At 32.6% G+C, this 72089-nt stretch overlaps 1 protein-coding gene and 1 long non-coding RNA gene across 4 annotated transcripts; both read right to left on the bottom strand.

The window, feature by feature from the left end:
* Nucleotides 1–24015: 24015 nt before the first annotated feature.
* Nucleotides 24016–71078, bottom strand: Grip84 (Gamma-tubulin ring protein 84). 3 transcript variants are annotated; one of them, XM_075299435.1, is made up of 12 exons: nt 70923–71078; nt 70599–70751; nt 70390–70531; nt 69776–70309; nt 45408–45536; nt 45087–45340; nt 44538–45028; nt 38643–38814; nt 38398–38572; nt 32028–32174; nt 31688–31792; nt 24016–24365 (listed from the first exon to the last, which is right to left on the bottom strand). In XM_075299435.1, the coding sequence occupies exons 1-12, from the start codon at nt 70988–70990 to the stop codon at nt 24135–24137; spliced, it is 2601 nt and encodes an 866-aa protein (XP_075155550.1). In that variant the 5' UTR covers nt 70991–71078; the 3' UTR covers nt 24016–24134. The 3 variants fall into 3 exon arrangements, with proteins under 3 accessions (XP_075155550.1, XP_075155552.1, XP_075155551.1); XM_075299437.1 differs by lacking the exon at nt 70923–71078 and adding an exon at nt 70851–70916; XM_075299436.1 differs by lacking the exon at nt 31688–31792 and having other exon boundaries at nt 70923–71077.
* Nucleotides 58384–59174, bottom strand: LOC142228907 (uncharacterized). Its single transcript, XR_012720281.1, has 2 exons — nt 58935–59174; nt 58384–58862 (listed from the first exon to the last, which is right to left on the bottom strand). It is a non-coding gene; the product is annotated as an uncharacterized LOC142228907 (long non-coding RNA).
* Nucleotides 71079–72089: the final 1011 nt, after the last annotated feature.

Genomic DNA, 72089 nt, shown 5'->3' with positions numbered 1-72089 from the left:
CCTATATAAATAAAATAACCTGTATCTAAAAACCTAAGTAAGCAGTTCTAAGTTTGAAGTAAAGGGTATATACACTGAAAAAAAAGTATGCCCGGTTCCAAAGATTTTGTCTTTATACCATTTTGGTATTGATTCCGAGCCAAAGAAGCGGAGAACTGAAGTAAGCATACTTTTAAGACAGAATTGTCTTTTAAATTTAAGTTTTGCGTACTTGATTCTAGATGTTTTTTCTGTTTCTTTGTTCATGTGCAGTTGAAGTCCTTTAAAAACTTGATAACGACATTTTAAATTCGGAATCGACGTGAAGTAGAAATTATAACGCTTTTTTGTTTGTTGTCAAGATGCAAAAAGACAAAAAATGTAAAGACAATTTCATTAATTTTAAAGAATTTTTCAAAATTATTAAAGACAACATGACCTTAGTCAAACAAAATGTTCTTTCATTTAATTCGAATCACTTAATTATAATGAACAAGTAAGGAAAGTCTAAAGTCGGGCGGGGCCGACTACATTATACCCTGCACCACTTTGTATATCTCAATTTTCGATACCATATCACATCCGTCAAATGTGTTGTGGGCTATATAAAGGGTTATCCCAAATACTTACATTTAAATATCACTCGATCTGTACAGAATTTGATAGACTTCTACATAATCTATATAAAATTTAAGTCGGCTAATGCACTAGGGTGGAACACAATGTTATTAAAAAAAAAAAGGGAAACATTTAAATCTGAAGCAATTTTAATGACACTTCGCAAAAGTTTATTTATGATTTATCGCTCTATATATATGTATTAGAAAGTTAGGAAAATTAGAGTCATTTTTACAACTTTTCGACTAAGCAGTGGCGATTTTACAAGGAAAATGTTGGTATTTTGACCATTTTTGATGAAATCAAAAAACATATATATGGGAGCTATATCTAAATCTGAACCGACTTCAACCAAATTTGGCACACATAGCTACAATGCTAATTCTACTCCTTGTGCAAAATTTCAACTAAATCGGAGCAAAAAATTGGCCTCTGTGGTCTTATGAGTGTAAATCGGGCGAAAGCTATATATGGGAGCTATATCTAAATCTGAACCGATTTCAACCAAACTTGGCACGCCCAGCCACAATACTAATTCTACTCCCTGTGCAAATTTTCAACTAAATCGGAGTTAAAAATTGGCCTCTGTGGTAATATGAGTGTAAATCGGGCGAACGATATATATGGGAGCTATATCTAAATCTGAACCGATTTCAATAAAATTTGGCACACTAGGCTATAGTACTAATTGATCTTCTTGTGCAAAATTTCAACCAAATTGGGGTAAAACTCTGGCTTCTGGGGCCATATAAGTCCATATCGGGCGAAATATATATATGGGAGCTATATCTAAATCTATTCTGAGCCAAAACACATACTTGTGCCAAATTTGAAGTCGATTGGACTAAAACTGCGACCTTGACTTTGATTACAAAAATGTGCACCGAAAAAAAAGCATACTCGGTTCCAAAGATTTTGTCTTTACTTTAAAAAATTTGGTATTGATTCCGAGCCAAAGAAGCGGAGAATACGAGTAAGGATATTTTTAAGACACAATTCTCTTTTAAATTTAGGTTTTGTGTACTTGCTTCTAGGAAGCAAATTTTAATTTTTCGCTTTCTCAGCATTTTTTCTTCATATGCTATCAAAGTCCTTTAAAAACGAGTTAACGGCAACTTTATTTTGCAAATTAGGACTCGACTTCCAGTAGAAATCATGCTATGTTTGAAGTAAAAAACTTCTTTAAAATAAAGTTCTGAAAAACATGTCCTATATTTGAACGAGTTTTTGCTTTGTAGTGAAGATGCAAAAAGACAACAAATTTAAAGACAATTTCATTAAATTTAAAGAATTTTTCTGAATTATTAAAGTCAAGTTGACCTTAGCCTATAAATTTTTTCTTTCATGTTAAGATACCCATTTTTAAGTCAAATCACTTAATTATAAGGACAATACGACTTCATTGAAAAGTTTATCAACTTTTGGACAAGGAAAATAACTTTATTTTAGAGAAATGCGTCTTCTATGCTAAGCAAAATTTGTATTCGTATTTTAAAGACATGAAATCTTTGACCTCACGACAATATTTTTTTCAGTGTGTTCACGGACAGACGGACATGGCTATATCGACTCAGGAGCCCACCCTGAGCATTTTTGCCAAAGACACCATGTGTCTATCTCGTTTCCTTCTGGGTGTTGCAAACATATGCACTAAATTATAATACCCTGTTCCACAGTGTGACGCAGGGTATAAAAATTGACTTTATAAAAAAGTTTATCGACTTTTGGACAAGGAAAAAAACTTTATATCAGAGAAATGCGCCTTCTATGCTAAGCAAAAAGTGCATTCGTATTTTAAGGACATGAAATCTTTGACCTCACGACAATATTTTTTCAGTGTAAGTCCACATGAATGAAAAAGTTAAATAAAATCATGTCATATACATATGTATACAATTCAGTTCATTTTTTTATTCTGCAGTATAATGGTACATAATTATATATAGAATGCATTCTTCCTAATTTCTACGAAAATCATACACTCAAAAAAAGGTGAACTCTCTATTTCAATAAAGCCAATTTAACTTTATTTTAGTTCACGGAATTATTATGTTTAGAAAAAGTTTTCTTCACTCTAATAATTTTTTGTGTACGTTAGTTAAATTAACTAAACCCGAGGAAAAAAATATACTCCAATGAAGCATAAAGATTAACTATATTCGTGTCTTCCACAAAATAGTTCAGAATTTCTTTAAATTTGTAAATTTTACCAAAAATGCGTCCATCATGAACTTCGTATGTCACTAAAGACATTCTTGCAATTTTGAACTCCAAGTTTTTCCTTCTAACTACAAAATTTTCTTCAACAAGTGAAAAAACTTAGTTATGTCTAATAAATTTTCTTGAATTTGTCGAAAAATATGTACTTATTTTTATGACATCGGCGTGATGCCAACTTTTGTAATACTGTTTAGTTAAAATTTTCTACAAATATTCAAAATTTTCTAAAATTAAACGAAAGTTTTCTTCCTGGTGGGTTCACTGTTTTTTCAGTGCATGGTTCAAACAAATTAAAATATCTTTGGCGTTATCCGAAGTTCAACTATCTTCAATATTAGTTCATTTTAATTCAAAAATGACAAAGTTATAAGCAATTGAGTGAATAAAAATGCATTTTGGTCGAGTAGTATTTTTGTGTGGCTGAGTGGCTCATATTTATACGATTTGACATCGCATTTATGGTATTCACTCAATTGCTTATAACTTTGTCAGTTTTCGGTGTTTTTTCTTCTAATTGTTTTTATTTCTTACGTTAAAGAATCAATCAATATATCATCATGAAGAAAACCTAGCGTTTTTTCAATGGTTTATACTTTTCCGACGTCACACGATTTTTTTGAAAATTCGCCCTATTTTCATCGATATACTCGTATTTTGAACCACTTAATTTATCACAGATCCAATTGTACAAATTTGTTCGTCATCTCAAAACCTTGCATTGAAATACAAACAATGATATATTCGGACATTTATAGCTCGACATATGATTTGTCTAGTGAAAAAAGGAAGAAAAACTAAAAGTAATGGGATATCTCAAAAAATTTGCAATACAAAAATTTTAACCTTCATTTTCGAATTCAGCAGATGGAGGTGACACTTTGAGTCAAAACTTTTGACTCAAAAGCAAATGGCAGCAATGTTAAATGATGCACAACAAATAATTTCTGACCGTTTAAAAGCTATGGGAAAAATCCAAAAGTGTGGAAAATGGGTGCCACATTAAAATACGCCCATTTCATACCGGTATACCTGGTATGCATATTTATGCATTATTTCTTTACATTAAAAATGTTTTTCTTTACTTTACAGAAAATATGCCTTAATTCAAAGACTTTAAAAAGAAAATTCCGAAATTTGTGTCTTAAATTTAAAGAAAAAAAATTTGAAGCATTGATTATAAACCTTCTTTTAATTAAGATATTATTATTTTAAAGGAATTTGCCTTTGATATTTTGTAACTTACGCGAACTAAAATTGCATATATATAGGTAATAGGTTATCTAATCTTCCATATTAGGTCAATATTTTTTCAGTGTACTAATTTCGCAGAATCGGATTAAGTTATGTCTCCGAATTCTATAAATATCGCCAAATATTGTCAAAAATCTTGGAAATGGGCCAGATATCGATCTGGCCCATTTCCCTATAAAATTTCCACTACTAAGCCGAAAAAAATGTGACAATGCCTCAAATTTACCTATACCTCTAATTCATATATATCTCCCGATTAATCAAAAATGCGCTTTTGCAAAATTTCATAAAAACACTTTATACTGAAAAAAATATTGTCATGAGGTCAAAGAATTCATGTCTTTAAAATACGAATGCAAATTTTGCTTAGCATACACGCTCACAAAAAATCGCTTCTGTAACATATACTCCCAAACATATTTTGCTTCAAGCATATACATTTTTGGATATTGCCCAAACATTTATATGTTTGATCTCGTCCAATATATAATATGTTTGAAAGCATATTGGTCTAAACAATATATGTTTGGGTAGTCTAAGTTCCAAACATTTTGTATTTTTGCATCCAAATTCAATAATGTTGTCTTCCAAAAAACAATATGTTATTATGTGACCATATAATATGTTTGGAAGCATTTTGCACCCAAAAATATTATATGCTTAAAAAAAATTCTCCAAAACAATATTGTGCTCAAAATTTTATTTATTTATTTATATATTTACAATCATAATGAATTATGAAAATAAACAGGTAATATAGGTGCTAACAACATAGGTTTTCGACCTGAATGCTCAAAATTTTGTTTCTGCCCAATTGTATATTCCCCGACATCTTTCTCACTTCCACGAGATTTTTTAGTTCTTAGCACCTTTTTCTGTAATACAAACATTGTAGAAGAAATTATTCAATTTTATGATTTTTTTTATTTTAATTTTACCTTTTGCCGGACGGGGACTCGAACAGCGGACCACACAGTTTGTAAGGATCAAAGAAGTAGCTGATCAATTGCCCAAGGAAAAATAAAATGTTAATTTTGTAATAACAAGCAACAACCACCAACTTAATTCAATATCGCTCCCTGTTAAATAGCGCTCCAAGCTACTAAACACATATATGTTAATAGGCTATTTCTAAATTAATATATGTTTGCATTCAAGCATATTATATTTACAAACATTTTATGTCCCAAACATAATATGTTCTAACATATTAACATATATGTCCCAAACATGTTATGCTAGTTTATGAACATTATATGCTTGCACTCAAAAATATTGTGTTTAAAAATTTGTGTTCCAAACATATAATGTTTATAGCCAAACATATGAAAAACAGTCTTTTTCAACCGTGTAGAAGACGCATTTCTCTAATATAAAGTTTTTTTCCTTGTCCAAAAGTCGATAAACTTTTCAATGAAGTCGTATTATCTTTATATTTAAGCGATTTCACTTAAAAATGGGTATCATAACATGAAAGAGAAAATGCTTGGGCTAAGGTCAACTTGACTTTAATAATTCAGAAAAATTCTTTAAATTTAATGAAATTGTCTTAAAATTTGCTGTCTTTTTGCATTTTGGCTAAAAAGCAAAAAATCGTTCAAATATAGGACATGTTTTTCAACACTTTATTTTAAAGACGTTTTTTACTTTTTACATAATTTCTACTGGAAGTCGAGTCTTAATTTGCTTTTTTTTTCAGTGTAGATTTAAATATTTCGGTATTCTCGGTATATTAGCCGGTTTAAATTTTAAACCTAGAGATTTTATAGAAGTTTTAAATATATGTAATTGGAATATTCACCCAGAAAAAAGTGCCTTCGAAACTAAAAGGAAATTTTTTCATCAATTTAGTTTAGCCATTTTATTTCCATTAAGATAAGTTTTTGTGTGAAATAATAAAATTTACTTGTTATAATAATAAGCCTTGTTATTGCAGCCTAACTATTTTGTCCTCTTTTTACAATTTCAATACAAATACAAAATCATACAAAAAATACACAAAAGATTAGCGTCACTGAATGTTACCTGATAATTGAAGATTCCAAAATGAAGACGAATGAAAGGGTTGTTATTCTGCTGGTGTTTTTTTATACACCATTACGCACATTGATAGACTTATTGTTTGTTACTAGAATTTATGTTCAATAATTTTCAAAAAAAAAAATACTCACTAATTTAAAACAACAAATATTTTATAAATTTTATTTGTTATTTATTACATTATTTTTTAACAATCTCTCCGTATATCATAACAACACGATTCTAACTGCAAAAAACAAACCATGCGTAAACATATAGATTACATCGATTACAGATAAAAGAAATATAAATATAAATTTCCTATATTCTAACAAGTGTGTTTTCTTAAATTTTGAAAGGATTGAATATTTCTTATTACGAGTGAACTAAAATTTTTTTCTATGCTAAGTCTTATTCGTATGTATGATAAGCTTTCTATAATAAATGAAGTCAGATTTATCATTTTATAAGAAATTTTACTAAATTTGAGGAAACTCGGGTTTAGTTCGGGGTTTGTTTATTTTTACGAATGCTTTGTTATCAGTGAATAAAATTTTCTTGTTCAGTAGTAAATTCCTATACCCCGCGAAAAAATCAGTATTAGTAAAATTCCATGTTTTATTACAGTTAATGAACTATTCCCAACTGCTTTCATTTTAGGATTTTTTTTACTGAAACAAGTAAATTTTATTATTTCACACAAAGTGTAGGTCCACAAAGTGGTGCAGGGTATAATATAATCGGCCCACCCACTTTATACTTTCCTTACGGGGTTTCTTGTGTAATCGGTCTGTAGTAGTGTTTTTTTGTTGAATTCGCAATATAAAGCAATGTGTGTTATAGGTGTGCACATGTGTAATATTTTACTCATGCTCACGCCGAGTACCGTAGTACCCCCGCGAATGATTTAGTACTTTTTGTGTAGACATTTTTGAGCCGATATCAAATGTATGGTACAATGGTTTTGACATAATATTTTAATATTTTGAGACAGTCTTTAACAAACTTATTTTCTAATAGTCTTTTTCAAATTTGTCAAAGCAGACAAGTTCTTGATGGAAGAAAATCTCGATTTTTATAAAAGCCATTACAGTCACGGTCGAAACTTGAGAGAAATCTACCAACATTTGAAGAAAATCTTACCAAAAACTATCAAAAAAATATTATTTTGCAAAAATTAATTTCTTCAGAAAGTTTTGTCAAAGTTTTATTTCTACAGAAAACATTGTCAAAATGTGCTCTTTTGGAAAATTTTGTCAAAAATTTATTTTTTATTTTTTGTCAACATTTTATTTCTATAGAAAATTTTGCCAAAACTTTATCTCTATAGAAAATTTGAAAAAAAATTGTCAAAATTTTATTTTCATAGAAAATGTTGTCAAAATTTTATTTCTATAGACAATTTTGTCAAAATTTTATTTCTGTAGAAAATTTTGTAAAAAAAATTATTTCTATAGAAAATTTTGTCAAAGTTTTATTTCTAAAGGAGCCCTTGACAATAATTTTCCAATAGAATTTTATTTGAAATTTAGCGAAAAGTACCTTTTCGCTCAAAAAAATACCTTTTTATACTTTCTTAAAAATTGTATTTTCCATCCCTGGGACTCACGCACACTCACGCACGAAAATGTTGTGACTCACGAAAACTACCGTGACTCACGAATAATTTAATAAGTTATTTTTCTTAGGGACGTGTCTGAAAACATGAGCATGAATAAAATCGAGAGCGTTATTAAACTCGATAAAATTGTAAATGAATTCAACTCATAAGAGTTTTATGTTCGTGTGCGGGAAGTTCAACTTTCTTCACAATGAGTTCATTTTAACTTAAAGAAATGGTCACTTTTTTCTGGGCGCACGCACACTCATAAGCGGGAGCGGAGCGTGCATTTTTTTTTTGTGCACGACATAATAAATAGAAATAAACAAGGAATTAGTCCGGAGCGATCCCTGTTTTTGCCGGAGCGGAGCGCAATGGGGGCGGTATTTAAAAAAAAAGTAAAAGAAAAGAAAAAATGTAACGGATTCTCTGATTCTCCTTGTTTTCTTTCCTAACTACACACAAAAAATTATGACCAACATTTTGTCAATTAAACACTTAATTGAATTTGGAAACGGATTCAATTAATATGTTAATTGATTCAATTAATTATTTAATCAAATCCGAATAAAAACCAATTAAAAAAATAATTGATATTTGTTACGTTTCCAATTAAAATATTAATTGATTCAATCAATTTGTTAATCAATTCGGAAATAATTTTCAATTACAAACGTGATTGACATTTTTTCCGTTTCCAATTACACATGTGATTGATCCAATCACCTTTGTGATTGAAATTGAATAATTTTGAGCAATGGAAAGAGCGAAAAGAGAACAAGAGAATGGGTATTTATTCAACAAGGTATGACGGAGAGATCAGTCTGTTGAAGTAACTCATAACGAACGGTTGGGTTTTTGTTGTTCGCGTAAATTGAAAAACATGATTGGCGACATTCTGTCTGCTGCATTCAAAATGTGTGCATAAATATTTTGAACGCAACAACAAATCATAGCAAAAGGGTTGAAATAAATAAAGTGTGCAACAACAAATGGCCACGTGGTAAAGGTTTGAAAAAAACATATGAGAGAACGCATTTGAAATTACCTGTGTTTGTGTTTTGTGGTATTGTAAAAATGGAAAACAATCTACGTTTATTGAAGGTAAGAAATTATGAAATGTGAATACCGTTTTCCATTGAAGCCTGTTTACATTAAACGGCTTCAATGGAATATATATTTTTTTTTCATTTCTTTTAGTGACCAATTTTATTTCGTGAAATTGACCAATCAATCCCATCAACTCCACCATTTTATCAAATATATAAGAATATGTTTGCAATAAAAAAAGTGGGTACCGTATTGATCTTTTAAAATTATAAATTTTTTTCACTCCTAGTTTTCTTAAAACCAAGAGCGGTATGGGTTTGTTGGAAGATTCACCTTGAAGTTGCGAAGTGGCGTTGGCATTAAATTGCATTTTTGTTTTACCTGCCTTTTTCAGTTTGAACCCAAGTAGAGAGCAGTATATCTGATATATAAACTAATGAGCTGAATTATGTAATGGTAAAAAAGTTCTTTCTTTTGGATTTAAAAATATGAAAAATATCCGAAAATAATAAAAATATGTATTTTCCATTTATATTTTTAACTATTTCCAGAATTTGCAAAGTATCGTCAATATAATACCAAATAGTACATTGCTTTCCCATTATTTTTTGACTTTGATTGGTTCAAATTTTAATAGACGATTTCAATGTGCGGAAATTTTGGAAAGGAATTGTTACTAAAATTAAATTACCGAGCTCCTTAATACACCTTTTTATGCTAAAAGACTACAACTGCAAAAGAAGATTATAAATCTGCAACCTGGAACTAAGAATTGAACTTGATATTCTATGCAGGTAATATTTAACAAAATTACCTTTTAATTGAACAAAATTAAATTCGAATTATTCTGTTTACTTTCAGAAAAACTAATTTAGCTTACAGTCTGCTGATTTATTGGAAATCTAGGCGCATCTACATATTAGAAGGAACATGCTAACATGGTTATTAGCTAATGATTTATATAATTTATTTTTTCACCCTATAGTTGTTATTGATAGTAATTGTATTTGTAAGTTATATTAGAACAAAACACAAATGAAAAGAACCAAATTTATTTGTCTTTTGCATAATTAAAAAAATAATAAAATATTAAATATTATAAGAAACACATATTTTCTTTTATTTCAAATAAAACTAAATACGGTTTTGGGGTCGCAATATATAAATTTTTTGATCGAAATTTAGAACCAATTTCAATTAATTATTTAATTGAATGAATCAAATAGTTGATTGATTTTTGTCGCGAAATTAATTAAAATTTTAATTGATTCAATTAAAACTGTGATTGAATTTTATGTTAAAAATCAATCACGTTTTTAATTGATTCAATTACACAATTAATTGATTCCGTGACAAAAGTCAATTAAATTTTTAATTGAAAATCGTGTTGGTTTTCAATCAAAATGGGTGATTGATACTATCATTTTCGTGATTGAAGACATTTCAATTAAAAAAATGATTGAATCCGCGATTTTCGTGATTGAAATCAAAAAATTTTTTTTTGTGTGTACATTTCCTACAAAATTCTACGCAGTTCAAATAGTATATAATTTCTTCTCCTCTCAAAACTTCTCATTTGGCAAAGCATCGGTTGCTAAGCCGATCTCTTTTCCAAACAGCCCCATGTGTCCATTAAATAAATAACAATTAATAGAAGAGCATGTTGAAAAATAAATCTTCACCTTTTTAAATGCTGCACACAGAAAAAAGTTCCTTCGGAACTAAAGGAAAAAACGTTCATCAATTTAGTTTAGCCAATTTATTTCCATTAAGTTAAATTTTTGTGTGAAATAATAAAATTTTTTCAGTAAAAAAATCCTAAACTGAAAGCAGTTAGGAATAGTTCATGAACTAGAATAAGGCATGGAATTTTACTAATACTGATTTTTTCGCTGGGTATAAGAATTTACTACTGAACAAGAAAATGTTATTCACTGATAACAAAGCATTCGTAAAAATAAACAAAATATGAACTAAAACCAAGTTTCCTCAAATTTAGTAAAATTTCTTATAAAATGATAATTCTGACTACCTTTATTATAGAAAGCTTATCATACATATAAAAAACACTTGGCATAGAAAAATATTTTTGTTCATTCGTACTAAGAAGTATTCAATCCTTTTTAAACTTAAGGAGACACACTTGTTAAAATATAGGAAATTTTCTTATATTTCTTTTATCTACCTGTCATCGATGTAATCGATATGTTTGCGCGTGGGTTGTTTTTTAGTTGGAATTGCGTTGTTATGGTATACGGAGGGATTGTTAAAAAAAATTATATAGTAAAATAATATAATAAATAACAAATAAAATATATAAAATATTTGTTATTTTAAATTAGTGAGAACAATTTTTCGTTTTTGAAAATTATTAAACATAAATAACAAACAATAAATCTATCAATGTTCGTGATGGTGTACAAAGAAAGAAAACACCAACAGAATAACAACACCTTCATTCATCAGGTAACATTCATTCGTTAAAAAAATTGGTTTATAATTTTTTATATTTGTAGGCATTGAAATTGTCAAATGGGGACAAAATCGTTAAGTAGCAACTTATTAAAAGTGAAAGGCACAAGAAGAAGAAAAAAATTACGTTTTACAGTTAATAATATTACATGAAAATTGGAAATAGTGGAATAATAAACTAATATTTCGATGCTGTTGATTCTTAATAAATATATTTAATATATTAGTAAAACATGTCTTTTATTGAAGAAAAAATTGTTTATATAAATAAATAAAATTGTATTTAAAAACGAAGATCAGCTGTTCTAATTTTGAAGTAAAAGGTTTACAACAAATATGTACACACAAAAAAATAACTGCAAATAAATATTAACAACTTTATTTGTATGTAAAATCTGCTGATGCTCAACAAATTTGTCTATTGAATATGAGGCATTTGTTGTTGAAATGTGTTTGTAGATGCTTGACAGAGGAAATAATAGAAATATTCAGAATTTTCAACAAATTGTTTTGTTATGAAAATAGTTGACTGCTATCGGTATGAAAACAAAAACAAAAATACAAGACTGGTTACGCGCACATCGCTGAGAAATTGTACGAAAGCTAAATGAAGTATGCGAAGAATACCGTTAGAACAAAATGAGTATGAGCACATACACGTGTATGATAGCAAGCAAAGAGCTCATTAATCAGAGAATACAGAAAAACATTTATAAATGTCTGTGAAAAATTTATATTTTTCAATTTGGTAGTTTCTTAAATGTGTTTGTTGTATGAGATAATTAATAAAACCATATTAATATCGGGATTAGAGTTATTACAATTCTAATTAACTAGAATATATATCACTGGGCAAAAAGTTGTCAAAATGCTTGCTAGACCCTGGACTACTCAAATTTAAAATCGTCATACATTTACAAAACTGAGTATAGGATTTTCGACACAAAAATGTTACATGTTCCCCGTCCAAAAATAGCATTTTGGTCATATTCCTTCTCTGTATGTACTTAACAAAATGTCTCCAAAATTGTTCCAGCAATTTTGCAATTTTGGTGCAATAATTCTGTCAATTTCAATTTAATTTTTGTCAATACACCAATAAATTTGTTACAGGTCATTGATAGACTCCAACAAACCACATACAAATTTTTTTCGTTCAAATTCAAAAATATTAGTTGAGGATTAAACGTAACGTTCAACAACAAATATTTTGTACTGTTGGAAGCTCAACAAATTACTTACAAATTATGTTATTGAGAACACAAATTATTTGTTGCCTCCTGATGGTAACGATTGCTAACAACTTTTTTGTAATAATGGTTATTAAAAATACAAATTAGTTTGTTGCAGGAAAATTAACAAATTTTGTTATTGGTTTTCCAACAAAAGTTATTGGTTCTAAAACTTATTTTTATCTGTGTAAGATTTGTCCAAATTAATGAAAAAAGTTCAATAAAATTAATCCATAAATGAATTCAATTCAGTTAAATTTGTTCATTCTGTAGTATAGTGGTACATAAATATAGGAAAATGTTAACTAATATATGGAATGCATTCCACCTAATTTTTATGAAAATCACATCGTTCAAACAAATAAAAATGTCTTTGGCGCTATACGAAATTCAACTTTCTTCACAATGAGATCATTTTAACTTAAAGAAGTGGTCACTTTTTTCTGGGTTAGAGGCAATAGCTTCAGAAAGGTCACTTCTGATCACTTAACGAAAGCGTTGCTTTTGTAGTTGAGGGAAGAAGTTGAGACTTAGCAAATCTTCAGATATCTTACCGCAAGTCAATTCACGCATTTCTCTTAGCATTGCGGATTTCTTATTTTCCATAAGTTTTCGTAAACGCTTCTCCTAAGATTCCAGTAACTCATTCAATACACGCAGAGGAAACATGATTTTCACAATCATATTCGAATAGCAAAATAATATGGTAGGAGCTATTTTTGCGGCGACCATGTAATATTTTCACCTGTAACCATGTTTGCTCAGCGAACATGGTGCTAAGACAAATAAAATTGTAACTATGGTATTCGTCAAAAATGTTTTTCTTCCAGTTAAAAGAACATGGTCACAACCTAAAATGGTTTGCTCTTTATGAAAAAACTGCAAATAAAAATAAATTATACCATATAGCAAAATACAGAACAAAAGACAGATAAATTTTTTCAATTACACTTTCCTTTTTGTGTTCACATAAAACCACGTGCCACTTCGGAATAAATAAATTAACACAAAACAGTGTAATTCTGTATTCTCCGTCCATTCCAATCCGTCCATAACAATCAACACACGACTGACACGCAAAATGAAAATCGTATGTACCTGCTCAATGTTTTTAAAAAATTCTTTTCGCTGCAAAAAAGTTAAAAATTCAATGGTCACGAAAAAAATTTACATGGTCTTTATGGCCATGTAATGGTTCTAGACATGTCTGTACGAAACCTTTAAAAATACTTTTTTCCCTGCAAAAAAAGTAAAAAAATGAATGGTCTCAATTTCTATCATTTATGTTAAATAATAGAACATGTTTGCGGCATTTGAGGACCATTCAAATGCTTACTGCCAGCATACATTTTTCTCTGCTCGAAAATTATTTTTACAAAGACAAAATACATAGTTTTCGTGACAATTACATGCTCTAGATAAGCATTAAATGGATGCGGCAACCATGTCCAAACAAGTTTTTTCTGTGCGTCTAATAGTTTTTTTTTTTTTAGTACTGTATAACCGTACTGTATGCCGTCTGGGACTAAACAATTGTAGCCATATACCAATAGAGATATGGACGTCTGCACACCGTAAATGTCACTTTTTCTTCTACAATTGAGCGATTTTTATTTTTCCTTCAATTTGTTTTCTTTCCTCTATTCTTAATACACCAAATTTTGTAAAAGAATATAATATCGTGTATACCTACGCCTTGGCTTTTTGAAAATTGATTGGTACAATTCTCGTTCTCCAAAATGAAATTGAGTCACTTGACTGCGCAATTGAGTGCGATGGCTGCACACTGCAAACAAACAAAATCATTTTGAATTGACTTGAAACGTCTATCCCCCATGTTCCGAAATTCGGAATCGCAAAATTTTCGTTTGGCCATAATTTCTTAACCCTGAAACTTGTAAATTTAATTCTTGGTAATATAGTTCTCTTTAATGAGAAGTATCTCCATTTTTTTGTGACAATAAAAATAAACTCTTGCGATTTCGAATTTATGTATTTATTGTTTTTGGAACGCCAGTACAAAAAGATTTTTTATCTTATAATTTACAGTACTAGCTTAATTTTGATAAATCAATTCAATATGAATATCAGAAAGTAATATTTTAATATTTAAAAATGTTGGATAATTAATGGGAATCCATCTAATAAAAAAATTAATTAATTTAAGGATAAATATCAAAACATTCACCCTTATTCCTGAAGTCGCCGTCGCTTTTCGTCAGTCGCCACTAATTGGTATTCCGTTCGTCGATATATTCTGCTATCGAAGAAAATCGGTATTCCTGGTGTCGCTTTTTGTCGCCAACATCGTCGCTTTTTGTCGCCTTTAAATTTACCAGCGACGAGTTTAGTGTTTAATTTCTGAAGAAGTTTTTTAGACTTTATTAATCGAACAATTGAAAAATAAATGTAAAAAATGGAAATTGGTAAGAGGTAAGAGGTGAAGTGACTAATCTTCAACAATTACAAAAAAATGGGAAAAATCAGTATATATAGCAGTTATGGTCGTCACATTTAAATCATTGAAAATAACACTGTACAATTAAAGTAAACGTGTTGATTTTCAATTCCATTTATTTTTAATAGAAATCCTTCAAGGCCAATGTATTTTATTTAGCACCAAACTTAGGTAACAATTGTGTCGAACTTTGAATGATCCTTGGACACATAATGTCAACGTCGTTCCAATTGTATAGGCCGCACGGATGAAAAAGGCTGTTTTTCATATGTTTGGCTATAAACATTATATGTTTGGAACACAAATTTTTAAACACAATATTTTTGAGTGCAAGCATATAATGTTCATAAACTAGCATAACATGTTTGGGACATATATGTTAATATGTTAGAACATATTATGTTTGGGACATAAAATGTTTGTAAATATAATATGCTTGGATGCAAACATATATTAATTTAGAAATAGCCTATAAACATATATGTGTTTAGTAGCTTGGAGCGCTATTTAACAGGGAGCGATATTGAATTAAGTTGGTGGTTGTTGCTTGTTATTACAAAATTAACATTTTATTTTTCCTTGGGCAATTGATCAGCTACTTCTTTGATCCTTACAAACTGTGTGGTCCGCTGTTCGAATCCCCGTCCGGCAAAACGTAAAATTAAAATAAAAAAAATCATACAATTGAATAATTTCTTCTACAATGTTTGTATTACAGAAAAAGGTGCTAAGAACTAAAAAATCTCGTGGAAGTGAGAAAGATGTGGGGGAATATACAATTGGGCAGAAACAAAATTTTGAGCATTCAGGTCGAAAACCTATGTTGTTAGCACCTATATTACCTGTTTTTTTCATAATTCGTTATGATTGTAAATATATAAATAAATAAAATTTTGAGCACAATATTGTTTGGGAGAATTTTTTTAAGCATATAATATTTTTGGGTGCAAAATGCTTCCAAACATATTATATGTTCACATAATAACATATTGTTTTTTGGAAGACAACATTATTGAATTTGGATGCAAAAATACAAAATGTTTGGAACTTAGACTACCCAAACATATATTGTTTAGACTAATATGCTTTCAAACATATTATATATTGGAAGAGATCAAACATATAAATGTTTGGGCAATACCCAAAAATGTATATGCTTGAAGCAAAATATGTTTGGGAGTATATGTTACAGAAGCGATTTTTTATGAGCGTGCGGATGTTGTTATTCTCCTAATGTAGATATCTATATCATTTCCCGAGTCAAATTTATCATTTATTATGATTTTCCAAGTCAACATTGGATTACAAACAAACAGCATTTTAAACACAAATAATTAAAATTCAGTTTTTCACATCAGCTGATTGTTTTCTTTCACGATGATCCTAGTGCCATTGATCTCAGCGTCGTCGCCATCTTTGTAGTTTTGGAAGCTTTAACTGTCCTCGAATATATATCCACATTTTTTCCACGTCAAATTAAATATTTTTTCTTGATTTTCCGACTTAGAATTGCGTCAGAAATAAAAATATTTTAAACCGAAAAAATTAAAATTCATTTTTTGCGAATCAGCTGATTGTTTTCTAGTGATATCGGCCTTTTATTACCGAGTATTGTAATTGGCACAAAAAGTAATCGTCGTCGCCGTTGCCACTTCGCAGGAATACCAAATGAATGACGAGACGACTTAAAAGCGACAGACGACAAAAAGCGACGACGAGAGCGAGGGCGACTTCAGGAATAAGGGTGATTATTAAGAGAGACCATTTCGTTTTTTAATATTTTAACATTGCTAATATTTTGTATCCGAGATGGCAATGAGTTCCAAATGCGATAACCGTGTACGAGAAATTGTCTTTCTTGGTCTATGCCTTAACCGTTTATTCAGATCCTGTAAAAGATTGCGCAACACTGACATCAGCCGTTTACACTGAACAAACAGTGAACCCACCAGGAAGAAAAATGTTGGTTAACTTTAAAAAAATTAAATTAGTTTAAGCAAATTTTAACTAAACAGTATTACAAACGTCACGCCGATATCACAAAAATAAGTAAATATTTTTCGACAAATTCAAGAAAATTTATTAGACATAATTATTTTTTTTTTTTTTACTTGCTAAAGAAATTTTGTAGTTTGAGGGAAAAAAATGGAGTTCAAAATTGCAAGAATGTCTTTAGTGCCATACGTAGTTCAAGATGGGAGTCTTTGTAGTAAAATTTACAAATTTAAAGAAACAATGAACTATTTTGTGAGAAATACGAATTTTGTAAATCTTTATGCTTGATTTGTGTATAATTTTTTCCCGTCTTTAGTTCATTTAACTAACGTACGCAAAATATTATTAGAGTAAAGGAAACTTTTTCCAAACATAATAATACCATGAACTAAAATAAAGTTAAGTTGGCTTTAGTGAAATAGAGGGTTTTTTTTTGAGTGTAACCCTTTCACTACCGATGTCCCCTTAGGAGGACATTCGAAAACAACACCAAACTCTATTTCCCCACTTAGTTTCGATTTATTTCTCGATGTTATTTTAAAGTAGAGGTTTTAATCTAAAAAATCTATAACTATTTTTCATATTGGTGAGCACTAAAATTCATTTTTTAACAATAAACGAAAAATACGAAATTTTGAGACCAATTTTCTACTGATGTTTCTAGTAAATGGATATTCACACAAAAACTATAGCTGATATTTGCTGTATTTTTTCTCTTACTTCGCTTATTTTCGTAAAGTCGTTTGGCCACAATTCAAGAAGCAAGTTTTCAGAACAAACTCATGTAGCTCTAAAAGTAATTGAGGTAGGTCCTTAAAATTGCAATTTTTGTTCAACAAGTAAAAACAGAAGAAAAATTTATTAAGTTTACTTCCGTAGTGAAATGGTTAAAAACGAAGACAGAAAAAGCGAAATTCTCCATTCATTTCCACAAAATCATCATTTTACGAAAATACAACCTGACAATACTGGATACATTTGCACCAATGTTCTGGAAAGCTCATATGAATGTTGCATCCAGGGGGCTAATCACAGCATTCGATATCGAGAACTTTTGATCGAAATCAAAAGTTTTGGGATCACGGGAGTCGATATCGAGTTTTTTTGATCGACAATTTTTTCGATTGGTAAATTGCAATCGTAAAACATTTTTCAATTCTTTTTTACATTGTTTTTGCCATATGGGAATAGTAAATATATTAGTTTTAGTTCGAATTGTTGCTAATTTGTAGTAAATTTATATAATATTTTGAATATTTAGGACTAATACAACTCCAATAAAAGTTAAACAAAAATTGGTCATAGTCGAGTTCGGGAGCGAGCATCCAAGCTTAGCACAGAACCATATATAAAGTGCACATGCTAGATCGATATCCAAGAGATTGTGATCAACCAATTACCGTACCATTCCAGGACAACATAACGCTTCTGAACCACCTTGTAAGAATAGTGAATGGTGAAGGCTTCGACTGGCAAAACGTTTTAAGACGGCAGACAATTGTGAAGCGATATAATTGACGTTGACATGCCAAGAAAAATTATTTTCAATTTGAACGCCTCCTTCGTCAGCCGAAATCGTCCATTGAGCCTGCAAAAGGTGACTTTCTAACAGAGCACACCATTTCAAACCCTTGTACTTACACCAATAACAATGTGCACTTTTATTCCTTATTTGTCACCGAATTATTTTATATTCATCTCATCCTCCAATTAGGAAGGAATTCGGAGGAATGTAAAAAGGGGTCCATAAAATATAATGCAATACAATTTACTTTTTTTTTTACTTTGAAATCTTCAAAAACATGTGTTCATTATATTTTGTGCCGCTAACTTAATTTTGTCATTTCATTTAGTTCTGCTTCGTTTTTTGCTGTCGCAATGCTAGAGAAATTTCATCAAATTTCGATCGAATGCAGTGATCCAAACTTTTAAGCGTATCGACAATTTTTTCAGAATCACAATGTCAACCTTTGTAAATATTATTTTAAACTCTTTTTATCATTGAGTGCTGACCGTTTCTTTGTTTAGATCAATGACAGGGATCCATCGCGGCACAATTACCATTACCATGCCTAACCATGCAAAGCGTACATGCTCCTGGAGACACATCACATTCCCATTGAGGTCAGGCTTCACTCTACGGAAATAAAATTGTCGAAGAAAAACAAAGTCATCAATGTACCAGTAGACTAGTCGATTATAGCCAATATCAGAAGTAAGTTCAATGAAAATTACAAATTCGATTATTTTCGACAAATTCGACTGATTTTTTCGTTAAAAGTCGATTTTTCGTTGTCATGGTATAATTGTCAATTGTGTCCAATATAAAAAGTACATTCAAAAAAGTGAACCCTATATACTATTAAAGCCAATTTAATTCTATTTTATTTATTTCATGGAATTTTTATGTTTTGAGAAAGTTTTCTTGACTTAAAAAATTGTTTGTACATTAGTTAAATGGACTGAAAAAGGGGAAAGTTCCCCCATTATGAATTTAAATTTTCTAATATTATCCAAAATTTTCTTTTATGGTGGGTTCACTGTTTTTTTTTTTTTTTGAGTGTTTAATGAAGATTGCACACACAAAAATTTTCGCCAAAATTTTTTCAATTAAACATTTAACTGAATTTGGAAACGGATTCAATTAATATGTTAATTGATTCAATTAATTATTTAATCAAATCCGAATAAAAACCAATTAAAAAAATGATTGATATTTGTTACGTTTCCAATTAAAATATTAATTGATTCAATCAATTTGTTAATCAATTCGGAAATAATTTTCAATTACAAACGTGATTGAAAATTTTTCCGTTTCCAATTACACATGTGATTGATCCAATCACCTTTGTGATTGAAATTGAATTATTTTGAGCAATGGAAAGAGCGAAAAGAGAACAAGAGAATGGGTATTTATAAAAAAATGTATGATGGAGAGATCACTCTGTGGAAGTAACTCGTAACGAACGGTTGGGTTTTTGTTTTTCGCGTAAATTGAAAAACATGATTGGCGACATTCTGTCTGCTGCATTAAAAATGTGTGCATAAATATTTTGAACGCAACAACAAATCATAGCAAAGGGTTGAAATAAATAAAGTGTGCAAATGGCCACGTGGTAAACGTTTGAACAAATATATGACAGAACGCATTAAGGAGCTCGGTAATTTAATTTTAGTACAATTCCTTTCAAAAATTTCCACACATTGAAATCGTCTATTAAAACTTGAACCAAAGACAAAAATAATGGCAAAACAATGAAATATTTGGTATTATGTTTATGATACTTTGCAAATTCTGGAAATAGAAAAAAATGTAAATGGAAAATACATATTTTTATTATTTTCGGATATTTTTCATATTTTTAAATTCAAAAGAAAGAACCTTTTTTACCATTACATAATTCAGCTCATTAGTTTATATATCAAAAATACTGCTCTCTACTTGGGTTCAAACTGAAAAAGGCAGGTAAAACAAAAATCCAATCTAATGCCAGCGCTACTTCGCAACTTCAAGACCCATACCAACAAACCCATACGTACCTCTCTTTGTTTTAAGAAAACTAGGAGTGAAAAAAAATATAATTTTAAAAGATCAATACGGTACCCACTTTTTTATTGCAAACATATTCTTATATATTTGATAAAATGATGGAATGATAGGATTGATTGGTCAATTTCACGAAATAAAATTGGTCACTAAAAGAACTGAATAAAAAATATATTATTTTAGTCCGTTTAATGTAAGCAGGCTTCAATGGAAAACGGTATTCACATTTCACAATTTCTTACCTTCAATAAATTGTTTTCCATTTTTACAATACCATAAAACACAAACATAGGTAATTTCTAATGCGTTCTGTCATATATTTGTTCAAACGTTTACCACGTGGCCATTTGCACACTTTATTTATTTCAACCCTTTGCTATGATTTGTTGTTGCGTTCAAAATATTTATGCACACATTTTGAATGCAGCAGACAGAATGTCGCCAATCATGTTTTTCAATTTACGCGAAAAACAAAAACCCAACCGTTCGTTACGAGTGACTTCCACAGAGTGATCTCTCCATCATACATTTTTTTATAAATACCCATTCTCTTGTTCTCTTTTCGCTCTTTCCATTGCTCAAAATTATTCAATTTCAATCACAAAGGTGATTGGATCAATCACATGTGTAATTGGAAACGGAAAAATTTTCAATCACGTTTGTAATTGAAAATTATTTCCGAATTGATTAACAAATTGATTGAATCAATTAATATTTTAATTGGAAACGTAACAAATATCAATCATTTTTTAATTGGTTTTTATTCGGATTTGATTAAATAATTAATTGAATCAATTAACATATTAATTGAATCCGTTTCCAAATTCAGTTAAATGTTTAATTGAAAAAATTTTGGCGAAAATTTTTTGTGTGAAACTAATGAGCTGAATTATGTAATGGTAAAAAAGTTCTTTCTTTTGAATTTAAAAATATGAAAAATATCCGAAAATAATAAAAATATGTATTTTCCATTTATATTTTTTTCTATTTCCAGAATTTGCAAAGTATCATAAACATAATACCAAATATTTCATTGTTTTGCCATTATTTTTGTCTTTGATTGGTTCAAGTTTTAATAGACGATTTCAATGTGTGGAAATTTTTGAAATGAATTGTACTAAAATTAAATTACCGAGCTCCTTAATACACCTTTTTATGCTAAAAGACTACAACTGCAAAAGAAGATTACAAATCTGCAACCTTGAACTAAGAATTGAACTTGATATTCTATGCAGGTAAGTTTTAGCAAAATTAACTTTTAATTGAACAAAATTAAATTCGAATTATTCTGTTTACTTTCAGAAAAACTAATTTAGCTTACAGGCTGCTGATTTATTGGAAATCTAGGCGCATTTACATATTAGAAGGAACATGCTGGCATGGTTATTATGATAAGGAAGATAATGATTTATATAGTCTATTTTTTTTTTCACCCTATAGTTGTTATTGATAGTAATTGTAAAGGGTGATTCTTTTGAGGTTAGGATTTTCATGCATTAGTATTTGACAGATCACGTGGGATTTCAGACATGGTGTCAAAGAGAAAGATGCTCAGTATGCTTTGACATTTCATCATGAATAGACTTACTAACGAGCAACGCTTGCAAATCATTGAATTTTATTACCAAAATCAGTGTTCGGTTCGAAATGTGTTTCGCGCTTTACGTCCGATTTATGGTCTACATAATCGACCAAGTGAGCAAACAATTAATGCGATTGTGACCAAGTTTCGCACTCAGTTTACTTTATTGGACATTAAACCAACCACACGAATGCGTACAGTTCGTACAGAAGAGAATATTGCGTCTGTTTCTGAGAGTGTTGCTGATTGGGTTTGTGTTATTCGACCACATGGAAGATTTTACGCAAAGATCTTGGTGTAAAACCGTATAAAATACAGCTCGTGCAAGAACTGAAGCCGAACGATCTGCCACAACGTCGAATTTTCAGTGAATGGGCCCTAGAAAAGTTGGCAGAAAATCCGCTTTTTTATCGACAAATTTTGTTCAGCAATGAGGCTCATTTCTGGTTGAATGGCTACGTAAATAAGCAAAATTGCCGCATTTGGAGTGAAGAGCAACCAGAAGCCGTTCAAGAACTGCCCATGCATCCCGAAAAATGCACTGTTTGGTGTGGTTTGTACGCTGGTGGAATCATTGGACCGTATTTTTTCAAAGATGCTGTTGGACGCAACGTTACGGTGAATGGCGATCGCTATCGTTCGATGCTAACAAACTTTTTGTTGCCAAAAATGGAAGAACTGAACTTGGTTGACATGTGGTTTCAACAAGATGGCGCTACATGCCACACAGCTCGCGATTCTATGGCCATTTTGAGGGAAAACTTCGGAGAACAATTCATCTCAAGAAATGGACCGGTAAGTTGGCCACCAAGATCATGCGATTTGACGCCTTTAGACTATTTTTTGTGGGGCTACGTCAAGTCTAAAGTCTACAGAAATAAGCCAGCAACTATTCCAGCTTTGGAAGACAACATTTCCGAAGAAATTCGGGCTATTCCGGCCGAAATGCTCGAAAAAGTTGCCCAAAATTGGACTTTCCGAATGGACCACCTAAGACGCAGCCGCGGTCAACATTTAAATGAAATTATCTTCAAAAAGTAAATGTCATGGACCAATCTAACGTTTCAAATAAAGAACCGATGAGATTTTGCAAATTTTATGCGTTTTTTTTTTTTTAAAAAGTTATCAAGCTCTTAACAAATCACCCTTTATGTGTAAGTTATGTTAGAACAAAACACAAATTACAAAAACCAAATTTATTTGTCTATTGCATAATTCAAAAAATAATAAAATATTAAATATGTTTTATAAGAAACACATATTTTCTTTTATTTCAAATAAAACTAAATACGATTTTGGGGGAGCAATATATAAATTTTTTGATTGAAATTTATAGCCAATTTCAATTAATTATTTAATTGAATGAATCAAATAGTTGATTGATTTTTGTCGCGAAATTAATAAAAATTTTAATTGATTCAATTAAAACTGTGATTGAATTTTATGTTAAAAATCAATCACGTTTTTATTTGATTCAATCACATAATTAATTGAATCCGTTACAAAAGTCAATTAAATTTTTAATTGAAAATCGTGTTGGTATTCAATCAAAATGGGTGATTGATACTATCATTTTCGTGATTGAAGACATTTCAATTAAAAAAATGATTGAATCCGCGATTTTCGTGATTGAAATCAAAAAAATTTTTTTTGTGTGCAGCTTCGGTTTTTTTCGCCAAGCCGGTGATTTTTAATATTTGATTCCACAGAGCCATAGGCCTGACCTAACTAACAGAGTTTAGTGCGGCTTGTGTTCTCTAATGAAATATTTAGCAATGTACTATTCATTATACATTCCTTTGAGTGTTAACAAATTTTTATTTAATTTTTGCGCGAAAAAAAACATATAAATAGTACATGGCTACACATAGATTGCAAACAGATACAAGTGACTTTATATATGAGCATATTAAGATATCCTTATGTTTTTGTTAAAAGGTATTTTCACACAATCAAAGAATAAATACCCGAGGAGGAAGGAGACAAGGCAAGTATTGAGTATAACATTATCATTTGTATTAGATATTATTAATGACAATTCATCATTATTATCTGTATGTGTTATTGTTGTTGCTTTTGTGCATTATAAAGTAATTTATTTATTGATTACTTTATGGATGGTGTGCCAGCATCGAATCCTTGGCACACAATTTATCCATTTGTTCGTTATAGAAGGAATTGAAATTAATACGATGTACCAAATTGATGAAGCGATCCGATGGATTGTCTGATGCTACGTCGTTAATTTGCTTCAGCAGGCCTATAAGAAGACCGGTAAACTCCAAATCAAAACGTTTAACACGTTCGGAGAATGTATCCGTCGGAGCCATTGAAGATTCGGACTGTGAATGGTAAGAAACAAGAATGTATACATTAGAATATAAAAAAAAACATAACACATTTTTTAATTTAAACCGCATAATGCAGTCCACTATATATAAATTTTAATAAAACAAACTATATGTATATATTAGCTATTTATATATGATGAATTATTTAATTACTTTTCATTTTACTGTTGTCAAATATAAATTATCAGTTCGATGGTATGAATTCTCCGCTTCTTTAACTCGGAATCAATACCAAAATCATTAGTGTAAAGACAAATTATTTGGAACCGTGCATGCTTTTTTCAGTGTACATACACACACCGTTTTGACAACGCTGTGTGTGGTTTACAGCCAGATTCGTCCAAAAATTTTAACAAGATGAATTTAATTCAGTTTCATCGCCAAATAGTGATGAATTTAATTCACTTTTTGACGATGAAACTCCGTCAGTGTTTATAGATGGTATTTCGTCGAAATTCTCCAAAATCACTTGTTCCGGAAACTATCGTCATGTGACCTATCCTGATATTGAGACAACCTTAGGCATTCATTTACCATTGTATGAACATTAGACCGTCAAAAAATGTGTTCGTTTTGGATCCCACACCATTTGTCAATCGCTCAAACAAAGCTCGTGTCGATTAATCGAAAGAAATGCTCCAAATATACGATCGCGGTACTTCGCCTACGTCAGTCGACTGTATGGGTGTTTCAAGAGGAGCCAAATCCAAAAAAGTGCTCATGCACGAATTGCTTCCAAGAAAATGATCACCTGGTTTCTTGGAAAAACTGAACATGTCGCAATCGTACCACTAGAATAACATTGAACAGTCAATTCTAAGTAGTACACAACAATTTGTTTGCCAGTCTTCTTCAAAAAAAAAATCAAGAAAACAAATCGTCGAAGACGGATCACTCTTCACCACGACAATGCCAGCTCTCACACATCAGCTAAAACAAATGCATTTTTGAGCACTAAAAACATCGATTTGACAGTCAACATTTTTCAATACCTGAAGAAGCGGTTGAAGCATGTGGCAAAAATAGAGTGGCAAAATTGTTTCGACAATTGGTTCAAACACATGCAAAAAAGTATAGATCTTAAAGGGGAACATTTTGAAAGACAATAAAGCGATTTTCGATGATTAATATTTGATTTTCCATTACGACAATCCCAAGCGAAAAAAATAGTACCCCCGGTTATGCCTCAACATCGGCGGCAAAGCATGCTGTGTATTTATTGGAACAAGCTAGGTGTGGTGTACTATGAGCTGATAAAACCGAGTTTTGTATCGCTCTCAATAGAACCGTACATTTGCGTGATAAACGGACACAATATTTGGAAAACCACGATAATACGACAAATATGAAAAATTCTTCCTTCTTCTGATGAATACTTGTTCCGACCGATGAAGCAAGAGAAGCCAAACATTGTCGTTTTTTCGTAAAGTTGTGGCTAGCGATGGACAATAATTCAATTAATTACTCTTTTACATTTTTTCGGAATAAATTCTAAAACATTTGAAAAAATCCGGTATTTTTAATTTGCGCTCCCAGTATGTACATTTAAATCATCGCCAAAATCAAATAACTTACAATAAATTAATTATCACAAATGCCAACACGCATTACCGATAATCTAATTGATTTCTTCGTGGAAGAATTTGATACCGTCTTAATGACGAAAAAGTAAATCAACAGCTAGTATTGATGGAATTAGATATGAAATGACTATCAGTCTCAATCTATTGGCTAAAGAAAAATGATTACTTGCTTTAAATAAAAAATGGATAAGTTGCATATTGAATGATGAGTGGCGAAAGATTATTACATAAACTTTAGGTCTATTGCCCTTATATCGGTCTTGTTTAAACTGCTTAATCTTTTGAATAAATTCCACCAAAATGACTACAACAACTAGATATTGCCATCACGCTTATAGGCTTATAGGACAACTATGTGTATACAGTATATTAACGACATTATTCAGATTATTGACGTAAACAAAAAGGGGGAACTATACGGACCACCATAAATTTATCAATTGCCTATTAATAACACAATGAATCACAAAAATTCCAAACAAAAAATCAGTTATCCCACCCGAAAATACTGAAAAAATGCTGTGATTTTTTTTGCACTCTTCAGCAAAGTGTTTGTCAAGGAATGGTCAAATAAAGTTGGTATGTACTAGAAAGTTGTTCCTAATTTTATAGACTACATTTCTTCCCTTTATTGTTTGGTAAAATTTTGAATAGTTCAAGACCTATATAGACTATACTCATAAAAACGAACTCGTCTCATGGAGTACTTTCGACTGGAATAAGTGACCAAGTGGAAGTGGTGAAAATGATTCAATTAGGGAAGATTAATTTTCGAATGTTATTTCCACCTATACTGATGGCCATAGGCGTAAGAAGGCCTCTAGGGAGGGGGCTTAGCTCCCCAGAATTTGAAAACCTATATACGATTTTCCGTTGGTTTTAATATAAATTAAGTTAATATTATTAAAAGTTCCACTAAATACTTTCATGCACAATCGAATTACCTGCGTTGTGGTAGCAGTTGCCGATGGCAATATATAGTTTTATTCCATATGGATTTTATGTTAAAAAGGCCACTTTAATTCGGTTTATATACAGGAGCCTATAATCATAATCATGAACCGATATCAACCAATTCATGCATGGTAATTAGAAGACCAAATTCAACGCGACTGGATGAAATTTGTTCCTCCATGAGGCTCCAGTAGAAGAAAATCTTTGGGGTCAAGGACTATATAGAATTATGAACCAAAATGGACCAATTTGGAATATGGTTATTACGGAGCATATATTTACATCCGCAAGTATACATTAATAACAAGTACGTGTACACAATTTCAAGTCGATGTATTGTTTCTGTTCTTGACGTGATTTCAAACACGGACGGTCAGCCGGACCAATTACTAATTTATGTTCAATACATTGCAGTTTTACAAGTTTAACTTTTCAATATAATCAATAAGCGTTACGTGCATCTGTTAACTTAAAAAAATGGTTTGAAAAAGAGTGAAAAAGAGTTTTTAAGTCAGATTTTATATAAGAAAAAACTTTGATTGAACTTATGTTTCAAGTTCCTAAATGTATGTTTAGTTTAATAACTAAAGCTCCTTTACTATTTTGTTGAGTCCGAATTTTTCGTTGATTTAAATAAAAATGTAAAAATCATAAATGAGTGTCTTTATAACCTTGCACAAAAAGCATCGCCAAAAAAAGTAATGAAAATGCTCTTTTTAGATGCGGAAATGGTGCAAACCTGGCGCAGAAGCGATGAATTTAACATGGACATGTGTCATCGGACGGATATCCACCATTTCAACAGCCTTTGCACTGAATTTGAATAACTTTTTAAGGTGTTTCGGATCAGTGTTTTGGATGTGAATTAAAAAATTTGTGATATTTTTCAAAATAAATAATTTTTATAATTTTATTTTTTAAGATTTTTAATGCATTCTTTTAAAATGTGAAAAAAGCGAGTTATGAAAAAATTGAATTAAAAGAACTTCCTATGTAGTTAAAATAATAAACTTCTTTGTGAGGACAATTTTGGATGTGCTTTTAAAGTTGGGCTTTAGAACAACTTAAAAATTTTTCTTTCATATATTCCTGGAAAAAGTGTGGAACTACTTTTAGTTGTTTTCTTATAAATTAATTGTCTAGTTATGTTGAAGTCTGACTTTTTGTTTATTTCTATACTTAAAAAACAGTGAACCCACCAGGAAGAAAAATTTTGGTTAATTTTAGAAATCGTAGATTAGTTTTAGAAAAATTTAACTAAACAGAAAAAACACGACGCAAAATGAATTATGAGTTCCTATGGCAAACCATGCAAAGATTGGAGATAGATAACAACGCAACTTCGCAAAGTGAAAACTAGTACTAATTCTACAGCGACGCAACTCCGAAACAACGCAAAACGAAACGACGCAAAGCGAGGTCTTGGTGTAATTAATTTTTTTTTCACTTTTTAAAGAATATTTTGTAGTTTGAAGGAAAAAATTGGAGTTCAAAATTACAAGAATGTTTAGTGGCATACGAAGTTCAAGATGGGCGCATTGGTAGTAAAATTTACAAATTTAAAGAAACAATGAACTATTTTGTGAGAAGTACGAATTTAGCAAATCTTTTTGCTTCATTTGTGTATAATTTTTTCCCGTTTGTTAGTTCATTTAACTAACGTACGCAAAAAATTATTAGAGTAAAGGAAATTTTCTCCATAACAAGTTGGCTGATAATTCCCCGGCCTGACACATAGATGGCGTCGCTAGTATTAAATGCATATTATTTTTATATAGTACCAACCTTCAAATGATTCGTGTCAAAATTTGACGTCTGTAAGTCAATTAGTTTGTGAGATAGAGCGTCTTTTGTGAAGCAACTTTTGTTATTGTGAAAAAAGGAATTTCGTGTTTTGATAAAAATACTGTTTTCTGAAGGGGAAAAATACGGTGGAAGCAAAAACTTGGCTTGATAATGAGTTTCCGGACTATGCCCCATGGAAATCAACAATAGTTAATTGGTATTGAAAATTCAAGCGTGGTGAAATGAGCACGGAGGACGGTGAACGCAGTGGACGCCCGAAAGAGGTGGTTGCCGACGAAAACATCAAAAAAATCCACAAAATGATTTTGAATGACCGTAAAATGAAGTTGATCGAGATAGCAGAGGCCTTAAAGATATCAAAGTAACGTGTTGGTCATATCATTCATCAATATTTGGATATGAGGAAGCTCTGTGCAAAATGGGTGCCGCGCGAGCTCACATTTGACCAAAAACAACAACGTGTTGATGATTCTGAGCGGTGTTTGCAGCTGTTAACTCGTAATACACCAGAGTTTTTCCGTCGATATGTGACAATGGATGAAACATGGCTCCATCGCTACACTCCTGAGTCCAATCGACAGTCGGCTGAGTGGATAGCGACCGGTGAACCGTCTCCGAAGCGTGAAAAGACTCAAAAGTCCGCTGGCAAAGTAATGGCCTCTGTTTTTGGGATGCGCATGGAATATTTTTTATCGATTATCTTGAGAAGGGAAAAACCATGAACAGGACTATTATATGGTGTTATTGGAGCGTTTGAAGGTCGAAATCGCGGCAAAACGGCCCCATATGAAGAATAAAAAGTGTTGTTCCACCAAGACAACGCAACGTGCCACAAATCATTGAGAACGATGGCAAAAATTCATGAATTGGGCTTCGAATTGCTTCCCCACCCACCGTATTCTCCAGATCTGGCCCCAGCGACTTTTTCTTGTTCTCAGACCTCAAAAGGATGCTCGCAAATTGACTGCAATGAAGAGGTGATCGCCGAAACTGAGGCCTATTTTGAGACAAAACCAAAGGAGTACTACCAACACGCAAAAAAATAATTCTTTCCTCCCAAACGAAATTTTAGACAAAGCTCGTTTCTCATTTGCTTTTCGCTGTAAGGAAGTGTATTTGGAAGAAAAGTATACACTTTTTGTGATAAAGGTTAGGTTAGGTTAGGTGGCAGCCCGATGTATCAGGCTCACTTCTCTCTTGTCACTGAGTGCTGCCCGATTCCATGTTAAGCTGAATGACAAGGGACCTCCTTTTTATAGCCGAGTCCGAACGGCGTTCCACATTGCTGTGAAACCACTTAGAGAAGCTTTGAAACCCTCAGAAATGTCACCAGCATTACTGAGGTGGGATAATCCACCGCTGAAAAACTTTTTGGTGTTCGGTCGAAGCAGGATTCGAACCCACGACCTTGTGTATGCAAGGCGGGCATGCTAACCATTGCACCACGGTGGCTCCCTTTTGTGATAAACGTTTATTCTTTTCCAGGATGTAAAAACAATTTCATAAAGGCAAACTCAAAAAAAAACATTGTTTTCTTGCTAATTACATTTTCCCTCACATCTTTCTCACATCCACGAGGTTTTTTAGTTCTTAACACCTTTTCCTGTAATACCAACAATGTAGAAGAAATTATACGATTTTATAAATTTTTAAAATTTTTTACCTTTCGCCTGGACGGAGAATCGAACCGCGGACCATGCACTTTGTAAGCCAACACGCTAACCACTGAGCTATGTACCTGTTATGGTCATCAATAGATAAATATCCATATAAGTTATATTTACATAGCATAGCTTGCGGCGCCCACGAACCGAATAAACGAAGTTTATTTAACAGAAACGAACATTTAGTTTGGCACCGTGGAGCAGTGGTTGCTACGTCCGACTTGCATGCCAAGGTTCGTGGGTTCGTCCCTGCTTCGCCCAAAGTTTTTTTTTGTTTTTTCTTTTTTTTTACATATATTCCAGATATGCTCGAAATATTCCGAAAAAATGTTCAACATTACATTGTAGTATATTAAATTTTGAACTGTAAAAGTGTCATATTAAAGACCTAAAGTCAGAAAAGAAGTGTTTGATATAAACGAAATGGACTGTGTTGTTGTTTCAAAAATAACTTTTTTTATTGAAAAAATAAAAATTTTGTAACAAACGAATTTTTTTGGTGATAAAAGTTTAAACTTTTCGAAGCAATTCAAAAAACTCTAACAAAAGAAAAACGTTTTCGGTACACGTTTTCCAAACGTTTTTTTTTTTCTTTGCGTGAAAATGGTATCAAAAAATTGGAAGGTCGTTATAATCGTTGTATCGCTCTTGAAGGGAACTATGTTGAATAATAAAAACGAATTATGACAAAAAAATGTGTCCTTCTTTGTTAGACCGGGGACTTATCAGCCAACCTATTACATAATAGTTGCATGAACTAAAATAAAGTTAAATTGGCTTTAGTGAAATAGAGGGTTCACTTTTTTTGAGTGTATAAATCATTAATTGAACCTATAACTTCAATCTATTAACTTTTAGCTAGGGGCTATAGCCCCCCTCCTCCCGTAGGAAAATTGTCTGGCTACGCTAATGCTGATGGCTGTGGAAATTCGCTTTGGCCAGCTATGAAACATGTACAGCTAGATTGTTATCTGGTATCGTTTCAATAACCCTATACACATTGAAAGATCTAATCGTATCTACTAATCTATCTAATTATATCTGCTCAGATATAAAGATAGATTGTGTGAAATGCATTATTTTGTGTTAAATACGACAATGAATATTATTAATAAACGCATGCATTGATTGATTAATAACATTAGATACGTGTAAGTTGTGTAAACAAAATAAATTTGGAAAAACAAAAAAAAGTACTGTGCTTTTAGTGGGAAAACTAAAAAGAAATACGCATGTATGTATAAATCAAAAGAAAATGTTCTTTAAAAAAAGACAACCACAGTACGGAGAATTACATAACAAGTACCTGCTTTTGACTAGAAAATTCATAATCTGAATCGGAGTTATCCTCGTCGTTGCTATCACACATCATCGATGTAAGCTCGGCATCAAGAAAGAAACGTTGAGATTTCTTTCAAGGTCAATCAAGGGGTTGGTAAAGTTTAATAACAAAAAAGTTTATTCAATCGATTAATTAATAAATGTTAAAAGGAAATGTACGCATAAAATTTGTGTATCTCAGTATTTCTATTTTGTGGATCTTAAATAACAAGTAAAATGTGCACAATAACAGATTTCACAAAAAAAAAAAACAATACATTTTAAGGAAATTTTATATATCATATATCTGCATTATACGAACTTACCTGAATGAATTCACAGAATTTCAGGCAAATATTGCACATTTTGAAAATGGAGCGATTTAATGAAGTGGCATCTGTTAGCATGCAGTTTTTCAAACAGGAATCCAGGAAATCTTGGTGAAAAGATAAAACCTCGTCAACATTTTCCACCTATTTGTGAAAAGAAAAAGAATATAATAATAAAAACAATAAATAAAATTATAATGTATTTACTGTTGGGGCCGATATTAGTATCGGTATTATTATACAGGTGATACAGAAGATACATATATTTTCCTATTCACCCTTATTCCTATTGTCGCCTTCGCTTTCGCCCTCGCTTATTAACGTCTGTGGCTTTTTCGTCGTCTCGCCACTAATTTGGTATTCCTGTGGAGAAGCGACGGCGACGATTACTTTTTGTACCAATTTTAATTTTTTCGGTTTAAAATATTTTTATTTCTGACGCAATTCTAAATTGGTAAAGCAAGAAAAAATATTTATAGCCTGTTTTTGTATGTCGATCAAGCTCTAACGATCGACAAAAATCAGCTGTTTTTATGCATTTCGGTCGATCGATAGAGCTCGTTCGACATACAGAAACAGGCTGTTCTTTTGACGTGGGAAATAATGTGGATATATATATATATATTCAAGTACAGTAAAAGCTTCCAAAACTATAAAAATGGCGACGACGCTGAGATCAATGGCACAAGGATCGTCGTGAAAGAAAACAATCAGCTGATGTGCAAAACTGAATTTTAAGTATTTGCGTTTAAAATGCTGTTTGTTGGTAATCCAATTTTGACTTGGAAAATCAAAATAAGATTGACCCGGGAAATGACTTAGATTATCTAAGTTTGGTGCTAAATGAAATACATTGGAGGGTTTCTATTAAAAATAAATGAAATTGAAAATCAACACGTTTACTTTAATTGTGCAGTTTTCTTTTCTATGATGTGAATGTGATGACCATAACTACTATGTATACAGATCTTTGATGTATGTATATAGATCCTACTATGTATACAGATCCTAGATTTGGTCAGCTCAGGACTCCTTGATATAGAACATGAGTTCCGCAAAGAGTGGAAGCTGGAATAAATACTTGAACAATATAGATAATAATAATAGTTACAGCTTTTCTACCATTTGTTACAATTTGTCTCTAAAGTCCAAAGGCATTGAAGTACAAACCATTTGTTCCAACCGGTTTTAAATCGTTGGAGTCAGTCTAACTCATCTAAAGGCTGATCTCTAGTTCCTTTTTTTCCATTTTTTTGTAATTGCTGAAGATTAGTCACTTTACCTCTTACCAATTTCCATTTTTTAAATCTATTTTTCAATTGTTCGATGAATAAAGTCTAAAAAACTTCTTCATAAATTAATCACTACTCGTCGATGGTATATTTATCGGTGACAAAAAGCGACACCAGGAATACCGATTTTCGTCGATAGCGGAATATATCGACGAACGGAATACCAATTAGTGGCGACAGACGAAAAGCGACGGCGACTTCAAGAATATGGGTGATTATCTTTTTGGTAACTCTGGTTTAAAAAAACTGACCAACATTTCGTATTTTATTTTACTATCAAACATCGGCTTACAAACCAACAACCTTTGCAAATTATTGTCAAAATGAGTGCTTTGTTAAGAAAGTTCATCGCGCGCTTGAATTTAAGTTCAGCGACAAAGCTCAGTTTTAGCTCAATGGACACTTAAATAAGCAGAATTGTCGATTTTGGAGTGAAGATCAGCGAGAAGTGAAGATCAAAAGCTACCAATGCATGCAGAAAAAGTCACAGTTTAGTGACATCATTGGACCGTACTTCTTTCAAGATGATGAATCGTAACGCAACTATGAATTTCGAAATGATTTCTTAATTCAAACCGTACACACACAGAAAAACATGTTTGGTTGTCGCATCCATTTAATGCTTATCTAGAGTGGGTAATTGTCGCGAAAACCATGTATTTTGTCTTTGTAAAAATAACTTTCGAGCGTAGAAAAATATATGTTGGCAATAAGCATTTAAATGGTTCTCAAATGCCGTAAACATGTTCTGTTATTTAAATGATAGAATTTGAGGCCATTACATGGTCGGCAAAATCATGTTCCTGACCATTCAATTTTTTTACTTTTTTGCAGAGAAAAACGTATTTTTACGTACACACAAAAAATTATCACCAACATTTTTTCAATTAAACACTTAATTGAATTTGGAAACGGATTCAATTATTATGTTAATTGATTCAATTAATTATTTAATCAAATCCGAATAAAAACCAATCAAAAAAATGATTGATATTTGTTACGTTTCCAATTAAAATATTAATTGATTCAATCAATTTGTTAATCAATTCGGAAATAATTTTCAATTACAAACGTGATTGAAATTTTTTCCGTTTCCAATTACACATGTGATTGATTCAATCACCTTTGTGATTGAAACTGAATAATTTTGAGCAATGGAAAGAGCGAAAAGAGAACAAGAGAATGGGTATTTATTCAACAATGTATGATGGAGAGATCAGTCTGTGGAAGTAACTCGTAACGAACGGTTGGGTTTTTGTTTTTCGCGTAAATTGAAAAACATGATTGGCGACATTCTGTCTGCTGCATTCAAAATGTGTGCATAAATATTTTGAACGCAACAACAAATCATAGCAAAGGGTTGAAATAAATAAAGTGTGCAACAACAAACGGCCACGTGGTAAAGGTTTGAAAAAAATATATGACAGAACGCATTTGAAATTACCTGTGTTTTGTGGTATTGTAAAAATGGAAAACAATCTACGTTTATTGAAGGTAAGAAATTGTGAAATGTGAATAGCGTTTTCCATTGAAGCCTGTTTACCTTAAACGGACTAAAATAATATATATTTTATTCATTTCTTTTAGTGACCAATTTTATTTCGTGAAATTGACCAATCAATCCCATCAACGCCATCATTTTATCAAATATATAATAATATGTTTGCAATAAAAAAGTGGGTACCGTATTGATCTTTTAAAATTATAAATTTTTTTCACTCCTAGTTTTCTTAAAACCAAGAGCGGTATGGGTTTGTTGGAAGATTCACCTTGAAGTTGCGAAGTAGCGTAGGCATTAAATTGCATTTTTGTTTTACCTGCCTTTTTCAGTTTGAACCCAAGTAGAGAGCAGTATATCTGGTATATAAACTAATGAGCTGAATTATGTAATGGTAAAAAAGTTCTTTCTTTTCGATTTACAAATATGAAAAATATCCGAAAATAATAAAAATAGGTATTTTTCATTTATATTTTTTTCTATTTCCAGAATTTGCAAAGTATCATCTATATTACATTTACATTGCTTTCCCATTATTTTTGTATTTGATTGGTTCAAATCTTATTAGACGATTTCAATATGGGGAAATTTTGGAAAGGAATTGTTACTAAAAATAAATTACCGAGCTCCTTAATACACCTTTTTATGCTAAAAGACTACAACTGCAAAAGAAGATCATAAATCTGGAACTAAGAATTGAACTTGATATTCTATGCAGGTAATGTTTAACAAAATTAACTTTTAATTGAACAAAATTAAATTCGAATTATTCTGTTTACTTTCAGAAAAACTAATTTAGTTTACAGGCTGCTGATTTATTGGAAATCTAGGCGCATCTACATATTAGAAGCAACATACTAACATGGTTATTATTATAAGGAAGATAATGATTTATATAATTTATTTTTTCACCCTATAGTTGTTATTGATAGTAGTTGTATTTGTAAGTTATGTTAGAACAAAACACAAATGACAAGAACCAAATTTATTTGTCTATTGCATAATTCAAAAAATAATAAAATATTAAATATGTTTTATAAGAAACACATATTTTCTTTTATTTCAAAAGAAAAAAAACTAAATACGATTTTGGGGTCGCAATATATAAATTTTTTAATAGAAATTTATAGCCAATTTCAATTAATTATTTAATTGAATGAATCAAATAGTTGATTGATTTTTGTCGCGAAATTAATTAAAATTTTAATTGATTCAATTACAACTGTGATTGAATTTTATGTTAAAAATCAATCACGTTTTTAATTGATTCAATCACACAATTAATTGATTCCGTGACAAAAGTCAATTAAATTTTTAATTGAAAATCGTGTTGGTTTTCAATCATAATGGGTGATTGATACTATCATTTTCGTGATTGAAGACATTTCAATTAAAAAAATGATTGAATCCGCGATTTTCGTGATTGAAATCAAAAATTTTTTTTTTGTGTGTATAGACATGTCTAGAACTATTACATGGCCATAATGGCCATTTACATTGTTTTCGTGACCATTTAATTTTTTGCAGCGAAAAGAATTTTATAAAAACATTGAGCAGATACACACGATTTTCATTTTGGAATGGACGGAGTATACAGAATTGCTGTGTTTTGTGTTAATTTATTTATTCAGAAGTGGCACGTGGTTTTATGTGAACACAAAAAAGGAAAGTGTAATTGAAAAAAATGTACCTGCACGCTCACAAAAAATCGCTTCTGTAACATATACTCCCAAACATATTTTGCTTCAAGCATATATATTTTTGGGTATTGCCCAAACATTTATATGTTTGATCTCTTCCAATATATAATATGTTTGAAAGCATATTGGTCTAAACAATATATGTTTGGGTAGTCTAAGTTCCAAACATTTTGTATTTTTGCATCCAAATTCAATAATGTTGTCTTCCAAGAAACAATATGTTATTATGTGAACATATAATATGTTTGGAAGCATTTTGCACCCAAAAATATTATATGCTTAAAAAAATTCTCCCAAACAATATTGTGCTCAAAATTTTATTTATTTATTTATATATTTACAATCATAATGAATTATGAAAATAAACAGGTAATATAGGTGCTAACAACATAGGTTTTCGACCTGAATGCTCAAAATTTTGTTTCTGCCCAATTGTATATTCCCCCACATCTTTCTCACTTCCACGAGATTTTTTAGTTCTTAGCACCTTTTTCTGTAATACAAACATTGTAGAAGAAATTATTCAATTGCATGATTTTTTTATTTTAATTTTACCTTTTGCCGGACGGGGATTCGAACAGCGGACCACACAGTTTGTAAGGATCAAAGAAGTAGCTGATCAATTGCCCAAGGAAAAATAAAATGTTAATTTTGTAATAACAAGCAACAACCACCAACTTAATTCAATATCGCTCCCTGTTAAATAGCGCTCCAAGCTACTAAACACATATATGTTTATAGGCTATTTCTAAATTAATATATGTTTGCATCCAAGCATATTATATTTACAAACATTTAATTTTATTTGCAGTTACATGATGTCTGCGTTGATACATTTGATGGGCACGAAGTAAATATGGAATGATTACTTACTGTTGAAATTGATTGAAAAATAGTGTGTAAAAATATGTGATGTTTGCTTGCACGACTTTATAAATACAAATAAACAATGAATTAGTTTATAAATAAATAAAAACAAATGGCTTCCTTTTTTCGACGACGAGAAAAGTTTTTTTCATAAAGATCAAAACATTTTAGGTTGTGACCATGTTCTTTTAACTGGAAGAAACATATTTTGACGAATACCATAACATTTTAGATCGTGACCATTGTCTTTTAACGGAAACAAAATACTTTTTATCAATATAATAACATTTTAGATGAGGGCAATTTTATTTTTCTTAGAACCATGTTCACTGAGCCAACATGGTTGCAGGTGAAAATTGTACATGGTCGTCGCAAAAATAGCTCCCATCATATTATTTTGCTCTTCGAATATGATTGTGACAATCATGTTTCTTCTCTGCGTGTAGTGGTGTCAAAAGTATAGTTTTTTTCGCGATTCAAATATAGAATTTGTAAGTATAGGTTACTGATATTTATTATTTATTATTCAACCAACGAAACTTACTTAAAATTTTGGTTAATTTTAGTAAATTTAGATTATTTTTAGAAAATATTAACTAAACAGTATTACAAACGCTGACATCACGACAATATCACAAAAAGTCATTTTCATTCAAGACACTTTATTAGACATTATTAATTTTTTTTCACTTGTTAAAAAAAATTGGGTTTGAAGGATGCAATTGAAGTTTAAATTGCAAGAATATCTTTAGTGCCACACGAAGTTCACGATCTATAGTAAAATTCATAAATTTAAAGAAATAATTAACTATTTTGTGAGAAACAAATGCCGCATTTGTAATAAAAATCTTCATTTGTGAATATTTTTTCCCCGTTTTTTAGTTCATTTAACTAGCGTACGCAAACAATTATTAGAGTGAAGGAAATTTTCTCCAATCCATCAACTAAAATAAACTTAAATTGGCTTTAGTGAAATAGAGGGTTCACTTGTTTTGAGTGAAGCTACTTACCTTGTTCATATTCTGTATAAATATATGCCAGTTCGGTTCGATTACTTCAATCATCATGTAATATTCTAGATTTTGTACAGCATTCATCATCCGTTGTCGCAAAGTAAAAGCCGATCGATAGAGTTCAGCCGCCTGTGGTGAAAACTTTTTGGCAATAGAGTTTTCTTTCCAAATTCTAAATTTAAAGAGAAAATTATCATACTAATGGGAAACAGTTTTAGACTATGCGATGCACATGTCCTTACTTGCACAATTGTCTCTCGACATGTTTACAGTAAAACAATTGCCGGAACAACATTTGATATTTCGAAATGGCTATGTGATTCAACACCAACGAAACTGGCCATTTGACTTCATAACGGAAAGCAAAACATTCCAAGCCATTTAAGTCTAAGCGATCATGCGTTTGCCAATATTCTGCAGAACAATTAAATATATTAAATAATAACAATTTGTTTATATCTAATTGGCAATAATAATAAGCCTTCTAAATTATTTTAAATGTAAGTATGTTCAGACTAGGCAAATATTGGAGCAAAATTAGTGTCAAACTTTTTTCCAGGATCATTTCTGAAATATGTGTCTACCTTTTTTGGAAAATATTGCAATGTTAACAGGTTGGCTGATAAGTCCCCGGTCTGACGCATTAATGGAGTCGCTAGTATTAAATGCATATTATTTTTATATAGTACCAACCTTCAAATGATTCGTGTCAAAATTTGACGTCTGTAAGTCAATTAGTTTGTGAGATAGAGCGTCTTTTGTGAAGCAACTTTTGTTATTGTGAAAAACATGGAAAAAAAAGAATTTCGTGTTTTGATAACATACTGTTTTCTGAAGGGAAAAAATACGGTGGAAGCAAAAACTTGGCTTGATAATGAGTTTCCGGACTCTGCCCCAGGGAAATCAACAATAATTGATTGGTATGCAAAATTCAAGCGTGGTGAAATGAGCACGGAGAACGGTGAACGTAGTGGACGGCCGAAAGAGGTTGTTACCGACGAAAACATCAAAAAAATCCACAAAATGATTTTGAATGACCGTAAAATGGAATTGATCGAGATAGCAGAGACCTTAAAGATATCAAAGGAATGTGTTGGTCATATCATTCATCAATATTTGGATATGCGGAAGCTCTGTGCACAATGGGTGCCGCGCGAGCTCACATTTGACCAAAAACAACAACGTGTTGATGATTCTGAGCGGTGTTTGCAGCTGTTAACTCGTAATACACCCGAGTTTTTCCGTCGATATGTGACAATGGATGAAACATGGCTCCATCACTACACTCCTGAGTCCAATCGACAGTCGGCTGAGTGGACAGCGACCGGTGAACCGTCTCCGAAGCGTTAACTCGTAATACACCCGAGTTTTTCCGTCGATATATGACAATGGATGAAACATGGCTCCATCACTACACTTATGAGTCCAATCGACAGTCGGCTGAGTGGACAGCGACCGGTGAACCGTCTCCGAAGCGTGGAAAGACTCAAAAGTCCGCTGCCAAAGTAATGGCCTCTGTTTTTTGGGATGCGCATGGAATAATTTTTATCGATTATCTTGAGAGGGGAAAAACCATCAACAGTGACTATTATATGGTGTTATTGGAGCGTTTGAAGGTCGAAATCGCGGCAAAACGGCCCCATATGAAGAAGAAAAAAGTGTTGTTCCACCAAGACAACGCACCGTGCCACAAGTCATTGAGAACGATGGCAAAAATTCATGAATTGGACTTCGAATTGCTTCCCCACCCACCGTATTCTCCAGATCTGGCCCCCAGCGACGTTTTCTTGTTCTCAGACCTCAAAAAGATGCTCGCAGGGAAAAACTTTGGCTGCAATGAAGAGGTGATCGCCGAAACTGAGGCCTATTTTGAGGCAAAACCGAAGGAGTACTACCAAAATGGTATCAAAAAATTGGAAGGTCGTTATAATCGTTGTATCGCTCTTGAAGGGAACTATGTTGAATAATAACAAGTATGTACGGCCGTAAGTTCGGCCAGGCCGAAGCTTATGTACCCTCCATCATGGATTGCGTAGAGACTTCTTCTAAACACTGCCATCCACAATCGAATTACTTGAGTTGCGGTAACGCTTGCCGATGGCAAGGTATCTTAAAACCTCCTAACACCGTCTTCTAAATTGTATGTACACAGTCTCACATAAGTTTACATACCCTTGAGGTTTTTACCTTATAACTAAACATGTTTCTTGTTGTTGTTTATAATCCAGACAAAAAAAATCTTCTTGAAAATTGTCAGATACTTTGTTTTTCAAATTAATTTACAAAATATTAAGCATATATATGCATATTTTATTATATTTTATTAATTAAAGAAAATACAATTTCTTAAACCGTATGTAAACTTGTGTAAGACTGTGTAAGTCCATACGTGGTATATATTAAATCAAAAAAAAGATCGATCCAATACGTATATAATTCAGTTTGACAAAGTAGACATAAAATTTTGACAAAATTTTCTACAGAAATAAAATTTTAACAAAATTTTCTATAGAAATAAAATTTTCACAAAATTTTCTATAGAAATAAAAATGTTCACAAAATTTTCTATAGAAAGAAAATTTTGACAAAAATGTCTACAGAAATAAAATTTTAACAAAATTTTCTATAGAAATAAACTTTTGACAAATTTTTCTATAAAAATAAAATCTTGGTAGATTATTTTTGGCTCGAGTGGCAACCATAATTATGAACCGAATACAATTTGAACAAAATTTTCTATAGAAATAAAATTTTGACAATGATGAAAATTTTATTATGAACCGAATAAAATTTTAACAAAATTTTCTCTAGAAATAAAATTTTGACAAAATTTTCTATAGAAATAAAATTTTGGTAGATTATTTTTGGCTCAGTGGCAAACATGATTATGAACCGATATGGACCAATTTTTGTGTGATTGGACCAATTTTGGTATGTTTGTTAGCGACCATATACTAATACCACGTTCCTAATTTTAACCGGATCGGATGAATTGTGCTCCTCCAAGAGGCTCCGGAGGTCAAATCTGGAGAACGTTTTATATGGGGGCTATATATAATTATGGACCGATATGGACCAATTTTTGCACGGTTGCTAGAGACCATATACCAATACCATGTACCAAATTTCAGCCGGATCGGATGAAATTTGCTTCTCTTAGAGGCTCCGCAACCCAAATCTGGGGATCGGTTTATATGTGCGCTATATATAATTATGGACCGATGTGGACCAATTTTTGCACGGTAGCTAGAGACCATATACCAATACCATGTACCAAATTTCAGCCGGATAGGATGCAATTTGCTTCTCTTTGAGGCTTCGCAAGCCAAATGTGGAGATCGGTTTATATAGGGGCTATATATAATTATGGACCGATGTGGACCACTTTTTGCATGATTGTTAGAGACCGTATACCAACACCATGTACCAAATTTCAGCCGGATCGGATGAAATATGCTTCTCTTAGAGGCTCCACAAGCCAAATCTGGGGATCGGTTTATATGGGGGCTATATATAATTATGGACCGATGTGGACCAATTTTTGCATGATTGTTAGAGACCATATACCAACACCATGTACCAAATTTCAGCCGGATCGGATGACATATGCTTCTCTTAGAGGCTCCACAAGCCAAATCTGGGGATCGGTTTATATGGGGGCTATATATAATTAAGGACCGATATGGACCAATTTTTGCATGGTTGTTAGAGACCATATACCAACATCATGTACCAAATTTCAGCCGGATCGGATGACATATGCTTCTCTTAGAGGCTCCACAAGCCAAATCTGGGGATCGGTTTATATGGGGGCTATATATAATTATGGACCGATGTGGACCAATTATTGCATGGTTGTTAGAGACCATATACCAACATCATGTACCAAATTTCAGCCGGATCGGATGAAATTTGCTTCTCTTTGAGGCTCCGCAAGCCAAATCTGGGGATCGGTTTATATGGGGGCTATATATAATTATGGACCGATGTGGACCAATTATTGCATGGTTGTTAGAGACCATATACCAATACCATGTACCAAATTTCAGCCGGATCGGATGAAATTTGCTTCTCTTAGAGGCTCCGCAACCCAAATCTGGGGATCGGTTTATATGTGCGCTATATATAATTATGGACCGATGTGGACCAATTTTTGCATGATTGTTAGAGACCATATACCAACACCATGTACCAAATTTCAGCCGGATCGGATGACATATGCTTCTCTTAGAGGCTCCACAAGCCAAATCTGGGGATCGGTTTATATGGGGGCTATATATAATTATGGACCGATGTGGACCAATTTTTGCATGATTGTTAGAGACCATATACCAACACCATGTACCAAATTTCAGCCGGATCGGATGACATATGCTTCTCTTAGAGGCTCCACAAGCCAAATCTGGGGATCGGTTTATATGGGGGCTATATATAATTAAGGACCGATATGGACCAATTTTTGCATGGTTGTTAGAGACCATATACCAACACCATGTAGCAAATTTCAGCCGGATCTGATGAAATATGCTTCTCTTAGAGGCTCCACAAGCCAAATCTGGGGATCGGTTTATATGGGGGCTATATATAATTATGGACCGATGTGGACCAATTATTGCATGGTTGTTAGAGACCATATACCAACATCATGTACCAAATTTCAGCCGGATCGGATGAAATTTGCTTCTCTTTGAGGCTCCGCAAGCCAAATCTGGGGATCGGTTTATATGGGGGCTATATATAATTATGGACCGATGTGGACCAATTTTTGCATGATTGTTAGAGACCATATACCAACACCACGTACCTAATTTCAGCCGGATCGGATGAAATATGCTTCTGTTAGAGGCTCCACAAGCCAAATCTGAGGGTCCCTTTATATGGGGGCTATACGTAAAAGTGGACCGATATGGCCCATTTTCAATACCATCCGACCTACATCGATAACAACTACTTGTGCCAAGTTTCAAGTCGATAGCTTGTTTCGTTCGGAAGTTAGCGTGATTTCAACAGACGGACGGACGGACGGACGGACGGACATGCTTAGATCGACTCAGAATTTCACCACGACCCAGAATATATATACTTTATGGGGTCTTAGAGCAATATTTCGATGTGTTACAAACGGAATGACAAAGTTAATATACCCCCATCCTATGATGGAGGGTATAAAAACGAATATTGGCAAAAAATGTGTTTTTCTTTGTTAGACCGGGGACTTATCAGCCAACCTGTTATATACCGAATATGAGCTAAAAATGTTTGTTTGTGGTCAATTGGATTACTTTGTGGCAAATTTGATAACGATCGGTTAGTAAATGAACGCAATCTGACCCTATTTATCGAAATCGGCCGATACATATATATGGGAGCTATATCTAAATTTGATCCGATTTTTTTTTTCAAATTCAATAGCTTCATTGGTCCAGAAAAACGCCATATACCAAATTTCATCAAAATCGGCTAATAATTGCGACCGGAATCCTGCGAACAACAAATTCATGGACGGACGGACACCAAGCGCTAGATCGGTCTAAAATCAATATTTTTGGTAGGCACATCTTTTGGCAGATCAAAGTTATTATACCCTGACCACTATGTGGTTTAGGTTAGGTTAGGTTAGGTGGCAGCCCGATGTATCAGGCTCACTTAGACTATTCAGTCCATTGTGATACCACATTGGTGAACTTCTCTCTTATCACTGAGTGCTGCCCTATTCCATGTTAAGCTCAATGACAAAGGACCTCCTTTTTATAGCCGAGTCCGAACGGCGTTCCACATTATAGTGAAAGCACTTAGAGAAGCTTTGAAACCCTCAGAAATGTCACCAGCATTACTGAGGTGGGATAATCCACCGCTGAAAAACTTTTTGGTGTTCGGTCGAAGCAGGAATCGAACCCACGACCTTGTGTATGCAAGGCGGGCATGCTAACCATTGCACCACGGTGGCTCCCTATGTGGTTTAGGGTATAATGATTGAATCCGCGATTTTCGTGATTGAAATCAAAAAACAAAACTTTTTTGTGTGTATGTTTCAATTTGTGAGGCAATAGTTTTTAGCAATATCACTTCATTTGTATATTGAAAATTTCGTGAAATATCCAAAAATTTCGTTATATATTGTATTGTATTAAACTCACCTTCCTCATTATTCATTATTTTTGACATTTGCGTAACCAAATCGTACGTTAACAATTCACAATGGACATCATCTTTATATGGGTCGTGCTTAGCAGATGACAAACGAAGGGTTAAGCCCAACAAATTCTCCAACGTCATCGGTAAAACTTTGTCAACGTTTTTGGCTAATTCATCTTCACAGGCATCCATAAATTGTGTTATGAAATCACCCTGATGCAATAGCAAATAACGTTTAACAGACATTAAATGACCCATCAGATCGTTCTCCTTCAACAAAACTTCCAACAAATTCTTAGAAGCAAAACGATATGCATTTTGGATGACCGTAATGTGATTTTGATTCGTTGGGGAAAATTGCAAATGCATTGTTTGCGGTGGCGTAACTTTTTTGCCGCATTGACGTATAACATTTAAATATTTGCCTGTGCGAAGAATAATATCGGAAACTTTATCCAAAAAGCAAGGTATACGTTCACGCCGTATGGTGTAACTGGAAATTTATGATCATCAGAATAAAACGCATTAAAATAACATTGGACATATTTTACCGTTTCTCCCAATAGTCAGCCGAATAATGTTCGGGCAATTCTTCACGCCGTATAACTTCATTGTCCTCAACAAGAAATTCTTGTTGTGGATCATTTATGACACCTTTCTGTATCCATAACTGTAATATGTTCATATATGGCATGGCCGCTCTTTGCGTTAGTTGAATCATAAATTTTTGCGATTCTTCATCCCCCGTAAGCGAGCTTATTTGATTGAATAGCAATGTTAAGGCTTGGCCTCCTCGTAATTCATTCTTGATGGATGCAAGCAGGACATAAGAAATATATAAAAAAAAACATTGAACAAATTTGCTTACTTACAGTGACTATAAGAGAAACTGCTCCTGCAAGAACTTCCATAGTATTTAAAGTTGGTCTTACATAGAATAACATTTTATGTAGTGTTAAATTGCCAGCATTTAACTCCGATTCCAATTGGGCCAAAAGAAGCTAAAATTTGTGAAATATATTAAGAAAATTATTGGAATATTATATCTACTTCATAGTATGGAAGGGTGGTATTAGTCATAAATCAGCCTTTTGCTAATTTTGTTCAAATCTTGTATCGTTTATGAATTTTGCATTGTACACTGAAAAAATGTCGTGAGGCCAAAGATTTCTTGTGCCCAAAATTCGAATGCGAGCTTTGCTTAACGTAGAGGACGCATTTCCTTGTCCAAAAGTCGATAAATTTTTCAATGAAATCGATTTGTGCTCATAATTAATTCAACTTAAAATTGATATCTTTACATGAAAGAAAATGTGGTATGACTACACTAATAGCTATGGTTTGACTACACTACTAGCTGAAATCACAAATTTATTTTATTTGCTTCTAAAGACATCTACCATCAGTAAACGAGTATTTTCAGCGTCATGTTTCATAAAAAATAATCCAAAATATTGCTTGAAAAGGGAGTGCCTTGACGTCATTCAATTTTTTATCATAAAGGAAGTACTGCACGAACTGATCCTTAATTTGTTTTAACATTACAATGAATGATTATTATTTTTGGTCCGTTTATTAGATTCAAAATTGTCCCATCTAATTAAGCTATCAGACCTAAGGTTGTTTTCTTTATTTTTTTGGATGAATTTAGATTTAAAACTAATTTTCACTCATTTTTATTTTTCGGTTTTAAACGGTTTTGAGCAAAATAAAAACCGAAACAAGGTTATTAATTGAGATTTTCGGATTTAGAATAAAAGACATGTGTTATTAATATATTAAATGTATTTATTAAGAATCAACAGCATCGACTGGCCCTTGACATATGGGTTTATTATACCGCTACTTCCAATTTCCATGATAATTGAAGATTCCAAAATGAAGGGGTTGTGATTGTGTTGGCGTTTTCTATCTTTATACACCATCACGAGCATTGATAAACTTATTGTTTGTTATTTATGTTCAATAATTTTCAAAAAACTAAAAATGTTCTCCATAATTTAAAATAAGAAATATTTTATATATTTTTTATTTGTTATTTATTATATTATTTTACTATATTATTTTTTAACAATCACTCCGTATACCATAACACCACGATTCCAACTAAAAAAGCAACCCACGCGCAAATATATCGATTACATCGATGACAGGTATCGAACAAATTTCCTACATTCTAACAAGTGTGTTTCCTTAAGGTTTGAAAGGATTGAATACCTCTTAGTACGAATGAACTAAAATATTTTTCTATGCTAAGTGTTATTCGCATGTAAGATAAGCTGTCTATAATAAAGGAAGTCAGAATTATCATTTTATACGAAATTTTACTAAATTTGAGGAAACTTGGTTTTAGTTCGGTTTTTGTTTATTTTAACGTATGCTTTATTATCGGTGAATAAAATATTCTTGTTCAGTAGTAAATTCTTATACCTCGCGAAGAAAACAGTATTAGTAAAATGTCATGCCTTATTCAAGTTAATGAACTATTCCTAACTGCTTTCAGTTTAGGATTTTTTTTACTGAAGCAAGTAAATTTTTTTATTTCACACAAAAATTTAACTCAATGGAAACAAAATGGCTAAATTAAATTGGTGTACATTTTTTCTTTTAGTTTTGAAGGCGCTTTTTTCTGGGTGTAACTTTGGCACTATACAAATGTAAATATTTCATTTTTGAAACTCTTGCCATTTCAACAATATTTATCCGATTTTTACGCAATTTGTGGCTACTTTTTCGTGCTCTTTCATAATATGTACATATTTAACAATATTTTTTACAATATAGTAGTTTTTCAATACATTTTTGTATTTTTCTTCTGCCACTATTTACATATGTAAATATTTTTGGTTTATGATACTTTTAGCTGATTTGTTTTGAATTATTTCATATGAAAATAATACAAATAAAAGAAGAGGAAATAAAAACTCAAAATATATACATTTTGGGCAACTGTATCATTTGGTTTACACCCAGCTGTGCTCCACACATACTGGTTTTTTACATTGCCACACATTTGCCTTGTAGAACCCTTCCTTTTTTGCTCATCATGGTAGCACATATAGCAAGCGGTTTTTACTTTTGAATACCCTCTGTCACCTTCATCACGCATAAAAGAAATAGCCAACGATTGTATAGGTTCACCGATAATGTGTTTACAATGCTCAATTTGTTTTTTGTAATTGCATAATAAGAACATTAATTCTACTCCCTGTGCAAAATTTCACGTAGATCGGAGCAAAACTTTGGCGTATGTGGTAATATGGGTGTATATCCGACGAAAGGTGTATAACAAGTCGGCTGATAAGTCTCCGTCGCTAGTATTAAATGCATATTATTTGTATATAGTACTAACCTTCAAATGATTCGTGTCAAAATTTGACGTCTGTAAGTCAATTAGTTTGTGAGAAAGAGCGTCTTTTGTGAAGCAACTTTTGTTATTGTGAAAAAAATGGGAAAAAATTTCGTGTTTTGATAAAATACTGTTTTCTGAAGGGAAAAAATACGGTGGAAGCAAAAACTTGGCTTGATAATGAGTTTCCGGACTCTGCCCCAGGGAAATCAACAATAATTGATTGGTATGCAAAATTCAAGCGTGGTGAAATGAGCACGGAGGACGGTGAACGCAGTGGACGCCCGAAAGAGGTGGTAACCCACGAAAACATCAAAAAAATCCACAAAATGATTTTGAATGTCCGTAAAATGAAGTTGATCGAGATAGCAGAGGCCTCAAAGATATCAAAGGAACGTGTTGGTCATATCATTCATCAATATTTGGATATGCGGAAGCTCTGTGCAAAATGGGTGCCGCGCGAGCTCACATTTGACAAAAAACAACAACGTGTTGATGATTCTGAGCGGTGTTTGCAGCTGTTAACTCGTAATACACCCGAGTTTTTTCGTCGATATGTGACAATGGATGAAACATGGCTCCATCACTACACTCCTGAGTCCAATCGACAGTCGGCTGAGTGGACAGCGACCGGTGAACCGTCTCCGAAGCGTGGAAAGACTCAAAAGTCCGCTGACAAAGTAATGGCCTCTGTTTTTTGGAATGCGCATGGAATAATTTTTATCGATTATCTTGAGAAGGGAAAAACCATCAACAGTGACTATTATATGGCGTTATTGGAGCGTTTGAAGGTCGAAATCGCGGCAAAACGGCCCCATATAAAGAAGAAAAGTGTTGTTCCACCAAGACAACGCACCGTGCCACAAGTGATTGAGAACGATGGTAAAAATTCATGAATTGGGCTTCGAATTGCTTCCCCACCCACCGTATTCTCCAGATCTGGCCCCAGCGACTTTTTCTTGTTCTCAGACCTCAAAAGGATGCTCGCAGGGGAAAAATTTGGCTGCATTGAAGAGGTGATCGCCGAAACTGAGGCCTATTTTGAGGCAAAATCGAAGGAGTACTACCAAAATGGTATCAAAAAATTGAAAGGTCGTTAAAATCGTTGTATCGCTTTTGAAGGGAACTATGTTGAATAATAAAAACGAATTTTGACAAAAAAAATATGTTTTCTTTGTTAGACCGGGGACTTATCAGCCAACCTGTTATGGGAGCTATATCTAACTCTGAACCGATTTCAATAATGTCGAACAGATAATGTTCAAAAAACAATAATATTTTTTCTGTAGCCAATATCAGAATGCAAAACAAACAGAAAAAAAAACGGTTACGAAGTTAAAAATAACAAAGGAAACAACAAATTTTTAAACCAAAGGGTACATTTTTCATTTTTATTCTTTATGCCTAGGAAAAATCAGCAATGATAAAACGATTAGTATGTCTGCTAACCATATAGATTGCAAAGGTGGCATTGGGGTTTTTCTTGAGGTAATGACGTACTTCATAAATTGCTCAAATGAACCAATGAGCCCCTTGAGTACAACGTATGAAAAACTTAAAATGGGAACGAATCATTGTTTGATTCTTTTCATTGCACCAAAAACTTAGTAATACCAATTTGATGCTCAGTTTTAATTAGAGATGTCATTCGGGATTAATTCCATCCCGAAATCCCGGCATCTTCGGGACAGGATTTATTCCGTATCCCGGGATTTTTCGGAATCCCGAAAAATAATCCAAATTTGTTAAATTTCTGGCTTTTTTTAATTTTTATTAATATTATAAATAATTTTTATTAATATAAATAAATTTCTAATAAATAATTTTATTATTATCGGCCCAAACTGGCTTATTGTATTGTCGTAATAAATTGAAATTGGTGTCTTCATTCACTATAAACAACCCTTAGACCAGGGGGCTAATCACGGCATTCGATATCGAGAACTTTTGATCGAAATCTAAATTTTTCGGATCACGGGAGTCGATATCGAGTTTTTTGATCGACAATTTTTTCGATTGGTAAATTGCAATCGTAAAACATTTTTCACTTGTTTTTTACATTGTTTTCGCCATATAGGAATAGTAAATATATTAGTTTTAGTTCGAATTGTTGCTAGTTTGTAGTAAATCTACATATAATGAACATATTTTGAATATTTAGGACTAATGCAACTCCAATAAAAGTTAAACAAAAATTTCGGTAGAATCCCATGATCCAAACTTTTAATCGTATCGACAATTTTTTCGATACGATTAGGAATTCGATATCGAATGCCGTGATTAGCCCCCAGTGTCGACTGTGGGAGATGTTTTTCATCTGCAACAAGATAAGATCGAGTATATCTGATGGACCTTTGGATGCCTTGATATTTTTATGATGTTACTTAAAACGATGAAGTATAAAAGAAAATCCATAAAATCATTGGACGGGAATTATCCCGATTTTTCGGGATCCCGAAAAAATAATTCCAATTTTATAAATTTGTGGCTTTTGTCATTATTTATTAATAAATTGGAGTCTTCATTCAATGTAAACGGTCCTTAGATTTCATACCCGACAAATTGAGTTAATAAACATTTATGGTAAGAAGTTATTATACATGAGGTATACTATAAAATGCAGAATGAGGTCATGTGAAATGGAATTCGTGCAACATAACAGGTTGGCTGATAAGTCCCCGGTCTAACAAAGAAAAACACATTTTTTGTCAAAATTCGTTTTTATTATTCAACATAGTTCCCTTCAAGAGCGATACAACGATTATAACGACCTTCCAATTTTTTGATACCATTTTGGTAGTACTCCTTCGGTTTTGCCTCAAAATAGGCCTCAGTTTCGGCGATCACCTCTTCATTGCAGCCAAATTTTTTCCCTGCGAGAATCCTTTTGAGGTCTGAGAACAAGAAAAAGTCGCTGGGGGCCAGACTGGAGAATACGGTGGGTGGGGAAGCAATTCGAAGCCCAATTCATGAATTTTTGCCATCGTTCTCAATGACTTGTGGCACGGTGCGTTGTCTTGGTGGAACAAGACTTTTTTCTTCTTCATATGGGGCCGTTTTGCCGCGATTTCGACCTTCAAACGCTCCAATAACGCCATATAATAGTCACTGTTGATGGTTTTTCCCTTCTCAAGATAATCGATAAAAATTATTCCATGCGCATTCCAAAAAACAGAGGCCATTACTTTGTCAGCGGACTTTTGAGTCTTTCCACGCTTCGGAGACGGTTCACCGGTCGCTGTCCACTCAGCCGACTGTCGATTGGACTCAGGAGTGTAGTGATGGAGCCATGTTTCATCCATTGTCACATATCGACGGAAAAACTCGGGTGTATTACGAGTTAACAGCTGCAAACACCGCTCAGAATCATCAACACGTTCTTGTTTTTGGTCAAATGTGAGCTCGCGCGGCACCCATTTGGCACAGAGCTTCCGCATATCCAAATATTGATGAATGATATGACCAACACGTTCCTTTGATATCTTTGAGGCCTCTGCTATCTCGATCAACTTCATTTTACGGTCATTCAAAATCATTTTGTGGATTTTTTTGATGTTTTCGTCGGTAACCACCTCTTTCGGGCGTCCACTGCGTTCACCGTCCTCCGTGCTCATTTCACCAAACTTGAATTTTGCATACCAATCAATTATTGTTGATTTCCCTGGGGCAGAGTCCGGAAACTCATTATCAAGCCAAGTTTTTGCTTCCACCGTATTTTTCCCCTTCAGAAAACAGTATTTTATCAAAACACAAAATTCTTTTTTTCCCATTTTTTTTCACAATAACAAAAGTTGCTTCACAAAAGACGCTCTATCTCACAAACTAATTGACTTACAGACGTCAAATTTTGACACGAATCATTTGAAGGTTCCCAGCAAAAACTCTCATTGCCCGGTAATCTTGTAGGTAAGCCTATTTAAAAATTAATAACCACTTATTAATTGGCATCGCTCAGGATTACATTTACATACGCATGTCCTAGGAGAAAAGTACTTCACCTCAGGCATACCTTCGGCCATGAAATAAGTAGTGTATAAAGAGCATATGATCGCCTAATATGTAATCACTTGTTCGTAGTTTGTAAAAGAACTACTTATTTTCTCTCATATCCAAATCTCGAAAATAATAAATACTTCTGTCACCGATTCTAATGGATCAATTATGTAAGATGGACACTACTTGAGTAAGAACTTAGAAAGTAAATTAAACTAAATTAAATTAACATTTTATACACCTACGTACATACAAGGATAGCACAAAAAAACAAGTAAGGAAAATCTAAAGTCGGGCGGGGCCGACTATACCCTGCACCACTTTGTAGATCTAAATTTTAGATACCATATCACATCCGTCAAATGTGTTGGGGAGCTATATATAAATGTTTGTCCCAAATACATACATTTAAATATCACTCGATCTGGACAGAATTCGATAGACTTCTGCAAAACCTATAGACTCAAAATTTAAGTCGGCTAATGCACTAGGGTGGAACACAATGTTAGTAAAAAAATATGGGAAACATTTAAATCTGAAGCAATTTTAAGGAAACTTCGCAAAAGTTTATTTATGATTTATCGCTCGATATATATGTATTAGAAGTTTAGGAAAATTAGAGTCATTTTTGACTAAGCAGTGGCGATTTTACAAGGAAAATGTTGGTATTTTGACCATTTTTGTCGAAATCAGAAAAACATCTATATGGGAGCTATATCTAAATCTGAACCGATGTCAACCAAATTTGACACGCATAGCTACAATGCTAATTCTACTCCCTGTGCAAAATTTCAACTAAATCGGAGTTAAAAATTGGCCTCTGTGGTCATATGAGTGTAAATCGGGCGAAAGCTATATTTGGGAGATATATCTAAATCTGAACCGATTTCAACCAAATTTAGCACGCATAGCTACAATGCTAATTCTACTCCCTGTGCAAAATTTGAACTAAATCGGAGCAAAAAATTGACCTCTGTGGTCATATGAGTGTAAATCGGGCTAAAGCTATATATGGGAGCTATATCTAAATCTGAACCGATTTCAACCAAATTTGGCACGCATAGCTACAATGCTAATTCTACTCCCTGTGCAAATTTTCAATTAAATCGGAGTAAAAGATTGGCCACTGTGGTCATATGAGTGTAAATCGGGCGAACGATATATATGGTAGCTATTCTAAATATGAACCGATTTCAATAAAATTTGGCACACTTGACTACACTACTAATTGTACTCCTAGTGCAAAATTTCAACCAAATTGGGGTAAAACTCTGGCTTCTGGGACCGTATTAGTCCATATCGGGCGAAAGATATATATATGGGAGCTATATCTAAATCTGAACCGATTTCAATAAAATTTGACACATTTGACTATAGTACTAATTGTTCTTCTTGTGCAAAATTTTAAGCAAATTAGGGTAAAACTCTGGCTTCTGGGCGAAATATATATATGGGAGCTATATCTAAACACATACTTGTGCCAAATTTGAAGTCGATTGGACTAAAACTGTGACCTAGACTTTGATTACAAAAATGTGTTCACGGACAGACGGACATGGTTATATCGACTCAGGAGCTTACCCTGAGCATTTTTGCCAAAGACACCATGTGTCTATCTCGTCTCCTTCTGGGTGTTGCAAACATATGCACTAACTTATAAAATCAACTTTTCATATGTATTTTGAGCTGCTGAATTCGAAAAATATTTTAAATTTTTTTATGGAAAAGTTTTTGAGACATCCCGTTATTTTTAAATTTTCGCTCTTTTTCACTAAATACAATATATCTCGAGTTAGAAATGTCCGATTATAACGTTGTTGGTACTTAAATTAAAGGTAATAAGATGGCGAATAATCCTGTGTAATTGGATCTGTCAAAAAAATCGTATTTTACAATGGACCTTTTCCGCCAGAAAAGTATAAGTCGAATGAACTATAAGGAAAAAACACTTTCTTTAAAAGTTTATTCACTCTTGGACAAGGCAAATAACGTTATGCGTCTTTTATGCTAAGCAAAACTTGCAAAAAAAACTTTGGCCTCACAATTTTTTTTTTCATTGTATGTTAAACCTTATGAAAATAATAAAAAGAATATAATGCATAATACCGTTTATAACGAATCCAGTAGGAGAGATGTAAATTTGGATGTGCATATAACTCAGAATGAATTGCAGCATTAAACGCAAATTAATTCCATTCTTAAACTGGGAAACTTACTAAAACAACTAATGAGTTAAATTCGTGATTACTACCTACATTCATTTAAATCACCATTATTATGAAATGCCTGGAAATTCTTCAGAATCAACGTTAGATTACATTTTTATACCCTCCACCAAGAGAGAAGTTCACCACTGTGGTATCACAATGGACTGAATAGTCTAAGTGAGCCTGATACATCGGGTTGCCACATAACCTAACCTAACCTATACCCTCCACCATAGGATGGGGGTATATTAACTTTGTCATTCCGTTTGTAACACATCGAAATATTGCTCTAAGACCCCACAAAGTATATATACTCTAGGTCGTGGTGAAATACTGAATCGATCTAAGCATGTCCGTCCGTCCGTCCGTCTGTTGAAGTCACGCTAACTTCCGAACGAAACAAGCTATCGACTTGAAACTTGGCACAAGTAGTTGTTATTGATGTAGGTCGGATGGTATGCAAATGGGCCATATCGGTTCACTTTTACGTATATTATGTTATTTATTTTAACTACCCAGGAAGTTCTTTTAATTCAATTTTTTATGTCTTGGGGTTTTCATACTTTTAAAGGGTAATTTTAAATTTTTTTGTTTCAATTAGGTTAAAAGCAGAGTAAGAATTCATAAAATGGTACAATTCATTTAAATTTTTGCGAAAAAAGTGCTAAATCCAATCTGAAAAAATTGTGAATTTTTGAAAATAATTGAGGTCAAACGTTTCCGGTAAGCGTTAGAATCCATTAAAATTTATAAAAATTATTTATTTGACAAAATATCACACAATTTTTTAATTTACATCCAAAACATTGAATTCGGATCACACCTAAAGATGTGATGCAAATTCAGTGCAACGGCTATTGAAATGGAGGACTTCCGTCCAATGACACGCCCATGTTAAATTCATCGTTTCTGCGTCAATTTTGTGCAACTTCCGGATCCAAAAAGAATATTTTCATTACTTTTTTGGCGGCGCTTTTTTTTTTTTGCTGAGAAGCGACTCCCATATTTCAATTCTGGCTCTATAATTATCGCACAAACGTTCATATCGGTTTGTAATTATTTCTTCCCTATATATACCGGGCGTATTTAATCGACCTTTCTTTTGTCTATTATATATCCGGTATGGACTAACTTACAATTTACAAGATGGTGTTAAGAAGTTTTAAGATGCCTTGCCATCGGTCGCAACCCAAGTAATTTAATTGTGGATGACCGTCTTTAGTAGAAGTTTCTACGCAATCCATGGTGGAGGGTACATAAGATTTGGCCTGGCCGAACTTACGGCCGTATATACTTGTTTTTTTTAAATTTTTTAAGTAACTGCACAATTCTGTTGATGTTTATAGTTAATTATGGCATAATTTATTCCATTTTATTAAGCCATTATCGGTCAACTGCATTACATTTTGAGAATAATCATTACACATTACTGAGAAGTATTTGTTATTGTCATTATAAGTTAGTCATTATAATTCATCGCAATGTAATGCAACGTGTAATGAGAGTTTTACTGCTGGTAATGTAAATTTTAATGAGTTGTGATTACCTAGTTTTTGCTGGGTTGGTACTATATAAAAATAATATGCATTTAATACAAGCGACGCCATCTATGTGTCAGACGGGGACTTATCAGCCAAAATGGTATTTTTGTGTGAGTGAAAATTCGTTTCAGCGCCACCTTTATGCGAAAAAATTAGTTATATACGAATATAAACTTTTTTGGGATATAATCCTCCATAGAAATTGGCATAAATTGGCCAAACGGGAAGAGATAGAAAAGCCAAAGTTTAACCGAAGATAAACTGAAACGATAGCTTTCGATTGGATTTCTTTTGCAGAAATCTTTCTAATCGCAGTAGCGTTGCATATACAAAACAGAGAGAAATGTGTCCATATGGAAAAAGTGGAGGCACTGCTCAATATATGGCCTGGCTCCTAGAGAGAAATGTGAGCACTGTGGCCAAATGGAAAAGGATAGGATTCCAGAAAAAGTGGAGGCACTGCTCAATATATGGCCTGGCTCCTAGAGAGAAATGTGAGCACTGTGGCCAAATGGAAAAGGATAGGATTCCAGAATTATATGCGAAAGATAAATCTTTTAGTGTTCTATCCGATGGTGTAAGCGGATATTGCAAAATGCTTTCATGTGGGTTGGAGGCGATTCACTAACTTCACGTACTAAATTTCAACCGTATCTGATGAAATCTGGTATTTCACGAGGGTGCGGAAACCAAATCTGTGGATCGGTTTATATAAGGACTATACCTAAAAGTGTTCCGATATCGCCTACTTCAATAACAACTAATTGTGCCAAGTTTCAAGTCGATACCGATAACGATAAGAGAAGTTGATTTATATAATTGGTTGAATTAAACAAATATCCAAGAAATCGTACTACATATGCAGAAATGTAATCTCTACGCCTTTTATATATACAAAGCGTGCAATTACCTTGATAATGCGCACAGCTTGGAAAAGTGTTGGAAGATAGTACCAGAAACAACTTCTAATATAGACCATATAATACATGAGACATCAATAGAGCATGAGGCAATTTAATTTTAACCGGAAGAGGCAAAAATAAATTGGTCCCATACATTCTGCGCAATGTCCCCTAAACTCTGATACGGAATCGGAAAAGAAATTACACCCAATCAACGATGCCTATCCATAATCTGAATCTCCTCCTGACCCAGGCAAATCCTTGGCGATGCAAACCAACCTCTAGATGACTTAAATACTATATCTCTACTTTTCAACTCAGTTAATAGAATCAATTCAAATTTCAATTGTCAAATTGTGTATATTTAAAGTGTTAAAATAAATGTCACTCATTTTGTTTACAATATTTTTGAATTTGATTAAAAAGTTAATTTTTTAATTAATTGCGTTTTCAACTTCACTCTACTTTTTAATTGGAAATATTTGTAATGTTATTTTCTATGCATGAAACCTCATCTTTTTCCATTTGGCCACAATGGTCACTTTTCTCTCGAGGAGCAGTACCTCCACTTTTTTCCAGGCCATATATTGAGACTACCAAACACATTTTGAAATATCCGTTTTTACCATCATGTAGAGCACTAAAAGGTCTATCTTTCACATATAAATCTGGAACCCCATCTTTTACTATTTGGTCACCATGGTCACATTTCTCTTTAGGAGCAGTGCCTCCACTTTTTTTCAGACCATATATTGAGTTGAGACTCCCAAACACATTTTGCAATATCCGTTTTTACCATCGGATAGAGCACTAAAAGATCTGTCTTCCACATATAAATCTGGAACCCCATATTTTTCCATTTGGCCACAGTGGACACATTTCTCTCTGTTTTGTATGTGTAAAATTACTGCGATTCGAAGATTTCTGGCAAAAAGTTTTTATTCCAATCGATAGCTATGGTTTCAGTTTATCGTCGGTTAAAATTTGGCTTTTCTGTCTATTCTCGTTTGGCTAATTTATGCCAATTTCCAAAAAATTGTATTCGTATATAACTCATTTTTCACATATAGGTGGCGCTGAAACGAAATTTCCTATACGGTTTCATTTTCCCTTACATTTGAGGGGCTCATATTTACATGATTTGATATCGGATTTATTCACTCAATTGCTTATAACTTTGTCATTTTTCGGCCGATTTTCCTCTTGCTGATCTTATTTCTTACGTTAAAGTATCATCTTTACGAACATGAAGATAAATCAGACGTTCTTTCAGTGGTGTATATTTTTTCCGCGGCACAGAGTCACTGTGAAACATATATTTTTGTTTTTTGAAAAGCGCCATATTTTCATCGATATATTTTGAAACACTTAACTTATCACAGATCCACTTTGTTTGTCATCTCAATACCTTGCATTTAAGTATCAACAACGTTATAATCGGACATCTCTAGCTCGAGATATGATTTATCAACACACAATTTTTTTTCAATCACGAAAATCGCGGTTTCAATCGTTTTTTTTAATTGAAATGTCTTCAATCACGAAAATGATATCAATCAGCCATTTTGATTGAAAACCAACACGATTTTCAATTAAAAATTTAATTGACTTTTGTCACGGAATGAATTGTGTGATTGAATCAATTAAAAGCGTGATTGATTTTTAACATAAAATTCAATCACAGTTTTAATTGGATCAATTAAAATTTTAATTAATTTCGCGACAAAAATCAATCAACTATTTGATTCATTCAATTAAATAATTAATTGAAATTGGCTATAAATTTCAATCAAAAAATAATATATTGCGCCCCCAAAATCGTATTTAGTTTTATTTGAAATAAAAGAAAATATGTGTTTCTTATAAAACATATTTAATATTTTATTATTTTTTGAATTATGCAATAGACAAATAAATTTGGTTCTTGTCATTTGTGTTTTGTTCTAACATAACTTACACATACAATTACTATCAATAACAACTATAGGGTGAAAAAATAAACTATATAAATCATTATCTTCCTTATCATAATATCCATGTCAGCATGTTCCTTCTAATATGTAGATGCGCCTAGATTTCCAATAAATCAGCAGCCTGTAATCTAAACTAGTTTTTCCGAAAGTAAACAGAATAACGGCCATTTTCATGTAGCTCCGTTATGCTTTAACTGCCAGTTAACAGAAAGTAAATTGCAAATATCTTCTCCTCGGTTAACTTTAACTGAAAATTTTTCGTCAGTTAATTTCCTAACTGGCCTATGGAATATAAAGGCAAGATGACAGCTTCGTCCATAATACGGTTTAGAAGTTGGTTAGTTAACGGAACACTAACGGAGCTTTATGAAAATAAATGGGGGTAATTCGAATTTAATTTTATTCAATTAAAAGTTAATTTTGTTAAACATTACCTGCATCGAATATCAAGTTCAATTCTTAGTTCCAGGTTGAAGATTTATAATCTACTTTTGCAGTTGTACTCGTTTAGCATAAAAAGGTGTATTAAGGTAATTTTAGTAATTTAATTTTAGTAACAATTCATTTCCAAAATTTCCACACATTGAAATCGTCTATTAAAATTTGAACCAATCAAAGACAAAAATAATGGGAACGCAATGTAATATTTGGTATTATATTGATGATACTTTGCAAATTCTGGAAATAGAAAAAAATATAAATGGAAAATACATATTTTTATTATTTTAGGATATTTTTCATATTTTTAAATCCAAAAGAAAGAACTTTTTTACCATTACATAATTCAGCTTATTAGTTTATATATCTGATATACTGCTCTCTACTTGGGTTCAAACTGCAAAAGGCAGCAACTTCGCAACTTCAAGGGGAATCTTCCAACAAACCCATACCGCTCTTGGTTTTAAGAAAACTAGGAGTAAAAAAAAATTATAATTTTTAAAGATCAATACGGTACCCACCTTTTGATTGCAAACATATTCTTATATTCTTATATATTTGATAAAATGATGGAGTTGATGGGATTGATTGGTCAATTTCACGAAATAAAATTGGTCACTAAAAGAAATTAATAAAAAATATATTATTTTAGTCCGTTTAATGTAAACAGGCTTCAATGGAAAACGGTATTTCACATTTCACAATTTCTTACCTTCAATAAACGTAGATTGTTTTCCATTTTTACAATACCACAAAATACAAACACAGGTAATTTCAAATGCGTTCTCTCATATATTTTTTCAAACCTTTACCACGTAGCCATTTGTTATTGGACACTTTATTTATTTCAACCTTTTGCTATGATTTGTCGTTGCGTTCAAAATATTTATGCACACATTTTGAATGTCGCCAATCGCCAATTTTCAATTTACGCGAAAAGCAAAAATCCAACCGTTCGTTACGAGTTACTTCCACAGACTGATCTCTCCATCATACATTGTTGAATAAATACCCATTCTCTTGTTCTCTTATCGCTCTTTCCACTGCTCAAAATTATTCAATTTCAATCACAAAGGTGATTGGATCAATCACATGTGTAATTGGAAACGGAAACATTTTCAATTACGTTTGTAATTGAAAATTATTTCCGAATTGATTAACAAATTTATTGAATCAATTAATATTTTAATTGGAAACGTAACAAATATCAATAATTTTTTTAATTGGTTTTTATTCGGATTTGATTAAATAATTAATTGAATCAACTAACATATTAATTGAATCCGTTTCCAAATTCAATTATGTTAAGTGTTTAATTGAAAAAATTTTGGTGATAATTTTTTGTGTGTAGTGAAAAATGACGAAAAATTAAAAATTACGGTATATCTCAAAAGCAGCTCCACAAAAAAATTTTAACCTTCTTGTTCGAATTCAGCAGATAAAAACACATTAAAAAAGTCACCTCTCAGGAAGTGTACATTTTCAGTGTAAACTAGTGTAATAGTTGTTAAGCTGTGTTATTAGTATTTTTCTGGATCTTATACCTAAATTGGGACGTTTTCGTCCTGAAAAATCCTCAATTTAATTTTAAATTACTTACAAAAACCACCAATAAAGTGTTGACAAATTGTTATGAAAAAATAAAGTAAGAGGATCTACTGTAGAAAATCAGTAATAATATAAAAATTCCAAAAAAATATATGTATGTCATACCAGCTTGCGGACCAGCGTTGCCAGAATTGTTTCACCAAAAACCGCTAGATTTGCCCAAAAAAAATAGCTAAAAAATGCTAAAAAAAAATAGCTAGAAAAAAAGCTAAATTTTTTGGTATCAAAAGTCAAATTTTTGATTGAAATTTAACAAACTTAAAGGCTTTATTTCACTTACAATGGATATTATTTTCATTTTAATTCCACTTCTGTGAGACTGTAACAATATCTAAGGCATATTAGCTCTGTTTGCGTATTCGATACATTTTGATTACTATCACAAATTTTTTACTGGAAGTCCTTCGTTTTGTGGGAGCTACCTTCCCAACACCTCTATTTTATTTACTTGTTATTTTAAAATATTAAATGATCTAAGCATGCTTTGGATTTGGTAAAAAAATGATTTGTAATTTTTTTAAATAAAATTTTAGTTTGGATTTGAAATTGTGAAAAATTCGAAATACATTACTTTTATTTAAATTGTAGAAAATACCTATAGTTTACATTTCCCAGTAAGAACATTTTCCTTTTCTTCATGAGCTATCAAAGTGCTTTAAAAACGTGCTAACGCCAACTTAAATTTCCAAATTCAGACTCGACTTCAAGTAGAAATTATTGTATATATACGTTTTTAAAATAAAGTGTTGAAAAACATCTTCTATTTTTGAACGCTATTTTGGTTTGTGGTTAAGATGCAAAAACTCCTCACATTTAAAGACTATTTCATTAATTCTTCCTTCTTTCATGAAAACATACCCATTTTAAGTTGAATCACTTAATTATAACGACAAAACGACTTTATCGTCTTTTGGACAAGGAAAACAGTTTATATAAAAGAAATTCACAAATGCTATTACAACCAAAATTCGCGTTCGTATTTTAAGGAGACGACAATATTTTTTCAGTGCACAAAGCTATTCACATCTACTATTTTAATTTAGTAATATCGTAATAACTTTAGAATATTATAATAACATAAAAAGGATAAACTAGTCAAATGATAATATTCCCAATAATTTACTGACAGTTTATCTAACAAATTTGTAATAGTAGATTTAAAGTTTACGATAACTTTTATGTATAAAGGGTGATTTGTTAAGAGCTTGATAACTTTTTTAAAAAAAAAACGCATAAAATTTGCAAAATCTCATCGGTTCTTTATTTGAAACGTTAGATTGGTCCATGACATTTACTTTTTGAAGATAATTTCATTTAAATGTTGACCGCGGCTGCGTCTTAGGTGGTCCATTCGGAAAGTCCAATTTTGGGCAACTTTTTCGAGCATTTCGGCCGGAATAGCCCGAATTTCTTCGGAAATGTTGTCTTCCAAAGCTGGAATAGTTGCTGGCTTATTTCTGTAGACTTTAGACTTGACGTAGCCCCACAAAAAATAGTCTAAAGGCGTCAAATCGCATGATCTTGGTGGCCAACTTACCGGTCCATTTCTTGAGATGAATTGTTCTCCGAAGTTTTCCCTCAAAATGGCCATAGAATCGCGAGCTGTGTGGCATGTAGCGCCATCTTGTTGAAACCACATGTCAACCAAGTTCAGTTCTTCCATTTTTGGCAACAAAAAGTTTGTTAGCATCGAACGATAGCGATCGCCATTCACCGTAACGTTGCGTCCAACAGCATCTTTGAAAAAATACGGTCCAATGATTCCACCAGCGTACAAACCACACCAAACAGTGCATTTTTCGGGATGCATGGGCAGTTCTTGAACGGCTTCTGGTTGCTCTTCACTCCAAATGCGGCAATTTTGCTTATTTACGTAGCCATTCAACCAGAAATGAACCGAACCCTGATTTTGGTAATAAAATTCAATGATGAAATGAACCGAACACTGATTTTGGTAATAAAATTCAATGATTTGCAAGCGTTGCTCGTTAGTAAGTCTATTCATGATGAAATGTCAAAGCATACTGAGCATCTTTCTCTTTGACACCATGTCTGAAATCCCACGTGATCTGTCAAATACTAATGCATGAAAATCCTAACCTCAAAAGAATCACCCTTTATAATGAAAAAACTTTACAACAAGGTGTATTTGCTACAAAAATGCTCGCATAATGGCTGGACTCATTATTAATGTTTCAACTGAGCTTTGAAATATGTGGAAACCCTTATACTTGCAGCAAAGCTTAGATAAAAACGCCGATTTATCCATATTTCAATAGAAACATGTCGAAAATAAAAAAAGCCAAAAATAGCTAAAAAGGTCATGAAAAAAAGCCAGAAAAAAAGGTAAAAGCTAAATGCATTTTTCCCCGCTAAACGTCTTCAAAAAAAGCCAAATCTAGCGGGAAAAAAGCTAAATTGGCAACGCTGTTGCGGACTGATATAAGATCAAGATTTCGAGAAATAAAACCAAGAGGGATGTGATCAGAGAATGAAGCCGACCCATTTTTGCCGGCGGCGGCTGACACTTATTTTTTGCCTCCGGCGGCGGCGGCTTGATGGCTAAGCCGATATAAATTCGTCTATTCGGCGGCGGACAATTATCCATTATAAAATCGATTTGAAATAATCCGAATGGTAATGAGATTAGTTGTACAACCAAACTTACAATCAAATTTTCATTTCATTTACATTTTCTGAGCTAAATGGTTGCAAAGCTAAAGGGTGATTCTTTTGAGGTTAGGATTTTCATGCATTAGTATTCGACAGATCACGTGGGATTTCAGACATGGTGTCAAAGAGAAAGATGCTCAGTATGCTTTGACATTTCATCATGAATAGACTTACTAACGAGCCACAACGTCGAATTTTCAGTGAATGGGCCCTAGAAAAGTTGGCAGAAAATCCGCTTTTTTATCGACAAATTTTGTTCAGCGATGAGGCTCATTTCTGGTTGAATGGCTACGTAAATAAGCAAAATTGCCGCATTTGGAGTGAAGAGCAACCAGAAGCCGTTCAAGAACTGCCCATGCATCCCGAAAAATGCACTGTTTGGTGTGGTTTGTACGCTGGTGGAATCATTGGACCGTATTTTTTCAAAGATGCTGTTGGACGCAACGTTACGGTGAATGGCGATCGCTATCGTTCGATGCTAACAAACTTTTTGTTGCCAAAAATGGAAGAACTGAACTTGGTTGACATGTGGTTTCAACAAGATGGCGCTACATGCCACACAGCTCGCGATTCTATGGCCATTTTGAGGGAAAACTTCGGAGAACAATTCATCTCAAGAAATGGACCGGTAAGTTGGCCACCAAGATCATGCGATTTGACGCCTTTAGACTATTTTTTGTGGGGCTACGTCAAGTCTAAAGTCTACAGAAATAAGCCAGCAACTATTCCAGCTTTGGAAGACAACATTTCCGAAGAAATTCGGGCTATTCCGGCCGAAATGCTCGAAAAAGTTGCCCAAAATTGGACTTTCCGAATGGACCACCTAAGACGCAGCCGCGGTCAACATTTAAATGAAATTATCTTCAAAAAGTAAATGTCATGGACCAATCTAACGTTTCAAATAAAGAACCGATGAGATTTTGCAAATTTTATGCGTTTTTTTTAAAAAAAAAGTTATCAAGCTCTTAACAAATCACCCTTTATTATAGAAACATGATACTGATGGTTTTTGGGTTGAAAGTTAAACATTTTAACAAAAAATACAACAATTATTAATAAATTTTTCTGATTTAAATCAATATTTTTGATTACTTGGCGGCTAATTATGAGTCGAGATGAGTCGATATATTTGGCGGCGGCTTCGGCTGGAAGAAACTGGTTGGCGGCGGCTAAAATCGGCGGCTTCATTCTCTGGATGTGATCTCTAAATGCTCGAGAAATGAAAATGGGAGTTCGATTACCATGTATTCATTTATCAATGAACGTTTACTTCTAATTACTCAGATAATAAAATTGGGTGGTAGATCAATGTGAATGTGAACCATCTTCATCATTTCATTGGTTTGGATACATTGTCCAAATCTATGAGGAACACTGAGGAAGAGACAAAATTTAGGCTCGAGTCCTCACGAAACTATCTTCCGTTTCTACATGAATTTGGTATCAACATTTTGTTCACTATTTGGAGATTTATGATGTTTCGTTGTTTAGAGTACTGCGTATAAATAAAATCGAGTTCACTTTAACCAGGTGCCCACTATAGCGGGCGCTCACTATATTCAGAAACTACTGTATATTGATTCTAATATCTCAGTTTTCCTGATTAAGAGCGAATTAATTTCGCAAAAGATATGTTATTTTGGTGTTGCGCTACTTTTTACCTCATTGTATGTTCACCCAAATTATAGTGTCATTCCAAAGTTATTGTTAATTTATAAGGCGGTGTGCGTCTAGAGTGAACTGAGAGTGAGTCGGCTAGCTGGGAAAACGGAAAGATAATACATGTAATGTAACCCTTTATTATAGATAGGACACAAATAGCCGTGGTCTGTCGTGGGAGGTTTCTTTTCCGGATGGTACGTTCACAATAATTTGACTCACCTACCAAACGTATAACAATTATTATTTCCGACTATTTTTTTGAGTATTAATACATCTTATAAACCAATCAAATTTTCATAAGAAAGGGACGTAAGATGCCGAAAATTGCGAAATGTGTACTACATTGGACGAAATTTGATTTTAATTCGGATTCAACTACAACAAAAATTGCACACTTTGTTTTATTTTTTATCTAAGAAAATATACATTTCCTAAGAATGTTGATGGTACAGAACATCGCCCATATCTATATTGCCTTATCTTTCAAAGGCATTTGAAAGAATTATACACATTCAGACCTCTGAGCACATACAAAACCATAACTAAATATATAGCAAACAATCGGGCTTCAGGCCAAAACACAGTTTCGCCACAGCGTTGGTTGATGTTGCGGATGATATCTGTTGTTCAATAGATGATGGACTTGTCAGCTGTCTCACGTTATTGGACCACTCTAAAGCGTTCGACTGTGTGAGCCACGAGATACTGTGTACGAAACTGAAATACTTCTTTAATTTTTCAACAGCTGCTATCTCACTAATTTCATCCTATTTGCGGCAACGAACACAGGCTGTGGAAATTAATGGTACAATATCCAGACCTTTAACTGTTACTAATGGTGTACCCCAAGGATCGATATTGGGCCCTCTCCTTTTTTGCCTTTATATAAATGATCTTCCGAGCTGTCTAAAGTTTTCAAAAATTCATATATATGCTGATGATGTGCAAATCTACTTGAGTTGTAAAAAATCTGAGTTAACAGATGGAATCGACAAATTAAATTTGGATCTACTGAACATACATGAATGGGCTACAGAAAACAGTCTACATATTAATCCAAATAAATCAAAACTATTAATCATGAGCAATCGTACACACGTCGTTTCGTCTGATCTACCTGTTAAAGTTGGTAATGAAACCATAAGTCAAAGAATCTGGGAATCATTTTTAATTCCTCATTAACTTGGGAAGATCATGTTTGCACCACTGCTGGGAAAATTTTTGGTATGCTCCGTACTCTTTATCAAACACAATATTTCACACCAATGCACATCCGCATACTGCTTGCAAAAACGTATTTAATGCCAATAATCCTTTATGGCAGTGAACTGTTTGGCAGTGCTGATGCTTTTAGTAAACGTCGCCTTGAAACAGCATACAATGCAATCGTTAGATATGTGTACGGCATTAGCGTAGCTAGACAATTTTCCTAGGGGGGGGCTATAGCCCCCCTAGCTAAAACTTTATAGACTGAACTTATAGGTTCAACTAAAGTTTTATTTCATAAAATTGAATAAAAAATAGACATCAAAATAACTCGACAATAAAAGTATCCTACGGGACATTGGTGCAAATTGCCACTGACGGACCTATCACAGAACTGGTACCTGTGCTCCAGTTAGTTGCAATTTTCACATTTAGTGAAATAAAATTATGAGAATAACCTTTTGTTCGACATATTTCAAAAGTTTTTTTTTCATTTCGGGTTCGATTAGGAGCCCAAATTGAAAGAGATTTCTAAGAGTTTGTCCGAGACTGGTTCCTGAGGACCTGTTTATGGTCCTGCTAAATTGTCCCAGGACGTGTCCTTTGGGATGAGTCCAAGACGCGTCCTAAAATGTAAGTTTACTCCGTCAATGACAAACCCATATTAAAGTGGGAGTTGTTCTAAAGGCACAACATTAAAAACACTTCCAAAAATGTCTTCACAAAGAAGTTAACTATTTTAACTACACAGTAAGTTTTTGACTTCATTTTTTTATATTTTAATGCGTAATTTTTTGTTTTCTTTTTTCAATAGTTTAAAAAAAGAGTAAGAATAAATAAAATGGAACAAATTCTTCAAATTTTGCCACAAAAATGCTAAATCCATTATAGAAAAATCGATAATATTTGAAAAAAAAAAACGTTTCAAACAAGCGTTAGAATGCATTAAAAATCATAAAAAAAGTATAAAAATTATTTATTTGGGAAAATATCACAAAATTTTTAATTCACATTCAAAACACTGAATTTGGATCACACCTTAAGAAGTGATGCAAATTCATTGCAACGGTTGTTGAAACGGTGGACATTCGTTCTATGACAAGTTCATATTACATACATCGCTTCTCCGCCAATTTTGTACCACTTCCAGACCCAAAAAGAACGTTTTCACTTCTTTTTTTGGCGACGCTTTTTTGCAGCATTATTAAGATATTCATTTATGAAAAATAGTTTTATTACACTAGCCAACAGTCGTTTTGTGAATTGGTTCTAGCATACTTTTTCCCATTGATTTTGACCTACTAAACACGAAAATGAGTTTTAAAAAATTTTCTGTCGATTGGTTTTCGAGATACAAATTTTTGAACTTTTTTTTAATTTTTGGAGGTACACTTACAATTTTGAGCATATCCTTCGTCTTCTTTGACCTATTTGATCCTACTTCTAGTCAAATTAAAGAAAATTGAGCCGTCTACAACTCATTCTCAGAAAATTTTCAAATCGGGTTAGTAGTTTGGATGTTGGCGGCTTAAAAAGGTTAAAAAACGGCGTTTTTTTAGTAAAAATGTGGCAGAAAAAACCATATAAAAATTCATATAAAATTTAAAACACGATGCTAATAGCAATTTTTTTACGTATAGCTGAGATTTTTACAAAGAAAATAAGCCCTTACTTAACAAAATCTAGCAACAAATAGCGGACTTATATTTTTTTGGTAAAATACCGAAAAGACCAAATCAACGCATCAACGCTGTTTTCCACATGGCATAAAATGTACAGTTATATCTTTGTTTTTACTCATTTTTTTTTGGCGTTGATTTGGTCTTTTCGGTCTTTTATCAAAAAAATTATATTTCGCTATTTGTTGTTAGATTTTGTTAAGGGCTTATTTTCTTTGTAAAAATTTCAGCTATACGTAAAAAACCAAAATTGCTGTTAGCATCGTGTTTTATATTTTATATGAATTTTTATATGGTTTTTTCTGCCACATTTTTAATAAAAAACGCCGTATTTTAACCTTTTTAAGCCGATTTGAACCTACTTACCCGATTTGAAAATTTTCTGAGAATGAGTTGTAGACGGCTCAATTTTCTTTAATTTGAGTAGAAGTAGGATCAAATAGGTCAAAGAAGACGAAAGATATGCTCAAAATTGTAAGTGTACCTCCAAAAATTAAAAAAAAAGTTCAAAAATTTGTATCTCGAAAACCAATCGACAGAAAATTTTTTAAAACTCATTTTCGTGTTTAGTAGGTCAAAATCAATGGGAAAAAGTATGCTAGAAACATATAACAGAGAAAATTTTGTTATTTGTGACCTAGTGTTATCAATTACTATTTTTTATTCAACTAGATCATAAGTTCAACCACAGCTTTATTTCATAAATATCAGACTTCTACCACAACCCAAGTAATTCGATTGTGCATGAAAGTCTTTAGCGGAATTTTGTGCGTTGTACAAGTATATACTTGTTTAATTTTTATAAAAATGTAAAATCGTAAATAGGTTTTCAAATTCTGGGGGGGGGGGGGCTAAAATTTTTCTGGGGGGTCTAAGCCCCCTCCCCAGAGGCCTTCCTACGCTTATGGTGTACGGTATCAAACGCTTTGATTGTTGTGCTGCTTACACTAAATGTCTTTATGGTGTAGAATTTGCGCAACTATTAAACATCAGAATGTTAATTTTGCTGCAAAAGATTATCTATACCAAAGAACCAAAATATCTTTATGATAAATTACGCTTTGGGAGATCCACCAGAAGAATTTTAATTAGTCCACAACAACATCAGCTACTAGTATCTGAATGGCACTTCTTATTCAACGCCGTTCGCCTATGGAACTCTTTACCTGCATCGATCCAATTTATTGGCAATGCTAATACATTCAAGAATGCCTTATATGGACATTTTTCTGCCTAACACTAATACTAACCTATACACACTATTTTCATTATACTATCTGTCGCTTTTGCTGCATGTTTGTTTCATTTTTTTTGTTTTTCATGATTATGATAAAATTAAATATTTCTATATTTGCTGTGATTTGTAATTATAATTGTTGATTTGTAATTGTAACTTTAAATGATTCGAAATTGTAAATCGTACCAACATTAATCACATACTGTAATTTAAAAGATTTTGTATATCTTGTAGAATGCGAGTGAATAAAGTAAATAAATAATAAATAAATAATACATTCTAAAACAGATAAAAAATTCGTGATAATAAAGGATTTATACGAAACATAAATGACATCACATGTTTTACAATCTTTATAGACGAGCAAATAATGTGCATTGCTTGCAGCTTAATTCCAAATAATGACGTATAATTCGAAATGATTATATACACAAGAGATGCATGTGAAACAAAAGCAATCAATAGAAACAAATATGTATGGATTCTAAATATGCGGATAAGTTTTTAGTTTCCTGACAAATATCTTTTATAAAATAATATTGAAGATGATTTGCGAAATAATGATTATCATTAGTATATTTGCATATATATTATTAAAAACATCGTATTCTGAAAAGTGATATATTACTAAATTAATTGAGATAAATGTACTGAGAGCCCTTACAATAAATATTTATCAAAAAATCTATTTTGTTTATTTTTATATGTAGTATTATATGATACAAAATAAAGAAGAAAAAACAGGTCGAATATTTTTATTAAATATACTCACATAGTAATCATGGATGAGGTTATTTAAAGCTTCACTGAAAGCCTGTAGAACTTGACTGCAATTGGAGAAAGTTGCTTTTTGTATGAATTGTTGGATGCAGGTGTAATGTGATGCCAGTGGTAAAATTTCCTGAGCAATATCCCTCAAAGACGTATGGATTTGATCGGATATTTTGAATTTCATTGATAGTGACTGAGATCCCTCACGATATGAATCCATTTCCGGCGTTATATAGGACCCCCGCATACCGGTCAAGCAATAGATTAGATCATACAACAACAAATTTTCTTGACTGGCTATGGGAATTGCAGCAATATTGTTTTGTTGAAACTGCATATTGTCGATGTTATGAAACTCCCATAATGAGCCTGAACGTAAATTGCTCTTTGAGGGCGGAAATAGTGTGGGGCCAAACGTAGGCAAATTTGTTGTTAAAGCTGGTGCACATAACAGCCCGGTACTTATGGCGGAATTGTTATTTTGAGCTGCTCGACTTAAACCACCAGTCGCAGCTTGCACTACTCTTTCCTTGATCTGTAAAACAAATTAGGTGAGAAATTCGAGAATATAATGCTTTTGAAAGGTTATGTTACGAATTCGTTTGTGAACAATACCTCAGAAACTCGATCCGGTGTGCTACCATCAAACATTGTTTTCGTTACCGCAGTTGTGGAATCTCGCCTGCGTGTGACATGCATAATGTTGGTATCTGAATAAAAATTCAGGAACTTCATTAAACAGTAGAAAGGGTCTTTCCTGTAATATATGGAAACAACCAAAGAATAAGGTTTCAACGAAACTTTCATTTTCCATATGATCATACTTTTCCAACGATTTAGCAGCTTCTAACAAATTTTCTGTCTGATTAGGTTGATGTTTTGATATAACTTCCAATATTTTGAGCAACTTTCGATTGTTACGCTTTTCCTTTGTAATGCGAAACTCTCTTAGCACATCATCTGCACTGAACGTAGCGCTGTTGAAAAACAATTCCAAAACAAGAGATGAATTTTATTTTTAGACTTTTGAACCGTCGTAATTTTAACGCGGGGTTTTTAATCCAAATCTACCACACCTAAACCTAATCAATTCTAATTGCAAATTTTAGGAGTGCCATATGTTCCTTATATCAGAACCAACAACTTACTTCGAATGATGTATTAACTTCTTAAGCGTTTCCCTCATCGGGTCCTTTGTTGTTGTCCCGTCATTCATTTTTCCAGGCTGTATATTTTGTTTGTTTTTAACAGTTTAAAAATTTTTCCAAAAGCAACAACAAAATTTGCACAAATGTTTATGTTCACCAGAGTTGCCGATGTCTCTATTCTATAAAATATGTACGAAGCGTCTAAACAGGTCCATATCTACGCAACGCATGTATGCGCCTTGCAGATTATAAGTTTATCCGGAGGACAGTGGTCGTGTCGAATATATCCCATATATTGGCCACATTATAAGTTAAGTCCGAAGGAATAATCGATACTGCTGTATGTTTATGGGATCGATAACAAATTCACCGATTATTTAGTCACCAACGAATTGTCGTATCGATTGGACACACTTTAAGATTGTTTAGAAACACAGACATTCCGTCCGGAATAACTGATATTCTGTAAAGCGCATAACACAGTAGTGGGATTCTGTATTCAATTGTAATTGCGATTGATTATCGGGAAGAAATACAGAATGCCACTAAAGAGCACACATACCAAAAGCGTCAAAAAAGTTTTTATATACTTTAGTTTATAACATCTACACAAATTTATTTATATACAATTTTATTTTTATTTATTGACTTTCTAATTTTACACACAACAAGATATCAATAATCTTATAATTTCAGTATGTGAGTCATATGCTAGTTAACTAGATGATGGTAAACAACGATAGTAATAGTAATAAATAATTAATTAAAACAAAATATGTTATGTGCGTCTATAGCGGCGTTTGACATGGCCGTCCGGCTGACTACGGCGATCTCAGTGGGTGTGGGACTCAACCCGCCTATATCAAACCCAGAGCACTAACATTGAAAGAGTTTGAACTCACACAAATACAAAACGCGACTTACGACGATCCTAAATGGGAAAACATCGATCCAGAGGTCTTGGTGTTATAACCTCACACTTGCCCACCCAACCATGACCCAAAACACTCCATTTTTCCTCAATTTCATATTTCTTTGGGCCCCTTATTACCACACACACAATTGTATTCACACAATTACCTCATACCTCTGCCCCCACAATGACAACAATTACCAACACAACATTTTCTTTAAAAACAAATCAAGCCATAAATAATTTTATTGTAA

This window comes from Haematobia irritans, chromosome 3 (genome assembly GCF_050003625.1).
Source record: "Haematobia irritans isolate KBUSLIRL chromosome 3, ASM5000362v1, whole genome shotgun sequence".
Taxonomy (NCBI): Eukaryota; Metazoa; Arthropoda; class Insecta; order Diptera; family Muscidae; genus Haematobia; species Haematobia irritans.
The sequence above is the reverse complement of the archived record's forward strand: the minus strand, read 5'-3'. Positions and strand labels throughout refer to the sequence as shown.

Excerpts from the sequence above, each read along its gene's own strand:
- Grip84 (XM_075299435.1), bottom strand. The coding sequence starts at position 70,990 with ATGAATGACGGGACAACAACAAAGGACCCGATGAGGGAAACGCTTAAG. Across the intron at positions 70,532-70,598 it reads GCTGCTAAATCGTTGGAAAA|GAAAGACCCTTTCTACTGTT; the intron begins GTATGATCATAT and ends CATATATTACAG. Across the intron at positions 45,537-69,775 it reads ACCTCATCCATGATTACTAT|CTTCTTTTGGCCCAATTGGA; the intron begins GTGAGTATATTT and ends CACAAATTTTAG.